General features: G+C 41.5%; 1 protein-coding gene across 1 annotated transcript; it reads left to right on the plus strand.

Moving 5' to 3' along the window:
• Positions 1–28,712: 28,712 nt before the first annotated feature.
• Positions 28,713–46,465, plus strand: LOC148031953 (uncharacterized). The gene is made up of 4 exons (XM_087682546.1): positions 28,713–32,633; positions 42,276–43,922; positions 44,082–44,337; positions 44,498–46,465. Exons 1-4 carry the CDS (start codon positions 29,181–29,183, stop codon positions 45,178–45,180), a joined length of 6,039 nt encoding a protein of 2,012 aa, XP_087538672.1. The 5' UTR covers positions 28,713–29,180; the 3' UTR covers positions 45,181–46,465.
• The last annotated feature ends 25,624 nt before the right edge of the window (positions 46,466–72,089 follow it).

Here is a 72,089-nt window from a genome sequence, read left to right on the forward strand (position 1 = left end):
ACTTTTATGAGGCCTTAAGGATATAGCACAAGTGAGAGCAATTACCACTTATGCTCATGGAAGGCTATGGATATAGCCTTATGATCTTGATCCTTTATGTAGATGACATGCTTATTGTTGGGAAGACACTCATGGAGGTGGATAGATTGGACAAAAGATTGCATGAAACCTTTGACATGAAAGACTTGGGGAATGCATGTCAATTTCTTGGCATGAAGATTATGAGGGAGAGAGATAAAAAGCTTCTCTATGTCTCAAAAAGAGCACATTGGATATGTATGTATATACATACATACATACATATATATATATATATAGAAAGGTGAGAAGGATTGAAGCTTGTGCGGGAGAGCTATGGCAGGAGAGCAAGAGCAAGAGAGAGAGAGAGGCTCACAATGTGGGAACTCCAATAGTCACAATGTGTGACTGGCCTTCCCTTTATTCATATGTCACTAAAAGAATAAAGAATAAAGTGACTGTGTGACGAGCATCCGCCGCCTGCAGTGTGCAGGCACGGATACAGACGTCATCTCATCCCACGCCCATCAATCTCCTGACAAAGGCAAAGCACTCCATAGAGAGGCTTTTGGTGAGCAGATCTCCAGGATTCTGGTTAGTCGAGATCTTGACAAGGTCTACAGATTTGTTCTCAAACAACCCCACATATGAAGTGATACCTCACCTCAATGCGTTTCGTCTTCACATGGAAGACCGGATTCTTGGCTAACTAAATAGCACTCATAGAATCCGAATGCAATGTAGGGATAGCATCAATACCAAGGTCATGAACCAAACGGCCTAACCATATGGCCTCCTTGCAAGCCTCAGTGGCTACAACATACTTAGCCTCAATGGTGGAAAGAGTCATACACTTCTACATCCTGGACATCCAAAAGACATCACCTCCAACATAGGTAAACACATAGCCAGAAGTGAACTTCCAACTATCTGCATGTCTTGCATAATCAAAGTCAGTGTACCACACATCTTGATTTTATACCTAAGGTATACCACACATCACATAATTGTTTACGCGGTATCAAAGCAATGTTATGGCTGCAAGGAATCAAAGGCTAAGGTGAAGGCAACAAAGTGCAAAAGCAAGCAAGAAATAGGTAAGAAGCTCTTTCATCTTGTTTGATTTGTCTTGGAACATAGTTGCAAGAGACACTTGAGGTTGGCAAGGCGGCAATCTCTGATTTAAACAAAACTTGGTAAGCACGAAGAGTAACATATATTGCAAATTTTCCCTTTGAGGCTTTTCCACAATTATTTTTTCTATTTGAGGTTGTTCTAGCCTCCATTTTAGCCTTGTAAGTTGGTCGAAAGCAATTTTTAAATATACTATAGTTTCACATGTATTTGCCATTTGCAGGTACAGAGGTGTTACAACTTTTGAACCTATAAGGTTTTAGTGTTTATTGGATTGAAAAATAGAGGGCATTTGCATACAAATTGCAAATTTTAGTTATTATTGTACAATCAATGAACAAGGTTGTGTGTTTTAGTTATAGTGCAATTGACATTAGCTTGGTTATTGTAGATTGCAGGTTTTGCAAGGTTGCTTATCTTGTCAGAATGTCTAAAAACTTTCAACTAGATTGTAAGTAAGAAGCTTGATAAGAATAATTATCATGCATGGAAGTTTAGGATGGCAATTTTATTTAAGGTCAAAGGCATTTGGAATTTCATAGAAGGAGACAATGTAGTGGCACCTGAAGTTCCTCCACAAAATGCTACAATAGAATAGATAAAGGCTTGTATAAGGATTTGGATTAGATAGAGTATTGTATTGGATGTCTATGTGTGTCACAAATAGTATGATGGACTATTTGCAAGAATCCAAAATACCCATTGTTATACATGAGTGTTTAGATGAAGTTGGAGATAAATACAAGAGGTCTAGATCTATGAATACTAGGGATAATATCCTTGACTTTCCATTTTTGAATTCTATACTAATACTTAAGGACAAGAATCTTAGCTTGGATTCCTCTTCTTTTCAAAATAATAACTTCTGAATAAGTGTGAAAATGATTAAATCTAAACCCATTTATTTTCTTACTTTGTGGTTGAATTTTTCTACCACCTTTCCTATCCTTAACCATCCTCAATGGCTTTTAGAGTGCTATCAGAGAATAAGAGCATTTGAGGGAAGCAAGATGGGATGGTGCTCACACTCAAGCTCACTCAATGAATCCTTGCCTGCAATACACACTCTTAAGCTCAAGATATGGCTATGGAAGTAGAATATACATAGACACATAGATATGTATGTGTGTGTCTATATAAATATAAATAAGTACACACACACATACACACATATACATAGACACACACATACAAAGAGCCAAAAGGTTTGCACACACAAGATTGATTTGACCTTTTATTACTCTTTTTGAACTTTATATACAAAGTGAGGTAGGGTTTTTGCCCTTTCACATAGTTTTTTGGCCATTCATGCTTATAGCAATGCATGATTCTTGGGCTTAGGCTTTTGTATTCAATGATTTGCACAAGAGAGCTTGGCTTTGTGATTTTACAAAACAAGATCTTCCACAATTTTGCAAAATTCAAAAATAGTTACCAAATTTTCTCTCTGTGTTGGCATTGCTTGCAACTATTTTCTAGCTCTCATTCTTTTATTTGATCTATTCATTTTCCTCATCTCCATCTCCTACTCAGCATTTTTCTTTTTTCAAAAGCTTTACTATTTTAATCATCCTTTTCCTCCTTTGTCATGTAGGATTGTAACAATGTTAGAAGAAAAAGATCCGCAAAAGGAGAACAAGAAGAAAAGTAGGTCAAAGCAAAAGAAATAAGAGTGAATGGAGGAAGAGAAAGAAGGAAAAAAAGGGTGCAACAAGTGGGAGAAGTGCAAAGAGGGATATGTCTATTTTTTTAAAAAATCAATGCTAAACATGAATTTGGTCCCTCTAACATCCACAACCTAACTACATTGAGTCCTACACCTAAAACTTTATAAATCACCATCACAACATATGCATGTAAATAACTATCATAGCCATGTTAGCTATTTTGGCTCTAAAATATGTATCAATGTGCTTTTGCTTAAATTGATACCAATGTATTTGTAGGATTCACACATGGAGATTATTCACCTATGAGATTGCAAACATTTCAAGTGCAATATATTTCCTATAGATGCGACTCATTTGTACTCCATTTGGCCACATTGTCCTAGTGGCTACCATTGCCCCCTATCATTTTTGCATGGCATAGAAAGGGATTTATAAAATAGTAATACATACATAAAACAATGAAGTTTTTTCTTTATATTAAACATGGTTTGTTAAAAAAACTAGAGTAGTTATGACACAAAACATATGAGTGGAAGATATACCTTTGAATAGGATCAATTAGCTAATATTAGAGTGTAGCTATGCAGTCACAATGCAAGTAATTGAGGCTAATCTGGATGAAAATTTGATAATAGTGGATGTGATGGAAAGCATCTCAATGTGTGAAGGAGGTGCATGTAATGATATTACAAACTTTGGTTGGAGATGTAAACCCATCAACTATAGGAGGAATTAGGAATCCAAGCTTAGTGGCTTTGAGTAGGACAAAAATGGAGGATGGTGGAGCTACATAAGCCAAGAACCATGGATGATAATGAGAGCAGTGGAGAGGAGTGTAGGGGAAGGAGGTGGCTGGTATGGAGGGAAGCATCAAGTAGAAGAAGATGAGTTATGATAGAAGTTATTGGGGGGGGGGGGGATGAGGCTAGTAGACTGTCAACTAAGAGGGAGGAAGAATAATTACTATCAAGGGCACACAATAAAGTGATTGTGTAGTAGGCATGTCATGGAAAGCAATGGAGTTTCAATTGGGTTTGAACATTTATGGAGAGAGTGAGTTTCAGTTATGGTTTTCAATTATAACTAGGAACCTACCTCCACAAGTACCAAGCATCAATTCAATGCATGTGAAAGGGAAGGAATCCAATGTAGAGCTAGTCATGAGATGAGAAAGAAGCTGGAAAAGAGTTGAAATAAGTATATGGCCTTTGAACCAAAGTAGAGACAATCCATATGATTATTTTTTTTTGGGGTTCTAAATAGATAAGGAGAAAATATACTATTAATAAATGGTTTACATTAAAAATGAAGGGGGAGAAAAATCAATTATAGACTTAAAGGATATATAGTACTTTTCGATACACTAGAAGAAAATGCCATTAGAGTGATATGAGAGTAAGTAAGGGAATCATAAGGTATTACTAGGGTAAGGAATATTAACACCCCAAAACCCAAACACACTTGTAGACATGTTGAGGGAACATAAGCACTTGTAGACATGTTGTTTCCCTTAACACTTGTTACCCCCAACATGAACATCAATATCCAAAACCCAACCATAGTAACTATGGATTAATGTTTTGTGAAGAGATGAACTCTCTAGATTCCATGAATGAATATGTACAAACCTTCTAATTAAATGCTTTGATGTGAGGATTGCTTTAATGTGAGATTTTGATTTACTTGTGTGTGTGTGTGTGTGTGTGTGTTTACAATGAAGCAAAAGAAAACAATCATTGATAAAACTTTGCAAGTTATGTGAAAAGAAAAATGGGTTTCATGTTCTTATTACTTTATCCCCAAAATTTGAGTATTGCAATGCTTTTAGAATCAAGATTAGGAATTAAGACTCGAATAATTGCAGAAAATGTTGAGTGAATACTGTACACATGAAGATACGAAGGGGTTATGCCTAGTACCTACTATAGATCGACCATGGAGATGAATTCGTAAGAACTAATGCAAACAATCTTGTGCTACATGTGTCATGGGCACAACCCAATTGTGATCTCTGTCACCGTATCTCACAATCTACCTTGTTCATGTTGCAAGGATCGTTTCTTTTTGTTGTTCCAACCATGGACCCTTATCATCAACATAAAGTTGATAGTCTTCTAGGTGTCCTCCTTGAGATGCTATATATTTGGAAAAAACTAGAGCTAAGTAGCCACAATGGGTATCTTTGGGGTATAATACAAGAAGTGGTGTGAGATTATGGCTTATATGTAAGAGAGAGCATGTTCATGATAGGAAAAGACATATGACAAGATGTCTTAGTCAAAGCATTTATTAGCCATTTGCAACCATGTATCAATAGTTCTAAAGCCTTTAGTGGCCATTTGCAAACATGTATCAATAGTTTCAAAAACAATGGGGCATGTCCTAGATGATACGTTTGTTCCGTGATTACAAGATGCCATGGTCAAAGTTATTATAATGCAATTTTGGCCTTATGCAACCATGTATTTGTAGTCCCAAAAACAATGATACTTACTCCATGAACCATCAATCTATTGAGGCCAAATTAGCTACTCAAATGTTAAAGGATCGAAGTGAAACCAATGGAGGTTCACAAGGATGCATCCAATAAGTGAAAGTGTTCCTTCTAATCACTAGCAAGATGATAAATGAGAGAACAAGAGAAAGGGGGAGGGGAGGATTACAAGCATTGCTTGCTATTGTGGTACCATATTCAGAAGAAATGGGAACTCCAACAGTCACAATGTGTGATCGGGCCTTCCTTTATTTACTAGTCACTAAAAAATGAATGTAAAGAATAAAGTGACGTGACGGGCGCCCGGATGAGAAGGATCGAAGCTTGCACATGAGCTATGGCGGGAGAGCAAGAGCAAGAAAGAGAGAGACAAGAAATGGGAACTCCAACAGTCACAATGTGTGACCAGGCCTTCCTTTATTTACTAGTCACTAAAAAATGAATGTAAAGAATAAAGTGACGTGACGGGCGCCCGCCACCTGCAGTGTGCAGTGGCAGGTACTGTCAGTGTAGTAATACACGGGGCAGCACGGCGGAGGCGCCTTTACCCCAACAACGCGCCTTTACCCCAACAACCTCCCACTTAAAGGCGAATCTGCCCCAGTGAGAGAGAAAGAAAAGAAAAAGACAGTACAACTGTACATAGGTACAAGGGATGAGGAAAGGCAACATCTCATCCAACGCCCATCAATCTCCTGAGGAAGGCAAAGCGCTCAGTAGTGAGGCTTTTCGTGAGCAGATCTGCAGGATTCTCGTCAGTGGAGATCTTGACAAGGTCAACTGACTTGTCCTCCACGACACCACGTATGAAGTGATACCTCACCTCAATGTGTTTTGTCTTCGCATGGAAGACCGAATTCTTAGCCAACTGAATGGCACTCATAGAATCCGAATGTAGTGTAGGTATAGCATTAATCCCAAGGTCAGCAACTAGACGGCCTAGCCATATGGCCTCCTTGCAAGCCTCAGTGGCTACAACATACTCGGCCTCAGTGGTAGACAAAGCTGTACACTTCTCAACCCGGACATCCAAGAGACAGCACCTCCAGCATAGGTGAATACATAGCCAGAAGTGGACTTCCTACTATCTGCATGTCCTGCGTAATCGGAGTCAGTGTACCCCACGACCCTTGTATCTTGGCTGCCATAGCAAATACACATATCTGTTGTGCCCTTCAGGTACCTCATGATACCCTTCATGGCATCCCAATGTTTCCTACTAGGTGTAGCCATATAGCGTGCCACAACACCAACTGCAAAGGCAATATCTGGACGAGTGGCTATCATGGCATACATCAAACTGCCCACGGCTGAAGCATAAGGGATCTGGGCCATCTCGGCCCTCTGCTCATCTATCTGTGGACAATTGGCCTATGATACCTTCACATAAGAAGGCAATGGACAGCCAATAGGCTTTACGTCTTGCATGCGGAAGCGCTCAAGGACTTTATAAATATACTCCCTCTATGACAAGTAGAGGAGTCCCTGATGCCTGTCGCGTCTAATGCGCATACCAAGTATGTGAGAGGCCTGTCCCAAATCCTTCATCTCAAAGCTCTTCTTCAGCTGAGATTTAAGAGCATCTAGCTCATCATGAGCTTTCCCTGCAATCAGCATATCATCCACATAGAGTACCAAAATAAGCAATGAACCATCACGGGCTTTCTTCGTGTAAAGACACGGATCCATAGCACTCCTACTGTAGCCCTGTGACTGCATAAAGGCATCAAACTTATGATACCATTCCCTAGGTGCCTGCTTCAAGCCATAAAGACTTTTCTTCAACTTGCACACTAGGTGCTCCCTGCTAGGTTCTACAAAGCCCTTAGGCTGCTCCATATAGATCTCATCATGCAAGTCTCCATGTAAGAAAGCCGTCTTGACATCCATCTGATATAGATCTAAGTCAAGCTGAGCAACCAAAGCCAAGACCAAGCGCAGGGTGGTCATCTTAACCACAGGAGAAAAGACCTCATCAAAGTCTACACCATGCTCTTGCTTAAAACCCTTTGCTACCGATCTAGCCTTGTATGCCAGCTTGGGGTGTCCAGGGGTACTTTTCAGCTTGTACACCCACTTGCATGGCAAAGCCTTCTTGCCCTTAGGCAAGGCAACCAAATCCCAAGTCTCATTCTTATGCAAGGAGTCGATCTCAGACTGCATAGCCCTCTCCCAGGAGTGACTGTCACCCCTGCACATAGCCTCATCATAAGTGAAAGGCTCTCCTGCATCTGTAACCAAAATATAATGCATAGAGGGCTGAAATCTATCAGGTGGACGTCTGTCTCTAGCAGACCGTCTCACTGCAGGCTCTGCTGCCTGCCCAGCTGCCTGTCCAACACCCTGACCATGAGCATCTGCTGCAGCTGTAGGCTGTCCAACTGGCTGTGCAGGAGCTCTAGGCTCCTCCTGAAAGATCACTCTGCGGATCTCAACCACTTTCTCAGGCTGCCTGTGCATCTTGTCTTCATGGAAGACTACCTCATGGCTGCGTACTATTTTCCGCGCCTGCGGATCCCATAGGCGATAGCCCATCTCTCCTGAATCACCATAACCAAGAAAGATGCATTTAATGCTCTTTGGATCCAAATTACTCCTCTTGTCCTTGGGCACATGGCAGAATGCCTCACATCCAAAGACATGGAGATGCGCATAAGAGGGTGGCTTACCAGCCCAAACTTCCTCTGCAACCTGGAAATCCAATCCACTAGAAGGCGATCGGTTTATGACATGCACTGCCGTACTAACTGCCTCAGCCCAAAAGCTCTGTGGTAGGCCTGCATGGCTAAGCATAGAGCGGACACGCTCCTGAATAGTCCTGTTCATGCGCTCAGCCAAACCATTCTGGGCGGGGGTGTAAGGGGCGGTCAACTGACGCTTAATACCCCTGTCATCACAAAACTGCTCAAAAGCACGTGAGACATATTCTCCCCCATTGTCAGTCCTAAGGCATTTCAGCCTATACCCAGTCTGGTTCTCAACAAGAGCAAGCCAACGTTGAATGTAAACGCCCCGAACAACGTAGTATGCTTAACAATTATGATATTCGCTTGTTTTCAAGATTTAATATAAAAGAGAATGAACACTTAAAGCTAAAAATGAAAATTACTCACAAAATTATAGCCATGAAAATGTAAAAGTAATGGAGACAAGATTGAGGGTTGAAGATGGGCAACCCCCCCCCGAAGGAATGTATTTCTGCTCAACCCAAGTCCTTAGGGAAGAGCTCAGTTACAATCAACCTGAGAGTGAGAAAAAGGTAATTCTCACTCTCACAAGATCATGCAAAGATGTACAAACACACATGCATTATCTATTATGCAATGATAAGAACTGATTTCTTTACAGTATGAGAGAAGAAAAAGGGAAAATCAGCCTTTCTCCATCGTTGATCAGCAGTACATGGATAGGGCTTGCTTCTTGTTGCTAAAATGGAAGAAAAAGCTCGAGAAGGAGGTGCTGTAATGAATTTACAAGCTTGCTGTCTTGTAAAACAGCAGTGATAGAAGAGGGAATATGGAGGAATTTGATAATGGAGAAGTGGGGGATGATGATGGGGATGGATGGGGCCAGTTTCTAGCTATCTGTGGGTGCTGTACATGAGTTTACAGCAAAGAAAAGTGATGTTGAATGAAGAAAAACGAGCTCTTATTTATAGGAGAGGGGAGAGCTAGTACAAAAGGGGAAAGTGGAGTAGCACAAGACAAGTGTCCAGCCACATGTCATGAGATGTGACAAGTGGTGGGACACTTGGAAACTTGTGTGACAAGTGTCTTGACACTTGTCTCTTCTCTATGGCCTTCCTTTTTGGGTTGAATACTGTCAAGAATAGAAACAACCAAATTTAGTAAGCACAGTCAGAGTACAGAACTTACTATTTTTAGAATGACATCCCTATTTTTTAGGACTAGCATTTTTAGGCTAATTCGAGGCTCCTAAATTTTAGAGACCTCCTAAAATTTAGGGATCTCCTAAAATTTAGGGACCCCCCCAATATGGGTGTCATATGAAAGCTTTTTCCGTGTACATCGCAAAAATGGTATTCGAATCTTCATGTGACTTTCCTATGCAAAGAGATGTGCATTTCAAGCTTTCAGCCCACACATGCACATTATACAAGCATTTCATGATCATGCCATCTTGTTGATTGTAACTGTTTGTTCTGGTGGATCTAGCCCACACTTCAAGGCATCAATCCTTTCTATGTGCGAGTCTAACCCTGATATGCGTGAGTTCTAGTCACAGGTGCCCAATCGGGTCATATAGGTGGAAGTGTGAACTATCTTTTCTCTAACCCACCGCGTGGGTCCACCATAACCTGTGACCACTCATCAGTGGCCAGCTCCAATGCACTTTTCTTTATATCTAATTAGTGCAAAGGAAATAAATTTAATAAATCATTATATAGACAAATTAATGAAAAAGGGTACAAATTCTGTTTCTATAGAGTTGTGACAGCCCTCTGGCTTTTATTCAGCTGTCCTCAGCTGAAAAGCTTGTTGATATTGCTGTAGAATATTTGGGTAATCCTTCATGAATCTTTCATCTACCCATTGTGCATCTGTTGTGGGTAGATTCTTGAATTTTAGTAAGAATTTTCGTGTCACAAGGCCACTTCTCGTGGTTCGATCCTTGAGAAACAAAATCTTTTCAGGTTCCAAGAGTTGCTCTGTTTCTTCAACTTCTGGGGGATCTTCAGTAATGGGTTCCTTTGGTTCTGGTCCTATGTAAGGTTTTAGCAAACTTACATGAAAAGCATTGTGTATTTTCCAATGAGCAGGAAGCTCAAGTCGATAAGAAACTTCATTTATTTTCTCAATCACTTTGAAGGGTCCAAAGTATCTACTGGAGAGCTTTGGAAAAGATGAATTTTGACCAGAACCTTGTTTGAGCCTGCTTTTATCAAACTTTAGCAAGACATATTGACCTTTTTCAAAAGCCAAAGGTCTTCTTCGTTTATCTGCTTGCTTCTTTTGTCGCTCTTGGGAAACTTTGATAGTGGCTCGAACTTGATCCATTGCGGTTTTTAAATCTGAAGCAAACTCATCAGCAGCAAAAATCTTATCTTTAGTGCGAATAATTGGAGGAGGAATCACTTTACCCTGTACTATTTCATTTGGAGCTTTCCTTGTGGATGAGTGCACTGTATTGTTGTAAGCAAACTCCAATAATGGAAGATATTTCTCCCATTGTGACTTATGTTCACTAACATAAGCTTTCAACATATCCAAAAGAGTGAGATTCATCACCTTTGTTTGGCTGTCAGTTTGAGGATGAAAAGCTGAGGAGAACTTTAAAGTGGTTCCCAAATTCTCAAATAAAGCACGCCAAAAGTTACTTGTGAATTTGGAGTCTCTATCTAAAATGATCTCAGAAGGCATACCATGTAATCTGAAGATATGTTGAATGAAAAGTCTTGCAGCTTGTGCGGATTTCAATGTTTTATGACATGAAATAAAATGTGATTGTTTGTTGAATCTATCAATTATGACCCAAATCATATCATGACCTTGAGGTGTTCTTGGAATACCTGAGATGAAATCCATTGTGATAGATTCCCATGGATCTTTGGGCACTGGAAGAGGTTGTAACAATCCTGGAATCTTCTGCCTATCATATTTGGATTTTTGGCATACCAGACAAGCCTCAATGAAGTTATGTGTATCTTTTCGTAATGTTGGCCAATAAAAGTAGCGCTCAATTGCACTTAGAGTGGCTGTCCTCCCTCTATGCCCTGCATAAGGGGGTTCATGACTTTCTTTAAGCACCTTTTGTCGAACAGGAAGAGTGACACAAAGGCGATTGTTCATGAGAAGGTAACCGTCCTTGATGGAATAATCTGGATGAGAATCTCCTTGCTGTAAATTTGACCAAATTGCTGCAAAATCAGTATCTTCATCATAAGTATTCTTCATCGTTTGAAAATCTTCATGATGAGCCACTGTAATAGTTGCAATGCGAGGCACTCTAGAAAGTGCATCAGCAACTACATTTTGTTTCCCTGGAGTGTACATAATTTGAAAATGAAACATAGACAAGAAATTTTCCCATCTTGCATGTTTCTCCTGCAAATGCTTTTGAGTCTTGAAATACTTCAAGCTTTGATGATCGGTTTTAATAAGGAATTCATTGCCTAAAAGATAATGTTTCCATATCTTTAAAGCATGAACCACTGCTAAGAGCTCATTTTCATAAATGTCATACCTTTTCTCCACATCATTTAGACGGCGGCTTTCAAAGGCTACGGCATGGCCTTCTTGATTTAGCACTGCACCAATACAATCACCGCAAGCATCTACTTCCACCACAAATGGTTTTACCAGATCTGGAATGATAAGAACAGGTCCAGAAGTAAGAGCTGTTTTCAGCCTTGTGAAGGCTGCCTTCTCTTTTTCCTTCCATTGGAAAGAGATCTTCTTCTTTGTAAGGTCATGAAGTGGAGAAGCCATATGTGCAAAATGCTTGATGAAGCGGCGGTAATAAGAACATAAGCCAAGAAACGATCGCACCTCATGTACATCACGAAGATGAGGCCATTCTTGGATTATCCTGATCTTTTCAGGATCCATCTGAATCCCTTCAGAAGAGATGACATGCCCAAGGTAATTTATTTTATGCATGAAAAATTCACTCTTTTTACCATTTACCAAGAGTTGATTTTGTTGTAGTAATTGTAGAACAATTTCCAAGTGTTGATGATGCTCCTCTTCATTCTTGCTAAAGAGAAGAATATCATCAAAGAAAGTACCGACATATTGTCGATGCTCTCTAAAGATGCGCTCCATCATTCGATTAAAGGTGGCTGGTGCATTGGTTAATCCGAAAGGAACCACCAAGAATTCATAAAGACCGTATGAAGTGCGGAAAGCAGTTTTGTGTACATCTTGTGGTATTACCCTAATTTGATGATAACCACTCTTTAGATCAATGCGGCTGAAAACCTTTGAGCCTTCTAGACGATCCAAAATGTCGTCAATTCTGGGAATAGGAAACCGATTCTTCACAGTGATTTTGTTGAGGGCTCGATAATCAATGCACATCCTAAATGTGCCATCTTTCTTTTGAACAAGAAGAACCGGTGAACAAAATGGTGAGCTACTTGGCCTAATTAGCCCACGGTTGAGTAGGTCTTCGACTTGCTTTCTGATTTCTTCTTGTTGAGGACGGCTCACATGGTATGGTGCTATATTAGGAGGAGAACTGCCCGGGATAATATCAATATGATGGTCTTCTGGCCTTTCTGGGGGAAGCTGATAAGGAAGATCTTCCGAAAACAATTTTTATACTTTTCCAAGAGCTGAAGTTGCTCTTGGTTTTCAGCATTCATATTATCTTTTACATTAGTGACATAAAGCAGACAACATTGAACACAATCCTTAATTGCTCTAGAGACTTGCATATGGCTTACCATAGGTATGGTGTCTCCAGAAACTCCAGCTTGGATCTCGTACTTCTTGCCTTTGTTGGTGAGTTCTACCTTCTTTTTCTGAGAGAAGATGGTTGAATCTACTCTATGATTCCAGGGCATGCCAAGAATCACATCGCAACCATAAAGGTCTCCGATACAGAAGGTATCTTCGTCACTGTAGCCTTGAATTTGAAACTTGAGCTTGCCAATGTAGGGTATCACAGTCTTCACTGTGTCACCTTCATCAACATTTAAAGCTTGGCGAACTTGTGCCGGAGTGTCCATCTCTTCATTCTTTAATCCAAGCTCTTTAGCTAATTGCAAGGAAATAATATTTTCATTCGCCCCAAGATCTATCAAGAATAGTGCTTGCTTACCTTGCAACTGTCCCCAAGCTTTTAATAATTTGCGCGTCTCTGGAGTGTGAGTTGTGTTTGCAACTACATCACTGATAGCATTGATTTTCACTGGCGACTTAGGATTGTTGTCAGAAACCTTACTTTGTCCCTTGTTTGGACATTGCTTCGCTATGTGGCCTGTTTGTCCACATTTAAAGCACTTCCCTTCTTTCATGAAGCGTTGCTTTTCTTCTTCGAAAAATTGCTTTGCTTGTGGGTATAGATTGGAGCGAAATTGAGGAGCATTAGGAGGTGCATAGGGCTTCATCTTCTTTTGATTTGATGGCTGCTTTTGCCACTGTTTTTGTCCTTCATTTGGGGCTGAATACTCCTCATCATCAGCTACTCTCTTCTTATCATTCTTTTGGAATGATTTGTTGCCATTATGCTCCATTTCCCATGTCTCAGCATGGTCAATGAGTTCCCTGAGACTAGAACAATGATAATGATTAAGAGCAGTACGAAGTTTAAAATGCAAACCTCCTTGAAACTTCCTAAGCTTTTCCGAACTGCTGATCTTCTTGAAATGTTGGACCTTCAAAAGTAGCTCCCAAAATCTCTTGGTATAGTCACCAAGTGACTCATTTTTCCTTTGCCAAAGCCGATCCCATTCCATTTTTACATCTCTTTTGAAATGAACAGGAAGAAGTTGGCTTTGTATCAAGCGAACAAAGGACCGCCATGATTTTGGGGCAGCATGATCATATTCCAACCCCGTCCACCAAGTATGGGCTAAGTCGGTTAAATGTAAAGCTGCAAACTTAATCTTTTCTTTTTCTTTATACTTGTCACGACCATACAAAATTTGAAATTGACGAATAAACTTCAGAAGAAGATCAGGATTTCGGGAACCATCATACATACTGAACTTGATCTTCTTTTCAAGTTGAGATAATGACTTAGTCTTCTTCTTCTTCTTATGCCTTCGTCCATGCTCGGATCTTGAGGTTGAAGATGATGAAGTGCTTGATGGGGATGAAGATGGAGACGAGGGTGAAGAATGTCGATGCCTTTGACGATGATGAGGTCTTCCACGAGAAGGGTGTGACTCTTCATTACTAGAAGAGGATCCATCAGAATAGGCACCAGATGACTTTGAAGAAGAGGATGAGCTTCGACGCGATCTCTTTCTTTGTCTTGAAGTAGAATGGGACTGCCTCTTAGAAGTAGTTGGACTTCTTGATCGGCTCCTTTCATTGGTATGGCTTTGTCTCCTTGAAGTAGATGGGCTTCTTTCCTTGAATTCTTTGGGATTCTCAACTTTTTCTAGTTTGAGAAGCTGCTCACGAATTTGCTGATTCTCCTCTCTAAGACTTTGAATGGCTTGAAGGATAGCACTCGATTGATCCATTGAGACTAAAGAAAAAAAATATGCTCAAGCACTCAATGCAAGGGCTGAAAACAAACAAACTTATAGTTGTATACACTACCAGTGTTGGGGGTGAGGACCGAGCCAAAGCTCTGATACCACTGTAAACGCCCCGAACAACGTAGTATGCTTAACAATTATGATATTCGCTTGTTTTCAAGATTTAATATAAAAGAGAATGAACACTTAAAGCTAAAAATGAAAATTACTCACAAAATTATAGCCATGAAAATGTAAAAGTAATGGAGACAAGATTGAGGGTTGAAGATGGGCAACCCCCCCCCCCCCCGGAAGGAATGTATTTCTACTCAACCCAAGTCCCTTAGGGAAGAGCTCAATTACAATCAACCTGAGAGTGAGAAAAAGGTAATTCTCACTCTCACAAGATCATGCAAAGATGTACAAACACACATGCATTATCTATTATGCAATGATAAGAACTGATTTCTTTACAGTATGAGAGAAGAAAAAGGGGAAATCAGCCTTTCTCCATCGTTGATCAGCAGTACATGGATAGGGCTTGCTTCTTGTTGCTAAAATGGAAGAAAAAGCTCGAGAAGGAGGTGCTGTAATGAATTTACAAGCTTGCTGTCTTGTAAAACAGCAGTGATAGAAGAGGGAATATGGAGGAATTTGATAATGGAGAAGTGGGGGATAATGATGGGGATGGATGGGGCGAGTTTCTAGCTATCTGTGGGTACTGTACATGAGTTTACAGCAAAGAAAAATGATGTTGAATGAAGAAAAACGAGCTCTTATTTATAGGAGAGGGGAGAGCTAGTACAAAAGGGAAAAGTGGAGTAGCACAAGACAAGTGTCCAGCCACATGTCATGAGATGTGACAAGTGGTGGGACACTTGGAAACTTGTGTGACAAGTGTCTTGACACTTGTCTCTTCTCTATGGCCTTCCTTTTTGGGTTGAATACTGTCAAGAATAGAAACAACCAAATTTAGTAAGCACAGTCAGAGTACAGAACTTACTATTTTTAGAATGACATCCCTATTTTTTAGGACTAGCATTTTTAGGCTAATTCGAGGCTCCTAAATTTTAGGGACCTCCTAAAATTTAGGGATCTCCTAAAATTTAGGGACCCCCGCAATATGGGTGTCATATGAAAGCTTTTTCCGTGTACATCGCAAAAATGGTATTCGAATCTTCATGTGACTTTCCTATGCAAAGAGATGTGCATTTCAAGCTTTCAGCCCACACATGCACATTATACAAGCATTTCATGATCATGCCATCTTGTTGATTGTAACTGTTTGTTCTGGTGGATCTAGCCCACACTTCAAGGCATCAATCCTTTCTGTGTGCGAGTCTAACCCTGATATGCGTGAGTTCTAGTCACAGGTGCCCAATCGGGTCATATATGTGGAAGTGTGAACTATCTTTTCTCTAACCCACCGCGTGGGTCCACCATAACCTGTGACCACTCATCAGTGGCCAGCTCCAATGCACTTTTCTTTATATCTAATTAGTGCAAAGGAAATAATTTTAATAAATCATTATATAGACAAATTAATGAAAAAAGGATACAAATTCTGTTTCTATAGAGTTGTGACACTGAAAGACTGCCAAGACATCGGACTTTTGCTTTATGGGATAAGCCCACACTTTCCTAGAAAAATCATCAATGAAGGTAACAAAGTACTTCGCGCCACCCATAGACATACACGGCATGGGCCCACAAACATCTAAATGCACCAAAGCCAAGGGCTCACTCATGCATGGCCTACCCGATTTCTTATGCGTAGACCTATTCTGCTTACCATAAAGACAATGATCACACGAGTCAAAACGTGCATAGTCCAAAGGCGGAAGATACTACAAACCAGATAACATTTTCATTCCCTTCAAAGACATATGCCCCAAATGGGCATGCCAAAGTGATACATGTGGGATAGAGCCCACTGCCAAAACATGGTCTATAGAAGACCCAGATACAACAAGAGGATAGAGCCTGCCAGCCTTGGCGCCTCTAGCAAGCACAAGTCTGCCTTTGGTAATCTTCTAGGCAGAATCCCCAAAACAGATATGAAACCCTGCATCATCCAACTATCCTGCAGACATAAGACTGCGCGTAAGCGCAGGTACATGACGTACATCCCTGAGCAAAAAGAAACTGCCAATGGAAAACTGCAATTGAATATCTCCACAGCCCACAATATCAAGAGACCTGTCATCTCCAAGTCTGACTAATCCAGATACAGTACGGTAAGAGTGAAACCACTCACGGTAAGGCGCCACATGGAAGGACGCACCTAAATCCAATAACCAGCACTGTGCATACATACTAGGTGTCTCAGTCAAGTGTGAAGCATCAGAAGAACTAGCTGCAAGTATGAACTCATCACTACCATCGGAATCCTCGGTCTGCATGACATTAATTTCTTCAATCTTGACGCTAGACTTCGCAGGTACTATGCTGCGATCAGAGGACTTCTCCTGCACTTTCTCTTTGCCCTTATCCTTGCGCTTCTCATTGTGCAACTCATGACACTGTGGTCTGATATGGCCCTTTTTCCCACAATGATGACAAGTGACATTAGCGTTGCACCCACGCGACTTACTACGCGACTTTCCACGAGATTTAGACCGACCCTTCTGTGAGTCACGGCCACGGTTATTACCACGATCATTCCTGTCATTCCTGCCTCTAACTGTCAAAGCATGTGAAACACGAGAGGCATCCAAGTTTTTGCGATTAACCTCTTCCTGCAAAAGAGCAGTCTCAATATCATTCAGTTTCAGAGTAGCACTAGAGGCACATAGGGCAGTGCGGAATACATCCCATGACTCATTCAGAGTCCCAAGCAAGAAAAGAGGAGTTACTTCCTCTCCAAAGGTGATATCCTGCGAAGTCAGGTTCTTCAATATAGCATGGAACTGGCTCAAGTGAGCAGACATAGTCGCATTATCCTTCATGCGCAAATCCATAAGCTGCTTCAACCAGTACATCTGACTCGTTGGACTTTTCTTATCATAAAGATTCTTGATCTTATTCCATAGATCCCATGCACTCTGTGCTTCCTCAAATACATTATAATGTACCTGTTCAGTGAGAGACAATACAATCGTGGACTTGCATAGCTCATCAAGTTCAAGCCAGTCGTCATTGTCCATAGTTTCAGGCTGCTCTCCACTCAACCGAAGTGGCTTAATTTGAGATTTCTGCACCAAGACCTGCCAAATTTGACTCTTCCAATAAGAGTAGTTGGTACCATCCAACTTTGTGATGTTAAATATGGCATTATCAGTCGAAGAGGACGCCATAATGCAGGCTGGAAATGCACAGACAATGTAAAACTGCTGGCTGTTTTACTGTAGAAAATGCCCAAAATCCACTGAAATGAGCTCCAAATGGCGAGAAAAGTGTGCCAAAAGATGCTGCCCACTTAGTACTAGGTGTGATACACCAAATCAGGATATTTCAGCATAAAAAATACTGCTCAGTCCACCAATAAATGCTTGCTGTAATAAATTTCAGAATTGCAATAATGAGAGCAAACTGTTCCAAAACTGGATCTAATGTCAACTAAACAATGCTACGTCCAAAGCTGGCATAAAGAGGACAAAGCAAAGCCAAATGACAGTGAAAATACATGAGCATAACACCGAGAGATGTCAAATAGCATCTGCCAGTAAGAGGCACACCCCAGACAATCTAGGCAAAATATAGAACCAACTGCCAAAACCTGACACAAATAGGTGTCTGCTCAAAAGAAAGCGGATCCAAAATTGAGACTCAGCTCATAAGCATCCTGTGAACCAAGACATATACTCAATGCAACATCCAATTGTCGGAGTATAATCCCAAAGTCTCAATACATCCATAACTGCTCAATGACATAGACTGCTCCAATAGCATGTAATCCCTGCTCAAGGTCAAGTAAGCATGCAAGATGCTCCCATTGGCACAAAAGGCGTACAATCGAGTTAAGGGCTCAAGCAACCCAAGACAAAGTACCAGTGACAAGTGACCAAGTCAATGCGTCATACGCTTCCCAAGAGCATGACATACATGAAGCAACTGATGTAGCAACCACTAAGTAAGACATAATCCCAATGGCAAGATCTCTGTCAAGTCAATACATCCAGTAGCAAGCCAAAGTCAATATCCCTGTGAGTCGAAAGTGCTCAAAACATCCAAATCGGAGCTCCAAAATATCTGTCAAGCATGGACGAACTAAGAGGCATCAACCACGGATCAAAGCATGTAATGCATAGAGCTTATCCGTCAAGTACAAACAATAGGCATAAGCGGCCCAAATGCCAGTCAAGTCGACCAAACTGCCAATGACAAACCAATAACAACGGAGCAAATGCGATGCTCAAAAGCATTCCGGAATCACGATCATGAGTTCGAAGTCGATCCCCAAAGTGTAATACATCATGACATAACCCATAGCATATCAATAGAGAAGCAATACATGTGACAAATGAGCTTCAGCCCGCTCATGTACAGCAGCTCTAAACAGTCCAAAACTATCAATTTCCAGCCCAAAAACAATGCCAAATCATGGGCAAATCGAATGCATACATTCCCAAGACATTAGGCATCATGTACCGCATATGGGCATCAAACAAGGTAACCGGAGTAGAGTATAAGCATCAAATGCCAATGCCAAGTGTGGCTGCCCTGTTTCCAGCACTGTATAACAGTAAATAACAGTCCCAAATCAGCCAATATTTTAGGCCAAAATCATGGCATAATCATGTGCATACATTCCCAAGGCACTAGGCATCATGTAGACCGCATACGGGCATCAAATAGCACAACCGGAAAGGAGTATAAGCAACAAATGCTAATGCCAATGGTGCTGCCCTGTTTTCAACCTGTTATGACAGTTTATGACAGTCCCAAATCTGAAGAAATCAGCCCCGAATGATCAAGACCAATGCCCAAAGCTTGAATGACATCAAACATGAAGTCTATAGCCCTCTTGATCAAGGTAGAGAGCAAGAAGCAATGGCCAAGTGTGGAGCTGAAGTAGATGAGTGCTAACAGCCTAGAAAAAAATGGTGCAATCTGCCCTGTTGGTGCTGAACTTTCTGCTGCTCCACATGGGCTGAAAAGGGGGTAATGGGGGGCTCAAGAAGGGCCTATCAAAGGCCTATGACAAGCCTCTTTGAGCCTTGATAGGTGTAAGGCACAATATGAGGAGAATAAGCTTCAAGGGTTTGAAGCCATGGCTGCCCTTGTTGTTTGCAACCTGTAGACTCAAATAAAACCCTGAAAGAGTGATCAAATACCTCAGTATCAATGCCTTGAAGGTGCCTCAATAGGCCGGGAAGGTGCTCGGGAAGCCAGGGAGTGACGGGAGCTTGGGGAGATCGGATATGGCTGTCGGGATGGAGATCCAATGCGTGAAGGGAGTCGATGTGAAGGTAGAGAAGCATCGAGTCGAGCTCGAGCAAGAGGAAGCCAAGCTCTGATACCAGTTGAAAGGTGAGAAGGATCAAAGCTTGCACACGAGCTATGGCGGGAGAGCAAGAGCAAGAAAGAGAGAGACAAGAAATGGGAACTCCAACAGTCACAATGTGTGACCGGGCCTTCCTTTATTTACTAGTCACTAAAAAATGAATGTAAAGAATAAAGTGACGTGACGGGCGCCCGCCACTTGCAGTGTGCAGTGGCGGGTACTGTCAGTGTAGTAATACACAGGGCGGCACGGCGGAGGCGCCTTTACCCCAACAACGCGCCTTTACCCCAGCAGTTGTTGACAATTGGACATGCCTAAGTAGGATTCGAGATGGTTTAGGCGGGGGATGTTTTTTCAAAACAATACAAAATTATTATTAGTATGATAGGGAGGCAATAATTACCTATGATCATGCTAGACAAAGCAAGCCTATATCATGAATAAATAAGTAGCTAGCTCACATTGGCTATTCAAGATAGTTCGATGGTTGCTTATATTCAATGGCCTAACTAGTTTGTTTAGAGAACCCCTCTATCCATCTTGATAACACAACTAGCTTAATTCTTGTCCATATAGAATGACGTGTAAGGAGAATAGCAAGCCGCATGGGTGGACTATGCCATCAATATCATCAATCCTATAAATTCATTAAAAATATATCTATCAATAGATGCAAATTGAAGCACTATTTGCATATAGGGTACAAGCAAATAAATCTTTGGGCTAAGGTTGCAATGATACTAATTGTCACATTTATTGGAGTGACATGTAAGGGAAGTCTAGTGGATTAGCAACTTTGTAGCTAGTGAAGAATAACCTCAAATTGGTGGCAAGAGTAGATAGGAAGTGCACTTTGATGAGTGTATAAGAGTATTACATTGTCTCTTGTGTTGCCATGGGTAGGAGGGTCTCTGTTCCCAAGGAACCACAGCATGACATTGAGGTTGGAATATCAAAGACTTTGAGCTTCTCAATGCCCCACATTCGGAACCAAATAATGGATCTTTGATGCATGAGGCATGAAAACGTTCACATCCAGATAAAAAGAGAACAATATTCACAAAGCAAGAAACATCTTTTGTATCCAAGACTATCATAGTATGGGCTCTAACATCCATCATATATTATGAAAGGGCCCAACTTTTTGGACTACGAACCAATGATGCTTTGAGATTCAACATTCCAATAATAACAAGCTTAGCACAATACAATGGCTCTCTTTGGAGAGTATCCATGTCCCTAGTCATGCAAAGTTGGCAATAGTACAAAGACTAGTAACCCTTTAATTTAGTTTGAGGAAGAAAAACAACAAAGTAGGCTTTAGTCCTTGTTGAAGCATAGTGGCATGCTGATTAAAGGACTCAATTAGTGAGCCTTGGTTCTGTCAGTTTGTAATGATATCTTTATTCATCAAAACAAATTTTTTTTACTATTTTTTATATTTAGCAAGAAGAGGACAAGAGAATTGAGTCTAAATGCTCATAGTTGCCTATCACATAAACCCCTTGCATAGACATCCAAATCCCATCATTTGAACCCTGAACTTGAGGACGAGTTGCAATTATATGAGAATCGAGACCCCAAAGGCATATACTCCAAAATTGTGGCCTTCTTAAAGCTTGTGCTAAGCTAAAAGATTTAAAATAGGCTACAATATGCATGCTTTTGTTGAAAGAAAAGGACTCCTTAAAAAGAATATTTTCATCAACAACAATGACTTGGTCCATATGTATTGCAATGCAACTCGCTACCAAGTGCACAAGTTTTTAATGAACTTCAAGCTTAGGATGTAATTTCATGGACAACATTGATCTCTGGATGTGCCCAATATGGGCATGGTATGGAAGCTTTGAGCCATTTTGAACTAATGAAACTTGATTATATCAATCCAAATGCAGTCACATATGCCTGCGCTAGTGTAGGGGCTATTGCTAAGCTAAAATTGCCACAAAAAGCTAATTGAAATGACATTTTTGTTATTGCAACATTGGTGGATATGTGTTTAAAATGTGGCATGATTGTACAATCACAATAAATGTTTAACAATCTTCATATTCATGGCATACTCTCATGGAACACACAATTTTTAGTGCATGCACAACCTGAATAGGGCAAGAAGCACTTAGGTGTTCGAAACAGATGCAAATGGAAGGCATATCTCCAAATGCAACTACTTTCACTTGCAGTTCGACAACTTGTGGTAGTGTAGGGGGGACATAGACAAAGGCTAGGAAATACATGATCAATTTGCCAAAAAGGCTCATTTGTAGAGCACAATAAGTGTTTGATAAGCTTCCCATTTGAGATATATTCTTGTGGACTACATTGGTTACAAGTTTTGTCCAACATGGGTAGAATGAGAAAGTGTTGTATTGTTTTAAAGGATGAAAATTGAAGGCATTTGTCCAAATGCTGCTATCGCTATTCGCAACTCCAAACCAATGATGCTTTGAGATCCAACATTCCAATAATAACAAACAACTTTTGCTTACTACAGTATACTAGGTCTCTATGCAAAGTATCCATGTTCCCAATTGTGCAAAGCTGGCGATAACACAAATACTAGTGACACTTTATATCGACTTGAGGATGAAAGACACTGAAACATTGTGGTATGCTGAACAAAGGAAAATATGTTGATAACTTTCATAGTTTCCACATGAGTGAGCCTTGGTTCTAATGGCTTGCAAAGAGATGTCCAAATGGTAAGATGGAATAAAAATCACCATTTCACAATAGGAGAAAAGAGACTACAATCATATTATGACACATGATCACTTTATTTTAAAGCCTGTTTTCCCAAAGGGCGGTGGTTGTAATAAGATGGAGTTGACTTGGAGCTTATCCATAAGCTAAAGCCAGGCTAAAAATGCATACATGATTATACCAAAGTAGAAGTATAAGTACAATAATAAGTACGAGTATGCCTATGGGGCATGGCTACATTTCACACCATTCCCATGGGTATGTGTTACAATGAAGCAAAAGAAAACAATCTTCAACAAAAACTCTACGTGTGTGTGTGTGTTCAAGGTCAAGATGGCAGCGGGTGTCTCACATCTTACTAGAGTGCCTGAGATTTCTTAACTTGCTTAAAAACAAAAAAAAGGCAACTATATCAAAGTAAATATGTATTAGTATCGTGATAAGTTCAATTGATGGATTTAGAGAGATTTTTTTTAAATTTTAAAAGAACAAAGATTGCTATGACCGATATCTATTTGGATTGGCCAAAAGAATAACTTATTATTAATTGCAAGCATCCCAATTATTGTTAGTATACAATAATTCTTGTATTATTCATGTAGATCACAAAGCCATTAGGTTTATCGCATTGCTTTAGTCTCGATCTATGCCAAAATATCTATGTATTTGCTTATTTTAAGGCATTATTATGCCAGCACATCTAATTCTAGAAAAATGATTAAAAAGCTACAACAAGATCGTGCAAAAAATAGAAAAGATATCGCAATTTACTTACATTTGAGAATGCTATTTTGATTGCAACCCATTTTCTTTCTTTTTTCCCTACACAACAAAGACAAAACGCCACTTAACTGAAGGGAAGAGGGCCTTTGATGACTCAATTGAAGGGAGAGGAGGGGCAACTTTTGCCCCTAAAGTTTAGTTCAATCTATTTTTTAGCATTGAATTCAACCTCTTTATCTTGAGTCACTAATCCTTGTTAGGGTTTAGAACGCACATTGTTTCTATTATAATGCACATTGTTTTTCCTCTAGTGTGCCATTTTAAGGCATTATAGTTGTCCGATATGGTAAATCGATCTGGTTTTTTTCAAGCGATCAATCCTTATAATCTAGATATTTTCACTACAATACAAGATTGTCATAACCACTTTATGTACATATGCACATATATACATATATGGTTCTATTTATGATATTGTTGTGTACCTTGTAAGACCATTGATCTTGGAGAATGTGCTTGCATGCTTGGCCTCCATTCCAAGTTAGCACAAATAATATCAAATTAGAATTATGTTTAAGTAGCTCAAATTTTGATTTATGCTCACAATCTCTCTGCATAGCCCAGTCACACCCTGTGTCATAGACGGGACAAGTGTGGTTGAAAAACATCCTCCTATGTCTACCATGAGAGAGAGTATACAATAGAGTAGTTTATTATCATCCACGGAAGGCCAAATTATGACCCATGGAACCTTTCTAGATATACAATGATTATCCTCCCCCATGGTAGAAAAGGGTAGCTACGATGAAAGAACAATCTATGTAGCGTGGCTCTCTTGAAAGCATAACATGCGGGTGATGAGAGCCCCTAACTTCGATATAGGAGTAGTGGTCAAAAATTGGTGAAGTGGCCGCTATAAAGGGATATCAAAGTCAGTCTTGTATGTATGCATATGTTGGGCATGTCATAATCATGTGCTCCTCTGATTCTACACTCTATAGTCCACACAGCTTGCATAACCTCGTCTCTCTTGCATGTCCACTCCATGCACCTGTCTCGATCAATAAAGTGTGTGATCGAGTTCAAAGTCGTGCAATACTCTATCTAAATACCACAGAGAGCGAGTTGGCTATGTATGGATGCGTGTGTGCCTCTGCTTGCATGTAGGATTCCCAACATGAATGATAGATATGCATAATGTAATAAGCAAGTTTGTCATTTGCTCCCTTGCTTTGATGTTTTGCTTGATACACTCATAAGAGGTCTAATTGAAATGTGTCCATGCATATATCTTCTGATACCATATCTAGATATCTATCCACTCCTCACCCTTTAAACCATTTTCCCATATCCAACACCCATCTTGTTGAAAGCACTTTACTTTTCCATTCTGTAAGCGTGTGCTAGCATCCCATGCCGTTTGGGGAGCCTATTGTCATCCATTTGATGTACTTAGGTGGCATATCTCAGTACTCAGATCATAGCATGTACCTCAATTGACTGATGGCTAGTTTCCAAAATATAAGTACATATGATGTGGTGCTTTTGATGCCCAAATGTCTACGAATAAAAGCTTTTTGCAGCTTCTCAATGTTGTTCATGCAGATGAGAATATGCTCCCCCCAAACACCCCCCCCCCCCCCCCCCCCCCCCCCCGAACTTCCACTCCATATAATATTGTATGTAGAATGTATGCATTAAAAATCATACAACATATTTTCCAACATTTAGTATCTATATGACTGCAACCGTTTTCAAAGTGATAATACTTGCTTTTCCATGTCGCTAATTTCCCCTCCACACATGTATGCCATCTGTGGTTTGCAGGTATCTCAATCCCCAAGTATTTGATAGTAGAGAGAGAGAGAGAGAGAGAGAGAGAGAGAGAGAGAGAGAGAGAGAGAGAGAGAGAGAGAGAGAGAGAGAGAGAGAGAGAGAGAGAGAGAGAGAGAGAGAGAGAGAGAGAGAGAGAGAGAGAGAGAGAGAGAGAGAGAGAGAGAGAGAGAGAGAGAGAGAGAGAAGGAGAAGAAGAAGAAGAAGAAGAAAAAGGATGCCAATCCAAACCTCTTCTATCACATAACCCTATTTACCATCCACTATATTTCTCTTGATACTATCCATCAATTCCAACCAAGGGTACCGCCCCCCGACATTATTTGCACTTCATTGTGGTATTTAAAGGAAGGGAGATGCACAATGCATGGGTGAGAAAGATATTGTTCAAATGTTGGAGTTTACTAGGGGGAACTATTAGGAGTAATTCACATTTGATTGTTAAGTCAACAACTCCAAAATTTTCGTAGCGTGGATATGCAATTTAAATCAATTTATTCATTAGATCTTATTGGAAAGGATTGCATTCATTGTTTTCCATGATTGCTTTACAATTGTGCTTGTGACAATAATAAGAAGATTCGAGTGGTCATATGGCAATTTGATTAGTGTGACCAATGGTGTGTGTTTGACATTTGGACTAGCCTCAAGGTCCTTCAACCATGCCATCGATTAAGGTAAGGATAGATCTTCAGAGGGCATTGGTTGGTATCTAGGCTCAAGAGTCAAGTGGTGAAAAAGGTCAAGTATATTGTTACTTCATCATCTGAGGCTCAAGAGCTTAGAGGGGATTTGAGCAAGCAAATCATTTGGCAACTTATGATAGGGATGGCGAACATTGTGATCCACATACCCAAATTTGGGATGAAAGACCTCAAATTCTAGACAAGAGGTGGAGCAACTTTGTGGAAGTCGGGAACTTGCGAGGATCCTAATATAGGAATCAAATCACTAAATGCTTTTGAAGGATTGATTGTTGATATGTTGTGGCTTAAGGAACATGCAATGAACCTTGTGCAATGAGCTAATTGAGCAAGGTGATTATACATCCTCATAGTATGGTAGCATTAATTGCTTAGATAACTAATGTGTGTTGGATGCATGGTATCGAAAGTGAGTGGATGGAGGTCACACAATGATCCTATCCTAAGGATGGGTGGATCTCATTGCTCAAATGGCTTTCTTTATTTTTAGAATTAGAGACAAGCTACTATGACTGTTTGAATGTGTAAAGTACTAAAACCATCCAAATGGCTTTTGCTGTTTTTAGGATTATAGACAAGCTATTATGATCGTTTAAATGTGTGAAGCTTAAATCCGTGCTCTATTTTAGGGGAATGGCATGGTAGAGTAGTGGTGCTTGAGGTTGTGGAAGCAATTACTAGTCTATGAACAAAATGCATTGTTAACTACTCTCATCTCTCATTGGTTGCAAAGTGATAATCATAATTGAGTGTTAGATTGCTATTTTTAGGTGTTGCCTCCTCTATCTTGGTTAGGGGTGGTACGTGACATGCGTGTTTATATGAACCCTCCTATGCACCTTGATTTATCATTTTCTATACATGCATGTACTATGTCTTGGTGGATTGAGCTTGCATGTCTTAGATCACATCACCTATGTTTAACATCATTCAAACACTTCCATGCATACATTCACATGTATCATAAGGTTATTCTTGCACTTTGATTATTTGTGCATCATATCTCCAACCATCTAATTTTCGTTTTCATTCAATGCTTCTATCAATTTTTGTATTACCACAATCTTGCTTCTTCCTTTTGATTTTGAAAGGGTCACAAGTCTTGTTCACATGACACTCTATCATTGCACTTCTCTTTGTATGTATGTGGCATTACCATAGCCAATTACTGGCTCTCATTTATTCAATCCTTATTGTTGAGATATTTTTTTGTACTTAAGAATGTTAGCTCTTTTTAGCATGATAACCATACATTTTTCTACTCTTCGATAATCTTGTTCACTTCCATTTTCACTCGACGTTTCTCAATAATTTCTCGATGCTCATAATGCTACTTATTTCTTCCATAGCTTAGAAGGACCATAACTCTTGTTCACATTACATTTTATTATTGTGTTTCTCTTTGTATTTATGTGGTATTACCATACCTGATCATTGGCTCTTGTTCATTTAATATTTATTGTTGAGTTTTTTCTTGTACTCAAGGATGAAAACTCTTGTTCGCATAATAAGCTTATGCTTTTGATTTCCCTCTCTCTATTTATGAAAGGACTACATCCAAAATTTGACCTCGGTTCCTCGGTTCACTTAATGCTTCTCATGTCTTTTAATTATGTAAATTTTGGCGTTGCACCTATCCATGTCCATGGAACTCATTGTTGTTGTGTTAACATACACAAACAAATAACACATCTCCGATTATACACATCGATTATAATGATTATTTCAAACATTTGGTAGAGGTGTAGGCAAAAATGTTCACTAGAGCACTAGCCAATTTTTGGCTTTTTTATCTTTAGGCAGATTGAAATTCTTCATGTGGTCTTTCTATGTGTCCTTTCTTAACCATGAAATGAGAAGAGAATAAAAGAAATTTGTGTAGTTTTTGCCTCTTTACTGGTACATGTGAAGTTAAGGATACTGCAATTATCCACACTTTTGATCTTAGCTTGTACACACTCTTATAGCACTCCACACCATTTGTTCAACAATTTATCCCACTCTTAAAGGGGATAGAAGCCCATGGCATGTAAGCAAAGGACCCCATATGTTTATACTCAAAAAGTTCTCAAGATATTGTTGCTTAAGCACATGTAGAAGTGCATGTTCCCTTGCTCCCTTTTAAAGAAAGTGGAGAAAGTGCAACTACTTCCTCCACATTGTTGAGACATGAAGTTACAAGAATAGTAAATCCTCATGATCTTGAGGTATGATCATTTGCAACTAATTTGATTTTCACTATTGCTGATTAACTGGACAAGTTATCAAGTGCTAAACGTTAGTGAGCACAAGACCACTAAGACCCTTCCAAGCCATTGAGAAGAAGCCGTGCTTACGAGATTCACAAGAAAGGTAGAAAAGTAGCTAGGTTCACACAATGTGTACAAACATTGCAATAATAGCTAAGTTTCTCAAAATTGACAAAGGTTGATGCCAACTAAACAAATCAAGCGTTTTTTGAGCTGGTGTCTCGATTGTAAGAATAGGCCAATCATCGAACTCCACCATGGGCATGACCTTAGGGCTGGTGCCATGCAACACCGAATCCGCCACTAAGCGTTTCAATTATGCACACGTGTGAACGCAAGGTTAGAGAAAATTAGGGTTGAGCCACGAAAAGCAAAAGAGGGACTGGTCTCTGATCGAGGGATCTGGCGAGATCGGACGGCCGAGGCCAGGCGGCGCATTACCATTACCCTCTCTGTCTTGTGCGAGTGCAAGCTCAACCTTCTCTCTCATCTCTCTCGTCGAAAAATTTTCTCTCTCTTCGGGGGAAGCATTTTTCTGTGCGTGCCCTTTTCAAGATCACATTCGCTCTCCTTCCCTCACTACTTCTCTCTATAACTCTCTCTCTCTCTCTCTGCTTTCCTTCCTTTTGTGTTTAGAGGTGTTTGTGACGGAAGCAGCAGCAGGAGCAGCAGCTGGAGCCCTCCTTCTCTCCGTCGCTCCTCATGCCCCTCCTTATTCTTTCTTTCTTTCTTCTTTTCTTCCTCCTCCTCCTCCTCTTCCTGCTCCCCCTCCCCCTCCCTCTCTTCTGTGTCTCTGTTCTAGTGTCGCAGCGTCTTCCGCGTAGCTTTTCCATCCGATTTGCCACTTTGGCATCTTTGCTCAAATTAGACATTTGTTCCCACCCACCTTCGATTTGGCCCCTTTTTTTGCCTCCTCTGCATGCCTTCCCCTGTTTTCCCCCCTCTCTCCTGCCGCCCCCTTTCTTTCATCCCAATCGATGAATCTTAGCACGGCTTGAAAGCATGGACCTGCTTTATCTTCTTATTTGTCGTTTTGCTTGTGAACAGCCATGGACGGAGGAGACCCAGCTCCCTTGACTCCGATGTCAAGCTCGTCAGACCGGCCACAGCTAAACGTACCTCTTCTGGACTCCAGCAACCTCAAAGAAGCAGTAAAAGGCCGTATCAGGAGGAAATCGCAGAAAAGAAGGACCCTTTCCAGTCGCTACAGGCTCGGAGCATCTAAACGCAGGAGGTTGGGTATTACCAACAGCTCCAAATCGAGGTGGAAGGACGGCTTGTCTGATTACAAGGATTCTTTGAATAAACCTCCTGCTGCCTCTATCGATGCCAACCACACGGCTTTGTGCCCAAACGCAGATGACATTAGCACTGGATCTTGCAGAGAAGTCAGCCCCAGAAAGGTTAACGGCACAGATTCAGGGACCGTGGCAGATGGATGGGTTATGGTGGATGTTGAGATCAGAACCTCTATTGAGCACGGAGCAACCCAGCAAAGCAATGCAGAAATATCGGAAAGCCCTTCCTCACTACATGCTGTGAGGGACTTGAAGTCAGGGCAGCAATCAGCCACTTGTAGCAAGCAAAGTACTGCCACCGAAGGCCGGGTGCTTAGGCCACGGCGGCCTTCAAGTAGGGAAGCTAAACAACACATAGTTTCTCCAAAAGACTCAGCCCAAATTGTTGGGCAAAGAATCACGGTCTATTGGCCCCTTGATTCTGCCTGGTATTCAGGCTTCATCCAAGCGTACGATCCATTGAATAAGCAGCATCAAGTCATCTATGATGATGGTGATGTGGAGTGGTTATTGCTTTCTAAAGAGAGGTTTAGACTGGGGGCTTCTTATCTGCCAGGATCGGCCAGGGAGCCTTCAATGATGGCTCAATGTGCAGCATTGGGAAGTGCCACTGAACAAAGTCAAGAGGTCAGTGCACGGCAATCTGCTGAATCAGCTGAACTGAGAGGTAAGGTGGAGGATGGTAGCAACATTGGGGATGATGTGCTTCTGTCGGCTGTTCTTCCCAGGCATCGTCTTGAAGGAGTTTTACGGAAAGGATCAGGCAATGGGTCTGCCAAATCTGGTAACGTAGGCCACCAGATTGATGTGGCCGAGTGTGTAAAAGAGCTTGATTCCCCTAATGAAAAGAGACGAGTGCCAAGAAGAATTGCCAAGGCAACTGCCCTAGAAAGTACCGGGGAACAGGCAGTATGTAATGTAGAAGACACAGGACAGAAACATCAGGAGAGGGAACCAGTCCCTGCAGAAAGGGTGCAAGAATCTCGTGTATATGTAAGAAGACAAAAATACACAGCTAAGGAAACCAGTGCTGTGGCTAGTGAAAATCTTACAACACTTTCAAAACTTGCTAAAGCTTCTTTTGCCTCAGTTCCAATGCCCAATCAAACTTCAAGTGTAAAGGAGCAGGAACAGGTGCGAAGGAGGAGAAAAGGCAGCAGGCCAATTGTTTTAGAAGAAGCTCAGCCAAGTTTGCCAGGTCCTGGGGCGAGTGGCCATGGGGATGAACTAGTTTCTAAATCTGAATCTTGTGACAAGGGCTCTGAGGCCCATTTACAGAGAAGATTGCCTCGTAAGAGGAACAGACAGTCACTGAAGAGAGTTGTGAGGCGGTCTCTAGGAACGAGGGAAGGGCATGCCTTGCGCTCAGATTCACGGACTGCTGCAGACACCGGGAGTGTGGAGGCTTTAGGTGAAAGGAGGAGAGGAAGAAAGCGTTTATCGGCAGATTCTTTCAGAAGAAATAGTGCAACAGACACAGCAGGTGAAAATGCCACTGCAGATGAAAGGCACCAAGAATCTTGTCACTCAGTCCTAGAGGGGCATCAGTCTCATCCAGATTCTTGTATTGCTCAGACCATGGTAAGTGCAGATGCATTCACTCCACATGTATCCAAATCAGCCAATTTAACAGAAAGGAAGAACAGCTTGGGTAGTTCTGAGGTAGCTGCAAGTCACAAAGTATGTGATAAGGTACATGATCAAACTGAAAGGAGATACATTACAGTGACTTCAGAGAGCAACATTGACACAGCAAATGGAGTGCATGAGAAATATCATCGTCTGTCTACTCCAATAAGTGGAAGCCTGGACAGCCACATATCATCTGAGGTTTTAACAATCTCTATGGCAGTACCTATGGCTCAAGGTGATGTTGAAATCAATGCGAATGGCTTGGATGCCCAGGGACAGGGTTCAGTCACCCAAACCCAAGTGACTGACTCAATTACTGATTTTTCCCCGTCTGACAAAAAAGTGGATGCTGTAGATGCGAGGACTGATGATAGCCTAGTCATGATTAGTGTAGGACAGCTTCATCAACACCAACTGGCAACGGTTAGTAGTGCCATGGCAGGTCAACATCTGATAAACAGGGGGTCTCTTGGAACAGTCAATCCTTCCCTGTCAGCATTTAAAGAAGCAGGAGAACAAACAATGGGCCCTTACTGCAAAGTGGTCAAGGACTGCCATTTCTTGAATGGAACCTGCAAACACACTTGTCCGGCCCTTGATATGGCAGATCCACTGGATGAGGAGAGAGTGGATGACAAAACTGATGGTCAGACTTTACCTGATATGAAGTTACTGAATTCCCCATCCTCTGTCATATCCATACCTGTTTTATCAATGACGGGTGATAACTCAATTACTGATCAGAGAGAGAACGGTGGAACTTTGTGCAATTCTGCACCTAAATGCTACCTCAATTCACACACAGCAGTTGCAGCTTTTCACGGCTCTATCTATCTTGTGTGCCTCTGCAATCCTGTGGATCAGTTTGCCCAGCAGTTGGCCAACATTCTAGAAGTTGTACGGTTTTATGACAGTGATTGTTCTGGAAAGCGTTTTCACCTGAACGCGTCACTTGGAGATTTGGTAGGTTTACTGCAGCTGCTGTTCTCAATAATCAAGGCATTACCTCTCAGTGTATGGACTCATCAAAGATTTTCTCGGCATTGGCAAGGCAGGATTTTGTACAGTCTTTGGGCTATTGTTTCAGGAACTCAGCAGTGGTCTGCAGATGTACCTAGCATCCTCTCTGCTAAGACTAAAAGTTTACTTATGCAGCATTTGAAGACTCTAGCCAGAAAGGGCAACAGTGTAAGACAATTGACATTCAGACAGTTCTTTAACATACTAGTCTGTTATTTTATCAAACCCTACATTGTTGCCACTATCTGTGAAAGGGGTGCTTTACTCACTGTTATTATTCAGCATTTTCTATTGCCAGAGATGGGCAACTGCCATTGGAAGAAGGGCATCCCATGTGTAAGACAGGGAATGATGTCAGTTACATTGAGGTCGAATGCTGGTGCAGAGCCTGCTTTCTTTGCCTACCTCTGTCAGCTCCCTGTGTGTGGGGATTGCTGCTCAGAGGATGGCTTATTTGAGAAGCAAATGGACAAGTGGACTGCTTCTGCTGCAGCATTGGGCTACACAGACCATCCCATGCCAGTTCCTTCTGTAAAGATTTGGAATAATAAGGTAATTTTGGTTGCACTTCAGCAGTGTATTGTTTGGCTTGTTGCTTTTTGTCTACTTACAGCATTTACCTGGTTATGCATTACTCAACTCTTGCATGCAAGTGCCTATTCCCTCATTTGATTTTAGAAGCACAAGAACCGATTTTATTCAGTGTAATGAATGTATAACTTCTATGAAGTTAATCCATGAACGTGTTGTGAACACCATTAATTAAGTACCTTGCTTATGAAGAGTGCAGACCTTACTTTTTAAGGAGGCATTTGTAGTAGAGGCCATGATGAATTGCAGTGCATGCAGGGTGTGTGTACCTATTGGGAACAACTTTGAGCATGCCTTCACAAGTTGTAAGCAGTCTAGTAACCAGCATATATACCAAATGAAATGATAATGCTTTGGTGATCCAAACAGGAATATCAGCTTTTGGAAGATGAGAAGTGAGGCAGATATTTTTTGTTGGCCAGGTCAGAACCAACCAGTTTACGGCTGATTTCACAACCAGATGACGTCTACTGACATCTTATTTGTGATAATTAGGCCGAAAGTTCAGTCCACGATTGGAAAACAGCTCTGTTTTTTCTCCTAGTTTTTCGTTCAGACAAGGGTTACTCATCATTCTGCAGTCTATTCAGCCATTAGCTCACTTTTTAGGCAAGGATTGCCTCTGGTATCAAAGCTGTGCTTTGTGCAGCTAATCTGAACAGCTTGGCTGTATATATGTCAGTACTGGGCTTCTGACATGGTTTCTCTATTCTTATTGTTATTCAGTCTTCTTGGTAATGTACTTGTTTGACCCTTTGCTTTCTACAACCACCATCACCACCACCACCTTTCTGGAAGAACTTACTTCTGTAGATCAACTAAAGATTTCTAGGCTACTCAAAGAAGTGTTGTTTGACTGATGAGATGAGATAGATTAGTTGGTCATATTCTTGGGATTGATTGGTGAGTTAAGAGTGGGCAGCTTCCTGGTTCCATGTGGCAGATGTGTGGGTAGTGGAAAACTGGTTGTTGGTTGGACCAAACTTGTGTGGGCCTGGGCACAAGGTGTTTCAACTTAGTTTCAGGATGGGCTGGCCTAGCCTATGAAAGCACTGTTTTACTCTTTCAGTTATACTTATGAATGCTGTCACTGCCTGCTCTTGCTTAGCATTATTATTGGTATTGTTTTGCTCAGTCTACCCTAAATCATTGATGCTAAACCTGCTATTTTCTGATTTTCATCTTGCCATCAAGCTGGTGTTAGGATTGCTGAAGACCTATGCCATACTTTCAGCACACAGTTCCTTTCTGCAAATTCTTAAGTTGTTAGAATGGTGAATTGTGCAAATTGGTATCAGACTTTTGATTGAGAAAAGGGAAGGGGGTTGGGTGTTCTAGTAGTTTGGATTAGAGACTATGCTTGTGCCTGCTGTAGAACTTGCTGTATCTGAGTCCATTGTGGATTGTTGAGGCTATTGTCAGCCTTGTTTTTCTTAACAGCTGTTACACATGCTAGTAGAAGCTGCAATTTGCTAAGTGCTTCTTTTGTTGTGTTTTTGAGCTGGTTGGAGAAATTTAGGGTTGATATACTGGCTTCAGTCTGTTATAGTGATATCTGTAGATTGTTTGAGGCCAACTTTTGTTTGTACTGATTTTGGGTTAGGCCAAGCTGATTGCTTCTTGGTGTCTTGAACTTTCTAAGGTTGTGGGTAAGATGAGATCATTATGAGGGAAGATCGATCTTGTGGCAACCAAGTCTTGTCCATGGTATTTGATCATAGGGCAACCTGCTTTTCTTGTTGCCAGCTCATGGCTTTGGTTGAGGATCTTTGTGAAGGGAATTTTGAGTGACACATTCTTCCTTCCATGTTTCTTTATGGGATTACTGGAATCTGGATTACTGCACCAATTGTTGGACTGAATTGTTGAGAAACCCTCAAAGCGTCTTGTATTTGCTATTGGAAATTTTTGTCTGTAGAGCTAGCTCACAACTGGGGATGGCCCTGTCACACTCTTATGATAATGAGCTATGAAGTTGGAAACCAATCTATATGTGCGTCTCTATAGAACATGTCGCAAAGGGAAATAACTTCTCTGGCCAACAATCGAGGTTGAGAGAAGAATACTGAGAGTGGGTAGGCCAGCCGATCGTGCAATTGTAGGCAATTGCTATCATGATTCATATCTAGAACACAAAACCATAAAGCTATGTGTTGGTTTTGGATTTGGTTTATAGAATTTGATATGGTAATGCTATTAGTCGAGACTTGTTTGGACATAGATCATTGGATGGGCTGTGTGGAATGCTCACATTCTTGAGTTGATGTGATTGTGACATGTTTTTGAGTGGAGTTGATGGTTTCCATATATTGGATGGATATAGATCAATCCTTAAGGGCATCGACATATGCTTTATTCTAAAGGGTACAGAATCTATAAGTATTTTGCATTAAGTGTATTGAACCTTGGTGTGTTGATAGGATGCGAGTTGAAAAAACAATCAAGATTATCAAGGGGATATCCTCAATTGCTTGTGCCATCATTTTGTAAATTTGCGTAGAATCATTGACCCATTTGAGATTGACAGTGCTCAAACATTTCTTGGTTACGAAAGATAAAGAATTTTGTCTAAGTCTAAACAAAGAGCCTAATCATGGATGATGCATACAAGAGGATTCATTTCCTAGTCGATTTAAGTGGTATTATAGTTGTGTAGTATTCATTCAAGCCTTTAAATTTTTTGACCCTAGCTTTGTTGGAACATGGATGTGTGAGTAAGTCCATAGAATGCATTTTCCAATATCTTGAAATTTTGAAGGTTGTGGACTAGATAGAAGTGGCTTCATTCTATGATCTTGTAAGTACAATTAGTCTCTAAGTTTAACATCATTAGTTTGATTTAAGCTGAAATTCTTTTAGAAGCTGAAAGTTTAAGAGAGAGAGAGAGAGAGAGAGAGCTGAAAAAAGCTGGCAAGTATGAACCAAAAGTGGCTAAATGTAGGGAAGTAAGTTATTATTTAATGACATGAGCTCATGGGCAACAAGACGATTGTCCTTTTTACTAAGTAAGGTGTTTGGCTTCATGGAAACAATACAAGGCAAGATGTTCCATGCTTGTCAGTTCCAAGTGATTTCTTGTGGCATGAGGCATCTGTTCACCTAATTTACTTTAGGTGAAAGGTCTTGGCTTGATTTCCATTGCATTTTGATCCGCAATGGCCTTGTGTTTTTGTGGTATAGCATTGGTTCAACCAATTAGGGTTAGTTAAAAAAATTGAAGATTGTAGACATGATAAAATTACATTAGTCATGTGTTCTTGTATGTGCAGTTGGTTTCTTAATTTTATATTGTGGCTGAATTTTCAGCCAAAGTTGTTGTTTACAAAAGTTTAATTTAAGCTAAAGTTATTTCAAAAGCTAAAAACTCAAAAGAAAGTTGGAAAATGATGGAAAGCTATGAATTGAAAAGCATTAAACATAGGGTTGTAGATCACAATTTTAATGAGATTACTTGATGGGTAGTAAGACAATCGTCGCTTCTACCAAGCAAGGTGCCAGGCTTCATGAAACTAAGAGAAAGTGAGGTGTTTGCTACCTTCGTTATACTTTCAAGCGATTAGTTGCTATATTGCTTTGATCATGCAAGGCACGTGCTAACCTTAGGTGGAAGATGTTAGAAGTGGAGGCAACAATGGAAGCATAAACAAGTGCTAAAATAAACTGTCGAACACAAGACAAAATAAAGAGATAACATTGCAAAGAAGAGAACTTAGAAGGATGCTTGGGAAATAGAATTATATACCAAACATGAGATAGCTGCATAGAAGAGTGAGTCATTGGTTGTGTGGGCACTAGCACCGTCTCCTCTCTCCAATAGGAAGTCCACTTGGTGAATGATGATGATAATTGAGGAGGAGGAGCCCCACTATATGTAGGCATAAAATAGGCCTCAAATACATGTTGGTTGGTCAACATTAATGATGATGTTAACTGAGGAGGAGGAGGAGGAGTTTCACTATATATAAGCATAAAATACGCCTCGGCCCTCAAGTAAATGATAATTGAGGAGGAGGAGCCCCACTATATATAGACATAAAATAGGCCTCCAAATGTTGGTCGGCCAGCATTAATGATGATGATAACTAAGGAGGAGGAGGAGCCCCTCTATATATAGGCATAAAATAGGCCCCAAATAAATGTTGGTCGGCCAACATTTATTGTGGGGCTGATTGGCATCGTAAATGCCAAATTGACATGAAATGACCACAACCAAAATGCCTAAAATAACTACAATGTGTCCAGTGTGCTAAATGGCATGCATAAACTCTCACATTAGTTGACAATCTTGCTAGCACCCTTTCTTGGATCATGGGTGATACGATACAATGAGACAAGAAGAATGACTCATCATAGTCCATACAATATAGAATCACCAGAGTAGAAGCATGGATATCCGAGCAATGGGTGATTAAGTCACCACGAAGGTGCCTTGGAGAGAACCAGATGTCGATGCTGATCATACCAGCCCATGAAAATAGAGAAGAACTATAGCATATTGTTGTGTGCATCATCAATGTCTCGTAGTAGTATACAAGACCATCTTGTCAAAAATGCCTTTGAATATATATGACCATGGATTCCTTGCCTTTGGTCAGATTGCCAAAAGTGTCCCCTCATGTGAGCATAAGATTAGGACTCAAGCTTGCTCTCTATCAAAGAACTAGCTAATCATGAACTTGGATGTCAATCCCACCTCTAGGGTTTAAACTTGCAAAACTTTGGTTGATGCATTAGGGATATCCCGCTTTGAAACCTATGCACATGTATACTTGTATAAATGAGGTTCATTGATCCCATCTTACCACCCTCTCACACTCCCTCTCTAGCACCGAAGAGTCGTGAGAGATGACCGCATCACTTGTATTAGGAAGCACAGGAATATCCGCCAAGCCCTTTCCTTGATTTAAAGAAGCGGATCCCTTTTATGCCTTGGACTTCTCCAAGGTTGGAGGATCAGAGTCGAGGTCTGAGGAAGAGGACTTGTTGGAGTTCACATCCCACTTCTCCTCCTCCTTTCTTGAGGCTACTAACTCCTTGCAGTCCTTTTGCAAGTGTCTTTTCTTACCACAGTGGTAGCACTAGGCCTTCGACTTCTTCTTCTTGTCGCCCCTCTTTGAGGTGGTAAAGGTCTCATTGGAACCTTCATAATGAGATCAAAGCCTCCCTTGTAAACACAAAGATGCCTCATGCTCAAGCAACATTGAGGACATATGAGCAAAGCTCACAAATGTAGAGGATGTTTGTGCTCTCAAAGCATTCACCATTCCATCAAACTTTCGGGGGAGCTTGTAGAGTACTGTTCCCGTGAGATGTGCCTCTATAAGGGCGGATTATGTGTTGAAGCTGGTCTGGTCCTGTACATGTGTAACATGGAGCAAAAATGACTAAATAGTGTCTTTAGGCTCAAACTTCATTTGTTGAAGCTGGTCATGAAGGATCACTGGATGCATAGTGGAAGGTGCTTGGCTCAAGATCTAAAGCTTCGACCATGCTTCGGGAGGTGTCTTGCAAAAGGTAACCGTTTGTAGAACTTCTTTAAAAATACATGGAAGAAGACATAATAGGCACACACATCATTCATATCTCATGTAAGCACAACTTTCCCATGGTTGTCCTCATCAAAATCTCTAAGAAGTGGAAAGGACATAGAGGACGGAGAATAGCTCCACAAATGATGTACCATAATCGCTTGTGCACAAACCAGGCTTTCATGACAGCACTCTAGGTTAGATAGTCAAGTCTATGTAACTTATCATCTGTAGAAGTGCACCAAGGAGCCATATAGAGAGGATAAGGAGAGAAGATAGAAGAGTGAAGGTATGGAGAGAGAGAGAGTACAACCAACCAAATAGCAAAGACTGCACAAGCATAAGAGTTCATGTGCAGTGATAGCCAAAATTGGATTAGAAAAGAAAAATGATTGTTGTAGGAAGTGGAAAACATAGCAAAAAAATGCTAGAAATAGCAAAGATAACCGGGACAGATAATTGCCCAGCCACTAGTCAGGCTGAATGGAGAATTAAATGCTGCAAATTGACGTGGACCGGTGAAACAATTGTCGTAGGTTGAAAACATAGGTTGTAGAGAACCACAGATAGGCTGAAAAGTGCCCAGTAGCAGGTCAAACTGATCAGGAGGAGTAAAAGGGACTTGAAATCAGCAAAAAAACACATCAGTAGGAGCACAGATCTTGAGCTTTGATACCATGTCAGAAGTGGATGCAGCAATGGAAGCATAAACAAGTGCCGAAATAAATTGTTTAACACAAGACAAACACAAGACAATTGTGTATAACAATGAGTCACTGGTTGTGTGGGCACTAGCATCGCCTCCTCTCCAACAAGGAGTCCACTTGGTGAATGTTGATGATAATTGAGGAGGAGCCCCACTATATGTAGGTATAAAATAGGCCCCAAATAAATGTTGGTTGATTGGCATCTTAAATGCCAAACTGACATGAAATGACCGCAACAAAAATGCCTAAAATAGCTACAATGTGCCCAGCCCTAAATGGCATGCACACTCTCACATGAGCTAACAATCCTGCTAAGAGAAGGTTCCAGCTTCAGTTTCATTAGATGTGATCTGCAAGAGCTTTGTTTTTACTTGGCAAAGCAAGTTTAAGCTATGTGGGGTTAGTTCTTGCTGGTAATTTTCTCCAGTTTGTGCTGAAAACTAGTTATGTATGTTTTAAATCATCTTGGATTGGTCTTTGGCATATTTTGCTTCTGGGAAATGGTGCTTTACGTGGATGACTTTGGCTTGTTTGAGGTTGATTATCTTATCTTTTGTGCTTTGGGTTGTTGAAAGATTGGAGAGAGTTAGTTCCTACTAGGGGGTGGGCATTTCCACAATTTTGAACAGCCCTTATGTATTGTGGAAGCTACCCATGATTGATAGTGCACCAAGAGAGGTGGCTGATTTGTAATTGATATTTTAGGGATTGATTAGCAATATTGAGCCAAAATATAGTCTTAGCCTTAGTTGAGCTATAACCAAATGGAAATATAAAATGGATCAAGGTGAACATGTAATTCCTAGTGTTTGTATGGACTTCTTGAATCTTAGGCACAAGGCTAATTGAGCTAGATCCAGTTTGTTTAATAGATTGTGTTTGGGCTAAGGTTTAGGGTTGTCCGGGGCCCATCTGCAAGTAGATAGTTTAGAGTATTTATTGATACAAGCCATTGAAAGAGTGGATTACTCACACCACATGCATTCAGAAAGTGCTTTTTGCAGTATTTCCTTTGTGTGCTATCTTATCAGATTACACATGGCTTGAATTGTGATAATTAGGATTATGTGAACCAAGCTATGCTCAAATATTTAGGACATGTTTGGGTCCTGCAGATATTTCACATTTTAATCATGGTCATTTTATGTTTTGCAAGGTCAGTTTTTGAGGCCAAAAGTAGTTTTAGTAGAATTAGGGTTTTGGTGCATGTCTCTTAAAAGTGCAAACTGATGTTATCGATGGAAGCACCACAGAAATACTTTTAAGTAGAACCAGTGTGTGGTGCTCTCTTCGGAATGCGATCTGATGTTATAGATGGAAGCATCTCTGTTGTTGGTTAACAGCCATGTGCTTGTTTGTTACAGCACTGCAGAAATTTTCAGCTTTCATTGCAAAGTTGAAAGATGAAAAACATATTTTTATTTTGTATGACGTCACTTCTCAGGCCAAAAATACTTAGAGCGATCTCTCACCATCAACTATCTCAGTTCGACAACAGAATTTTTCACCGACTGCTTTCCTCTTGCATGTTTCAGAATAGTAGAGCATCTAATACATGTGAGGATTGATTCGAGAGCTAGTAGGGTCAGGTGATTTTGGCATAGAAAGGTCAAATTGGCTTCTCAAAATCTGTAGTCTTTTTCCAGAAAAGAACCAGAAAATGGTTTTATACCTCTTTCTGTGAGACTTCAGGCCTGGAACTTCCAGTAATCAACTAAAATCTTGTAGAAAAACTTTGTTGGGACATCACTCGTTACCAAATGATGAATCTCTGAGTATTGCCTGACTAGCTTAATGTGTCTATGCTTAATACCATACCTCTATGAAATACAAAATGTTGAACCCTATATCTCTTGTTCAATACCATATTTACCCGCTAAAAGAAAGACCTGTGTTAGCAGATTATTCGGCTTATGACTGTTTGGGTGTGTATTTGGCTGTGCATTTCTTTTTGTGTATTGGTCAGAGGGTGCTGGTTTATAGGTCCCTGATTTTGGCTGCCTGGCATTATTTAGCTGGCTGATTACTATTTTTGGCCATTTTGATGCTGGTTGACCTGATCCAGTCTCAGGCATGTGTTTTGCCTATTTATTCTGGGGCTTCCTCCTCCATCATTCATTCACTTGCAGTCTTCCAGAGTAGGTTCTGGTGGAGAGGGAGTGGTGCCAGTGCCCACACAATTGGTGGCTGACTGTTGTACACAAATGTCTCATGTTTGGTACATGGATTCCATTTCTTATGTTTGGTATATGGATTCCATTTCTTGAGCATATCTTTGGGTTCTCTCTTTGCATTGTTCTTGTGTTCTCTCTTTTCTCGCAGTCTCTATTTCTTCTCTCTTGTGGTATGCTGTCTCTCTATAGCAGTCTTATATGCTTCCATCGCTGCACCCACTTCTGACAAGCTGCTGGTCAATATGAAAGAAATGTTGTGGACCTTGTTTACTCTCTTTTATCTTCAAGAAAAAGTTGCCTTGAAATTCTTGGTGGTTATTTCTGCTTGCACTATTGGTATTTTTGTTGTTTTGGATCTGGGGATGTGCAAGGCATGTAAATCTCTTATCTTTTTGTAAATCTCTGTAGGGCTAATCAATCTTTTACTTCCAAGTTTTCTAGGAAGAGGTCAGTCTGCCATGCTAGACATATTGATAAACTTTATGGACCTTAGAATTGCCTTCATGCATTTAGGTCTTGTTAACTCTGCTTGACTTCAAAATAAATAACAGAAAACACTAGAAAAGAGGATTGACCAATCGATAAAATAATAACCTGCAAAGGAACACCCCAAAATGGGAGAGTAGACATGGGGAGCATCAGAGTGTCCTGTGGCTTTGTAACGGAACCCACCAAGAGCATTTCTATTGGAAGAGAGTTCTTGCAAATCATGATTATTTTGGCAGCCAAGTTTTAAAGCAGTTGACATTTTTGGGAAATAGAGCAAAATCAGATTCTGATAATCCATTTAGTACCCTGTAGCACTAAAGAGAGCAGAGGTGCAACCACTTTGATAGGGCTTGATACTTGTGTGGTTGCTTTTAGAGGCTTCCTCTTTCTCTCCAATAGCCATGAAACCTAGAATTTGCTCTCTCCACCTGATGTGCTGTATTGTGGCTGTCGGGACCAGGCAAAGGTTGCAAATTTCGATATTGGAAGGATGTGACTTTATCTACTGAGCTAATCTCAAACAATACTCATCAGTTTTGTGTAATGTGGGAGGCGAGTGTACTTATCATTCTTTAGCCAATTATAACAATGTGCATAGTTTATCCCCCTTTTTTTGAGGAGTTGGCTTTTCAGAATAATTTTGCTATGAAAATTCTATTGTAACAATCATGTTATAACACTATCACTAAGTTTCATGTCAAACAGGCTTTACAGGTTACCACTGCTCACATTGACACAGCGAAAACTGCTCCTCTTGGCTCAAATGAGATCTTCTATTTGCATTCACCCTGTAATGCCTATACTTGTTTGAGAGGTTCTTTTCTGGGTTGTTACACAGGAGAGCCTACAGTCAGAAGTTTAGATGATAGAGCTGACTCACACAGATGCTTTTATAAGATATCTGATGTGATTTCTGCTCTTATTTTAACTTCCTTGCTTCAAAAAAGGCTTCTATCAGGATCTAGTAGCATAAGTTCAGCTTTTGGTGAAGAAGGCTGGCGGCATAAAGAGATCACTTCACGTTTGTTGGGATCTGACAGGGGTCTTGAGTCTCATAAGGAAGTTGGGCAGCAGCTGAGCACTATTGTAGAGGAACATGCAGATGGTAAAGAAGCTGGGACAGAGTCCGAAGGTTGGGCTCCTATGAAAAGGGCCAAATTAGAGGCTGATTTGTTTGTGCCTCATGAGATATCTGGTACTCCTTATAATGCTGCTGTGAAGCATGAAGGCCTTGGTGAGAGTTTTGATTGGTTGATGACGAAAGGCAGTGTTGATTCCATGAAAGATGCTCATCTATCACCCTTTTGTAATGAGATGTACCCGGCAGTTGGGTCACCCAGTACTTCAAGCTTTGAATCAAACATACGATGGGTTAATACTGGACATTTTACACTCGGATATAGTCAAGACTTAATTGGTAGTTCTTTGGTGTGTGAAAATGGTAAAGAGGCTTGGATAGACTCCAAAATGTCATCTTACTACAGTGGTCCTCTGGTTGGTAAGAAGCGCAAGCGGAAAACCACCAGATCAGATTCACGTTCTTGGCAGGATCCAAAAAAGGGTAGTAAGCGGGGCAGGCCACGACACAGTGACCAAGAAAAGGCTGATGAAGGAGCACCTTCTCACTGTTTTGCTAACCTTTTAATCATCAAAGGCGATAGGGGTTGGAGAGAGTTTGGTGCGAGGGTTGAGCTTCAGTCTGATGGAAGTGCTTGCTTAATTACTGTAAAAAGTGCTGATGGTAAACTTTACAAGCAGAAAGTGCAGGAGAGCATTCTTACCAGCAAAACAAATCGTCATACTCATGCAGTAATGTGGAAAGGTGGGGGAGCTTGGTCTTTGGAGTTTTGTGACAGAAGCCAGTGGAATATTTTCAAGCGTTTATATGAGGAGTGTGGCCATCGGAATGCACGAGCAGCTTCTGTCAAACAAATTCCCATTCCAGGAGTAAGGCTAATTGATGATTTTGATGCTGGAAATTTGGAGTCAGCTACTTTGTCCTTGCCTTGCTTGGTTCGACAGGCTGAAGGAGAGGTTGAAGCTGCTCTTAAGAATAATCGCATACTGTACGACATGGAAAGTGAAGATGAAGCTTGGTTGACCAATTTAAATATGGGATGCCTAAGCTCTCAGTCTACAAGTCCAAAATTGCCAGTGACTGATGAGGTATTTGAGAGAATAATGGACAAGCTTGAAAAAGTAGCTTATATGAGGGATGGGAAAATGGTAAACATGGATGAAGCTGTTGAACTCTGTCAGGACTTGGAATCTGCGGATGTAGTGCAAAATGTACATGAGTATTGGTCTAAGAAGCGGCTGATTAAAGGAACAGCCTTGATTCGACATTTTCAGGTTTTGGCTTTATCTGTTCAATATTGATTGGATTTTGTAAACTCAGTGCTGATCTATGTTGTGGAGTTTGTTAATTGAAACATCTCAATTATGAGTCTGGCTTGTGAAATGTGGAGTTTGAAAAACGAGACATCTAATTATGAGCCTCTCCAATTTCAGCCACCCTTATGGGAGCAATACCAAAAGCAGATCCAGGACTGGCAATTGAAGTTAAATGAACTCCAGCTGAGTCAATCAAATTCTACTAAGGAGCAGCTACTTGAGCAATGTCCCCGACCACCTATGTTTGCATTTTGCTTACCATCCCGGGGCCTAGATACAAATAATGTAAGTAAGAAGATGCAGAAACAGCGCCCCCAAAAGAAGCTTACTTCTGTTTTCAGGTCTTCCAAGGCTTCCTCGCTTGAGACATCTGGTAAGCACCTCTTGCTTACAAGTTTGCGTTGTGAATAACACCCAAAGAAAGGGAAGAAGATAAATGCCAATGACTTTTGTTTGAATCTTTAATCGAAACATTGCATCGCAAGAAGTGTATTTATGCATTACATTGAATAACTGTATTTCGGATTTTGCAGAAGAGTCTCATAGAGCCTCTGTATCAAGGTCTCAGCGCACGCATGGTCATCATCAGTTAGCCAGCTCATCTGTTGACCCAGATTGGCAACCTTCTCCTAGACCAAGACAGACTGTATCATCAAAATATAAACATGTTTTGAGGGATAGGAACCATGAACAGGTACCCTCAGACTTTGTGCATGGAAGTACTGGTTTGGACTCTCATTCCAAAGCCGAAGAGGCACAGGTCAAAGCTGCAGCAGCCAGACGTGTGGCAGCCATGAAAGCAACTAAATCACACATACAGTTTCTGAAGTTTGATTCTGCATACCATAGAGCTGTTGCAGCACTTATTGAGTTTGAAGCTATCCAATCCACAGAGCTGATGTTGACAGATCAGGACGGCGAGGCCTGCTCATCATCAGCACCAATGGAGCAGCTGTCAAGTTTGAAAGACAAGGTCGAAGTCCTTTCTGGTCAGTTTTCAAGTCTCTTGGATAGACGTCATGACACAAGCAGGGACTCTAGTGGGCCATCCTACAGTGTTGGTGGAGATTTAATATGGGATGTTAGTAAGCAAGAGTTTCAAGAATCTTGTGCTAAACAGGGCTTGATTGGGGAAGCGGATGCCCTTTTGCCAACATCTGCAAGGGGTCATTCAGATTCATGGATGGGGACCACTCTTCTACAGAGAGCTGAGTAGGAAGAATTCACAAAGATGTCAATTTCTTGGTGAGTGTCATAAAAATACAGGCTGGAAGGAAGCCATTCCTTCTATCAGGTCACAAAAGAAAGACCCGTGTTAAGGAAGCTGCAGCTATTGGTTTTTTCAGTTCTCTAATGTATTGCTGGGATCTATTCTGCAGCACAGCATCATATCATCCATCAGATATGCGACTTTTGTACAGGTGGTCACTCGATTTTACCTGTCTTTCTTTGGAGATATCCAGGCATCTGTTCTGGTTATGTGTCTGCAGATTCATGCAATATATCTTCAGGCCTTGTCCATTCTTTGGAACATCTGTTCTGCGTTTTGATGAGTAATGCATCTGCAGATTCATGCAATGTATCTTCAGGCCTGTCATAACAGGCTCAAGGACTTAAATGAAGCAAGAGATGTCCATGGGAAAATATCCATGTAACCCAAGATACTCCCTAGTTGTGTAGCTACAAAGGTTGTACTATATGCAAACTCCAGTTGGAGTCTTTTCTTAACATGTCGATTGGCACGGTCAAGCAGAAAGATCCTTAAGTTCATCTATATATTTATGTGCGGGCCAGTTAGACCTGCAGTTTTGGAACATTGTTGGGGCTGGGCAGACCCAGACCATCTCCCTCTTGTTTGTTCGATTGGGCAGTGGGCATTAGGCTGCTTCTTTTTGGGTCAAATTCTCATGCACTAAGCTGGCATGCCTTGCTAGAAGGGTTTGCTCCGTTTCCCACACTTGTATAGCCATGAAAGTTAAAACTATGACAGAGCAGATGTGTACTTTTTTATATACACATCAGCAGCCCAATAATTTGCGCCCTGGTGTTAATGGTTTCAGCCTTTAGCATCTGATCGACATTAGCAGCCTGTTCTCTTTTGTATGGTTGGCCCAGAGCACTTCTGAATACCCCCTTTGATTCTCTCATTGGAAAAGGAAATATTGATCCAAGCTTCAAACTTTTTATAAGCTTGTAGGGCATACTTATGCAGTTGTTGCTTTGCTTCCTCAAGAGTCTTAGGTTGGTTACACACTGAATGGCAAACGCCACACCCACTTTGTAAGTGTAAACCAATCAAAGTACTTTTTCAGGGGTTGGGTGTTGGCAATTCTTTACATGGATATGACCTATTTACTTGTTAAACAGGTGAACTCCAGTGCTCTTTTGAATGGGGAGTCCTCCTCGTCCAGTTTGTAAAGTGATGAACAAGGATGTTGTAAATGCCATGCAAATCAATAAGATTTAGTATATAGCACCACACATCTTCACATAGAATTGTGCAACGTATCAAACGTTTTAGGACCCCAAAAGAGTTTTAGGGCTCTACAATGTGGCAAAGATCACATAAATGTGATGTGAATGGAAATATACATATATCTATTTCCTAATTTATTTTGAAGGAGGTAAGAGAAATGATGGTCTAGAAGTGTACTAGGAATTTGTAACTTAAAATAGGACTATAATATTTGTCATTGCATGCAATCCATTTAAATAAGATATAGATGGTAAAGGCAAAATTAAGTTGGTAAAGAAGGAAAAAATGTGATCAAAAGAAAAAAAGTTCCTTATGAAAATATTAGGGCCAATTTTGAGGTTGAATGGGTTGTTTGATTAGGCACATAGGACAATGCTATGTGCGATAAATTTAGACATTTGACTCTACTAATTCAATCAACGTTTATCTACTTCTAGCAAGTAAAAAGGGGCTTTAAAGCTCATCTTTGAGGCATTTCCAGCCAAAAGGTTAGTACTTGGTATGACATCTAGCTCCTCTTTTTCTTTTTGGGCGTGTCTTCAACACTTTTGAAAAATGGGACTCGTTTTAGTTGCCTTCAAAATTGAAAACTAGAATACTTTGCCTCAATTTGAGGGCTATTTCGATGTTTTGTTGTTTCACATCCTTTTTGTGTGCATTCATCAACTATTAAACATATGTATTCTATAAAGGATTGTCACTTGGTGACTTCTATGTAGAAGCATTTTTGACCTTTGTAAGATGGTGAAATTTTCTTTTTAATTAAGTTTAATTATGTCTTTTATTTATAGTTTAGTGTTTTAGTGAGTTACATGCATGTGAAAAGTTTAGAGAGTTTGCACATGCTAATGGTGGTAAAAATAGCTTAGATTTATAGTGTCTAATGACTAGTTTATAAATTTGAATCCACATAGAAAGTACTTAAGGCTCAAAATTTAATGAAATTGATCTTGAAATTGAGCTCATAAGGCCCAAAAACTTTAACAAATATTTGTAAATATGACATATTTGAGCTCTATATAAAGTTTCAATGATGCACTCATGTAGTGTGCCTTATGAAAAGTGGGCCATAAGGTAAAGTAGTATAGGCCATCATATTTATGTTTCATAAGACAATGGTGAAGAAAACAAAATTAGATGCTCTTAGCCCTTGCCTTTAGAAGTGTGTTTTTTTTAGTTTGATAGTATACATAAATCCCCAACCATCATGTTTCTTAAGACAACTAGATGATTGACTATCAATCTCACAAATCTATAAAACTCTGACCATCAAACTTACCAAACTCACAAAACTTCTATAGAATTATTCCACCATCAAAGTTAGCAATAGCTTATTTTTTGTAATTCAAAGCTAAATACCATTTTTTGAAGAAAGCAAGGTTTGTAAGGATTGAAAGCCTAAGTAACAAATTATTTAGCAATATTCAATACAAAGAGGTGGAGATTAGATCCAAATATTTTTGCCCGTCCTAATGGTTGATATATTCCAACATGTATATAGTTGTTACCAAAACTAGACTTGTCCTTGTGAAAATTAGGTTTGAAATGCAATGAACTAAGTTCTTATAAAAGCCTTGTTTGAAATAGAGAGAGATTTTATGTAGGACTTCTAAAAAGATGGTCAATAGCCCTATATAAAAAGATGATTGGAAAGCTCTTTAAACAAGGAATCTTGATATGTAATTTCTAACAAGCTATGATTTGATTGGTAAAAGTTGTATTGTATATCTATATTTTAATGATCAATTTATACTCTGATTTTAGCTCAATACAAACATGATAGAGAGCTTTTTAACCAACAATGTAAAGACAATTAGATGATTGATCTATAGCGAAGGATGAGATTTGAAGATCAACATAAAAAAACCATGTGACTTGGGCTCTTTTATCCAAAGAGAGAATTATCATCACAGATGTACATACTTTCTTGGATTTAGACTGGGCTATTTGTTATGACACTTATATATCCACAAGTGGTTTTTTCTTCATGCATATAGTGCTTAAGCAAGAAGAAGCCCATTGTCGCCACTTTTAGTTGTGAAGCTAATTATAGGTCAACTTTTACAACTACGGTTGAGTATGTTTGGCTCAAATGTCTTTTGGTTGATTTGGGTGTTGAATAGTCATTTGCCATGACCATCTTCATTGATAGTCAAAGTGCATTAGTAGTTGCACAAAATCTAGTATTCGATGCATGTATTAAGCACACTAAGGTACACTAACATAATATCATGGAGAGTCTCTCTACAATGAGAGATCAACCTGACCTATGTGCCAATATAGAATAACCTTGTAGATATTTTCAGAAAGGCATTGCCTCTTGAGAGTTTGAAGCTTTTTGCAAAGCTTTAGGCTTAGTCCACCTTGTGGATGACAATTCTCTATACATGAATGTTAACTCTTGTTCATTGCATCACTTCCAAGATGTTAAGGATTCTTGCATTGTTGCCAAATGGTCGAACAACACACTTTGAGGTATCTAACAAATTTTTGAACTAATATGCAAAAAAATTTGAAAAATTTTGATTATGCACATTAGTTGAAAAAATTAATTAAAAAAATCTCACAAGAACCTAAAAGCTCCATTAAAAATGCATAAAAATAGCAAAAAGTACTTAAAAATGTGAAAAAATCCAGTAAATTCTCATGTTTAATTTTCCACCTCTGTCTTGTTGATTGAATGTATGTGCGTGTGTGTGTGTGTGTGTGTGTGTGTGTGTGTGTGTGTGTGTGTGTGTAAATCAAACAAGATACACATGGTGTTTTGGTATTTTCACTTATGTCAAAATTTTTTTAGCTAGCTGAAGTGTATTTTGGATTATCGTGGTCGTGAGCCTTTCTCATCCCATCGGTTGATTTGTGTGTGCATTCAGATACACTTAAATTCACCTCCCCTCCAAGTACCTCATTCATTTTGTTATTTTGTTTTTGGCACTAAATCTCACAACTAATTGTTAAAAAGAACTAGTTGATCACATTTTTTTCTGCGCATCCGCGCTATATTTACACATAATTTAATAAAATGAACTAATCATTCACATAGCACACTTCGTGTGCTAAATACACATCTTTAATTTGTACTAAAATGAACTTGTTAAAAAAAAAGCTCTACACACAAAGGCACGTCTTAAAAAGAAAGCTCTACACACATTAATTTTTAAAAAATGAATATGCATTTAGAGACCTTGAGTTAAGAATGATGTCTCGAAAATACTAAAGTATCATGAAACTTAATCATTTTAAAATAATAGATAAAATGAACCACCATTTTTTGCTAAGGTTTATCACTTAATAAAACTTACCAATTGTTAATTAATTATTAAATTTTACACTCAATTAAAATTTCCCTTTTCCTCACATTGTACAAATTTCCTTCTAAATGAAGTGCTACATTGGGTGGGTGATGTGATTGTCAGTCTCAATCTCCTTGTTGACTGTCTTAGTCAGGTATGGTCTAGTTATCAATGTGTTGTAGTTTGGTTTAGTCCAGTTTTCTTTGGTCATTTGATTTGAGTCAGGATACAGTGTGTATTATTATTATTTTTGTATGATTACAAGGATATTAGGTGCCTATATATTTGCATAACATGAAGGTTTAAGTTGCATAAGTGGAGAGGTCATGTCGAATTTGTGTCTGGTGTATGTGATCCATTTGAACGGAACCTTGTACTCCTCCCACCCCGATCTAGTATGTTTCATTGGTTTCTCATGATTATTTGTAATTACTAGAATCAGACCTTATTTCTAAGACCGGGTTATCCAAATTTATGGCTCTTACACTACCACTTGTCCTTTTGCTGATCTTGACATATGTGATTAGTTCTTAACTTCTTACAATAAGAGGTCTAGCTTTGTTCATGCCACAGTTATCCTCATGACACCTAAGGGCCTAGGCAAAGCTATTTCTTTACTCTACTACTATGGAGAATCTTTTCCTACTGCCTATCAACTTTTCTCAAATGAGGACATTTTGAAGCTTTTACAAAAGTAGATCACGGATGTCTTGGATCCTAAGCAGGTCATTACTACATCGAATGTTAGTCTATCCAAGATTTCTAACCCTTTCTAGAAACAGTTGTGCCAATTCCTTTAGGATAGGTTCATGATTGCCAAAACTCCTTCTAATTATCTTTCAAAAGAATTATATATAGCTTCCCACATGGTGCTGAAGGGTATTACTATTGATTGGAGTTCGTATCTCCTTGCTAAACTGGATCAACATTTTATTCGAGTCATGAGGGGTAATATGACTAATGTCACATTTGGTTCCTATCTTTATGTTTTCTTGACATATGCTACCCTTGCGAAGGAAATTCCCTTACTACTTGTTGATCCTCGAGTGGTCCCTCCTCCTCATGCTGAAGCTTTTGATGTCATTATTGCGGATACTTATCCTTCTCCTTTGGTCATTCTTAAGAGGAAACATCTTAAGCGAGTGATAGAATCAATACCCATTTTCACTCCTTCAGCTTCAATTCATGTCCAATCTTGTAGTAAAGCTACTTGGTTTCCTTATAACACCCAATATTTTCAAAGCACATAGAGATGCTACTCTAGATATTTCCGTTCCTTCTGTACAACATGTGGTGATAGGAGATGTAATTCCATTTCTATGCAAAGACATTCAAAGCTCTATTAAACTCTCAGTTACTACTTGTATTCAACAACTCTATTCTTCTTTTTATGAGGAGGCACAATAGTCCAAGGAGGAGTTGAACAAGGCTAATACTGAGCTAGCCTTTGCCACGAATATTTTTCTAACCTCTGTATATAGAAGGAGCAGCATACTAAGGTCATTGATGTCCAAAAAGTAGAGATATCTACTTTCCAAGCTCAATTGGTAGATATCAAATCTAAAGTAGTTACTATGACTGAGGAAAGGGATAAGTTGTTGAAGGAAGCCCGAGAGTTGAAAGCTTTGATAGCTGTCCAAACGGAAGAACTCAAATAAGCCAATACTATCATAGATTAGAATAATACTCAAATTCAACAGCTTAGGGAATAATTGGCTCAGTCCCGTTCTACTTCATAAAGTCCTTTTTATGTAGCTAGTTCCTTCCTTATTCCCTGCAGATTTAGCTGTTCTTCAAAGAAATACAACATTATGTTCTTTATTCCAAGCCAAGGTGAAAAGGCTTCAGTCAACAACAGATTTGTTATGGGCTTGTTTTGAGTAGTTCCAAGAATTGATTCTTCCATATCACTCCTTCTTTATGCATTATCAACAACATAAGTTTGCATTTTATATTAAGCTTTCCACGATGGATTTATCTCCACCAGAGGATAGCTAGAGTGGAGCTTGGTCTTTTGATTCATTGATTGAGATGGTTAGAATGGTTTTTGAAGATTTAGTGACTCTAGATACCATGCTTATGTCATACGTGTACTTGCAAGGTGATTTGTTGATCCTAGATGATGAAGATTTGTCTTGGTATGTTGGAGATATGGTATTGCAAAAGCTGTTTTATATGTTAGACATTTGGAGTTGTAGATAGATCAGATGTTCTAGACATATTCCTCCAAAGTGGCTGATTGCCATGAAACTTCTTGGCATACAATAATTGATTCTATGATTTTGAATCAACTTCAAAATAAAGCCTCCGCTTATGTGAAAAAGACTAACCAATTGAGGGTGAATCTCTTAGTCCACCTTTCCAAACAACCTCTATTCAGTTTATATTTCTTTGATGCCTATAATCGCAGATCTATAATCACACCATCATTGCCTTGTTTATTTTATTATCAATAGATAGCCCATAGATATGAAGCCTAACTTTCTATGTATCAATCTACTCCACATATTATTCTATCCCTTCTCTTTCAACCCCAAGATGCCCTTTAGATCCCTATTTTCACTCATTGTTCTTTTATTGGGGATTGTGTTTTTTCCCCTCGTTTTTCTCCATCCACATCAGTTCTTTCTACTTTTCCAGCATACTTGTCAACAACCTTTTTAGCTAAATTTCTCAAATTAATAGACTATGCTTCTTTAACCCAATCCTCATTTTATGATTTTTCTTATTTATATCTTCACCCTCTCTTGCTTGTTCCTCTTTCATCTCCTACCACTTTTATTCCTCAATCCCCTTAGTTGGTTAGTGGTTACACAAGCTATGATATCAAGATCCTTAGATGTCGAGGAGGGAGTTCAATAGATTCTTTAATAGGACCTTAAATAAATTGGTCGTTGATTCCAGGGGATTGGGTAACTACCAGCCAAGCGTTTTAGAATTATATGCACTTTGCTCAAAAGCATTCTCAGTTTAGATCCTTTAGTGAGATTGACTGCTCACTTTGCTTGGTATCTTGCCTACATGCACTGACATTTGTATAATGATCAGAAGTCAATCTCAAAGTTGTGTATGAATATGAATGTGGATATTGATCCCCCAAAATTAGATATTTTGTACTTTCATGCCCTTTGTTTACCTAGCTGGTATCTTGTATTGGTGGAGAGGATCTGTTGCTTGCAAATTTTTCAAAATATTCCCAAGACTTTTGTAGATGAATCTCTATCCATGGATTTTTTCCAAAGCCACCAAGCTTTAAGAGGAATCACCTTCATTGATATCCTTGGATGTATTTTGATGGTTTATAATGTTATATCTCTCTTTTGGAGTTGCTATTCAAATGATTGTTTTGTATTTACTGTTTGTATTGTGTGTATTATTTGTATGATGGAGTCGTGATTGGATATTCAAACTGTTTGAGAATATGCATTTTTGAAGATTTGTGGTGATGATAGAAGAATGGAAACAGATGAATAAACTCTCATTTGTTTAAATTTGGTTAGTTTGATTAAATATTGTTCATAATCTCTTGTTTTTGGATTTTTCTTTGAATAATGGATTAGATACACATTTTTTTTTGGAGATGAAGCTAGAGCCCTTCTTGGTTGCTGCTTAGATATTTGAAGATAAAGTGATGAGCTATTATTTTGAACTTTTATTCTCTTTTTCTAAGGTTGTGAGGACGCTCTCTAATTAAGTGTGGGAATATGTTGAGGGTTGATATGATCGTGTTTTTGGCTTTTTTTGTTGGATTTTTGGGTGGATTTTGTATGATTTGAACGATGATTGATTGGTTTGGAAGTATTTGAGAGAGTTTTAGGTAAGTTTGAATAGGTTTGAGAAACTCATGATGTTTTTTAGTGGAGATATGATGTGCTGAAATGTTATGTTGAGTGCTTGATAGGTTTTAATTAGTTTTGTTTAGCTTCTAGTTTGTTCTGTTTTTTTTCTAAATGAGGTTGGAATGATGATTGATGGAGTTTAAGAGTGTTTAGAAGCTTATTGAATGATTCTTGATGGTTTTGAATGGTTTTAATTGAGTTAAATGCTTTTTGATGATATTCTATATGGTACTATAGACCCTCTATTGAGCTTCTATAGAGCCTTTGTCTTTGTTCCATTTTTGTTTTGTATATCTATGCAAGTGTTTTGTGGAATGAATGTATAGCATGGGAAAGTTTTCTAATCTTTGGAAGAGATGAATACAAGTTCAAAATAGCTCAAAGAAGCAGAAAAAATAGATGCTGAGACTCAAGTGAAGATTGAAGTGATAGTCACACTATTGAGCTACGAAAGGGCACTATAGTGGCTCTAATGATCCTTTTCATATCAGACATACCTCTTGGGAGAGGTATCCATGTCTAAAGAGGGATTATGGATGATTATTCTTTATTATTCCAATGTATTATTGAGAGACAGCATATGTGAGAGAGATAGAGAGTGTAATTTAAAGTTGATCTCTCCTTTGTGTTCTCTTGTTCTTTTGTGGATAATGTGAAGAATATGTTGAAGATTTGTTATGATAAATCCATGGGAAAATTGTTATATGATGTTGCATGAATATCTGAGAAGATTGGTGTTGTTTTTCTTCTTGTGGTTGATTAAAATATGAAGAACATGCTTATTGATGATACAAGAAAGATTTTCTTACAGTAGATTCTCTGTTTTCCTTGTGGTACCTCTTCGGGCTCCAATGTGTTTTCTTGTGTTAATTCTAGGCTTTTATGAGTTACAAATTAATTCTTAATTAAAAGAAGTTAAAAGTGAAAGCTATCACATCTTATATTTTCACTAAGTAACTTTAAAAAAAAATTATGTTATGCAAGACACTCTTTGTCAAACACAATATCTTAGGCTATATGATAAATTTTTGGCCAAATCTAATTATCTTTAAAAACATGTGAGTAATTAAACTCAATCAAAATATTCTAAAAAATCACATAATTTTTTCACACAGATAATTTGAAAACCACTACCTAAACCTAGTTGCATGTACCAACCTAGTTGATGACCTCGGTGACAACTTAAGACCCCCACAACTGTGCAACATGAATTTCAAACTCTTCGGGCATGAAGCTATTTACTACAAAGACCCTAGGGACCTCTGTTACCTAAGTAGTATGTAACAAATACTATAAATAATCAAATACTAGTATGTAATAAATACCGAGAAACAACCAAATAGGGTGTTGTACTATCTAAGGCCCCCATAGTTGGCTTTGTCAGCTCCCAGTAAGAAAAAGCTAACCACAAAAAAATTCTTAAATTAATCCTTTGAGCATTTCATAACCGCCCTCTCTCATCTTCACTCATCCTCCAAGTGATGTATCAATCAACTATGTGGATGAACCAATGTAAGAGAAGTACATAAGCCCTTATATCACATTTGAAAAGGAAGGTAATGTGGTCGTCATGGACTATGACCCATGGTAATCATGATGCTAGGGTAGGGTAGGGAGAGACTTCTAATAAAATCCAAATTAGCATCTTTTAGCCTTTCATAGACAATGGATCTGTTATAGAAGAATGATATGAAGAAGAGGAGGAAGAGACCCATGGACGAGGTAATATTGCAACACAAAAGGCTCGTTGATTCTCTCTAACAATGTTGTAGCTAGCATAGAGAATGCTACTATCGCTCCACTAACACATAAAGTTGCAACCTCGAAAGAGAGTATATCCTAACACAAAATGCCAACTATAAATCACAAGGTCAAGAAGCATGAGGCTCAACTAGCTAGCTAAGGATTTGAAGCTTCCCACAACATGAGCTCCATAGAGTTATGTAGAAATCCGCCACTATCACAATCGAGACACGAGCACAACACCCAAGGAGTGGCTTCAAGCTCAATGGAGCTACAGATTCCAATGAAAGCAGGGCTAGAACTTAGTTTAGAGTCTAACCTATTTCATTCCATCAAGCTAGAGCCAAGCCTCACTACCGCACTAGCATCTACAAGTGTGCTTATATTACTTGGGATGCTGCTATAAAAAAATCCCAACCTCTGCTGGAAGGTATTCAATGTAATGACCCAATTAATGTCAATAAATTTTCGACACAAATTTTCCCTGTATACTCATGTAGTTCCTTCTTCATGGTGCACGGAACATCCCTCCAAATCCCCACATGGGAACTGCCCCACACTCCCCCTAGGCGGCCCCTGAAGAAATTCGATAGAAATGGCGACTCTGCACTTACCGAGAGGTGCGTATGAGTGGGCCCCATATGGGTTTAATTTAGCATTCGTGGGCTGAAGTGGTGGGCTGCCAAGTTTGGTCCAATGATCGTGAGTTAGGACATTGCAATCTGCTCCCTCATCGATCAGAGCGTTGAAAGCGCAGGTTTGTTTTGCAGTGACCGTTATATGGAGGTATGCGGGCTCTACGGCTTCCTCATCCTCATCATCAATCTCCATGATTGTGGCCACTCGTACTTTGACCGGCGGTTCTAACAATGGTGGCTCATGCAAAGGATGCATGGGAGGGTAGTACTTCTTGACATGACTGCCATTGAAGAAGCCTATTCCCTCACTGTCTAGTGTCTCAAGCTCGACATTGCCAATTCGGCTGATTGCACGAACTTTGAAGGGTCCGAGACCTCTGAATTTCATTTTTTGCTTATGCCCCTTAACTGAGTAAAGGAGCACAAAGTCACCCTGTTCGAACTCGCGCTGCTTGACATGCTTGTCAAACCAACTCTTACGTCGCACTTTCTCACAGATAAGCGCGTGGGTGGCTAGAAGACGAGTCTCTAATAGGCGTTCAAGCTCGACCAGGCGTTGCGTCCATGCCTCCTTCCCTTCCCATCGTTCTTGAAGTGCTATTCTCAGGCTAGGAACGAAGAATTCTAATGGTAGAATTGCCTCAGTTCCATAGGTCAGCCTAAAGGGGGTTTGTCCGACAGTCGATTTATAAGCTGTGTGGTAGGCCCACAAAGCTGCCATCAGCTTGTTGTCTGAGTCGCTGCGTGAGGCTGAGACTACTTTAGTCAGGACATTGACAAGAATCTTATTAGTTGATTATGCCTGGCCATTCGCTTGAGGGTAGTATGGTGAGGATTTGCGATGGATAATGAGAAAGGTGGACAGGAGGTGCGCTATCACTTCATTGATGAAGTGCGTGCCTTGGTCACTTACCAGTTCTATGGGGCAGCCGAATCGCGAGATCACTTGCTCACATAAGAACTTGATAGTTGTCCTAGCGTCGTTCTTACGTGTCGCTCTTGCCTCTACCCATTTTGTGAGATAATCCGTGGCCACAATGATATATTTGGCTTGTGAATATTGTGCCGCAGGACTGATGGGTCCTACGAAGTCAATGCCCCATTTTTCAAATGGTTGTCGAGCAATAACTGGGGTCAACTCCATCTGATCCTTGCGAATCGGGACTTTTTTCCGTTTGGCACTCATCACGATGCTTGATGAATCGTGCTGCGTCGTGAAAAAGCATGGGCCACCACAGTTGAGACTGCAGCACCTTTCGTGCTGTCGTGTCCCCGCTAAAGTGTCCTCCCGCAATGCCATTGTGTGCCTCTGAGAGCACATCATGCATCTCGTGCTCGCATACGCATCTACGCAACAATCCATCTTGCCCTAGCCTATAGAGTTGGCCTACAATCAGCTGATAGGGCTGGATCTTAAGGATTAATCGCCTAAGTTGGGCTTTTTCCTATTGGTCGCTCAGGCAGTCCGTGCTCAAGCACTTGGACTATGTCATCCACCCCATCCCTGGGTTGCTTTGCCTTTTCCTGCCTTAACCGTCTGTGCCTCAGGTGGACGGGTAGGTCCCCCTTGGTACGTCTGGTCATGGGCGGCCTAGGGATCTCTGGATCACTATCCGAACTAACTTCCGATTCAGAGTCAAACCCTCCGTCTTTACTAGAAGAGGTGGTCTCCCCTGGTGGCCGCAGTTCAGATGGCGATTCAGTCCTAAGTATTGATGTCGTTCCTGGCTGGGCTAGGCCTGCTTGCTCAAGGTCTATGGCTCCTACGTGTTCCAACCAAGCGCGATCACATTCCATGCACATGACTCCTTGCTCTACCCTAAAGGTCTGTCTTTTCTGCGGCTTAGAGTCTGCTCGTATCTGCTCAATTTCTTGTCCTTCAGTGTCATATTCTACAGTATCTACTTCACCCTCACTCTCATCACTGAAGGATTGGCAATCTTTGTATTCGTCGCTAGAATCTTTGTCATCCGACTGCTCGTCGTCTCCTAGGGTTTGGTATGTCTCGTGTTGTTGGTCAGGAACTAGGGCTCAGTTATACATGAGGTTTAAATCATGCACCCTGGTCCATTGCCACTTGGATTCCTCTAAGAGATCCTGGAGTGGTTTGAAGTTTTCAATTGGATTGCCAGCTAGCTTATCCATTAGGTATTCCAGTATCCCCTGGAGTTCCCTTTTGTTGGATGATACTTGGAAGGTGACAGGCTTAGGCTGTCCACGAAGGCTTCCTGCCATCATGCAGATTGGTATAGAGAGTGCTTCGTTAGACTTGCCGATCGTTTTGATGGCTTGTTCATACGCCTCATGATCTGAGAATGGCAGGTCGATTGTAGCGAGAACGTGCATCCAATCCCGCTCATCCTCTAAGCATGGGATATACTTGGTTAAGGGCCCATAAGACTTTTTGACCTGAGTGTTACCCTTGAGCATAGCAGAGATGGCGTCTAGGTCGACTGGTGAGGTCTTCCAAGTGTCCATCTCTATCCTTATGGCATCCGTTCTATTTCCAAGGAAGATCAAGCCGTTACCCCAATCTTCGATGACTCTAGCGTTGCGCATCCAGGGTCGATCTAATAGGATATCGTAGTCTACTCCCTTCATGACTATAAAGTCAATAGAGAACTGGACACCTGCGATCTTCACTGGCCAATTCTTAAGTACCCCGAATGGCTTCACTCTCATACCGTTTGCTAACGTGACATTAAACCTAGCAGTTTCGACAGGCGGATTTTCCCAAGTTTGAAGTACTGCATGGCTAAGCACACTAACCCCAGCTCCCGTATCTACAATTCCCTTTCTTGTTGTGTCACCTAGGGCTAAAACCGGCAAGACCGCATGCATCTCGAAACCTTTCCAGAAGGCATTGACGTACAAGGATTTAGGCATAGAGTGCAGCGTCAAGCTCGATATTTGTGTTTTTGCGTCATTGTCTTGAGGGTCTGCCGTGACCTGCTCTCGTGACCCTTCAACCCACTGCTTAAGATCTTGCCATAAGTTAGGATGCTGCCTAAGCAAATCTCCTAGGCAAAGTGTTACAAGGGTGGTCACTAGCGTGGTCAGGAGATCGTTGAATACTCGTCTTTCCCCTAACCTAGATTGTCTTGGCCAATGGCCGCGGCACTGCTTGTGGCACGGTTGCTTCTACCGACTTAGGTTGGGGTGGTGCTATTGGCGTGCTTACGCTGGAGAGATCATCGATCTCGTCCTCTATGATGGGCTCAGCGTCCTTGAGATGCTCTTGAGTCTCCTTCACCCATTCCTTCACCTTTTCTATGGCCTCTAACTGCCGCTTCGGATGCGGGTATTCCCCTACCTTAGCGCTTCCCTTTTCGACCGTCTTAAGGGCTGAAGTCTTTGCCTTTGCATCTGAAACCTTCTTTCCAGCATGCAGAGTCATAGCACTCTCAGTTTTTAGTGCGACATTAGCTTCTGATCTCTTCTTCTTCCGTCTGCGACTTTTCTTCCCTATCAAGGCTACGTCAAGGTTGCTAGGTCCTAGCAGAGAGATGCCGGCCTGCTTTGTTTGGGCTCGGGTCATGACCCGCAATGGGATAGGTGTGGCCTTCCCATCGAGGTTTTCGACACCAAACATCCCCAATGGGACAGATGGTACGTTGGCTGAGCTAGAAGATGGCTTTCGCTTTGGGAAATCTACGAAGAGATGGGTGATTCCGCACTCTGCGCACCTTTGGTCAGCCTTGTCTCTGTTTTGCTGCTCTCTTTCAGGGCAGCGTGATGAAACATGACCTGGGTGACCACAAGTCCAACAGATAATTGGATCCTGTGTCTACCCCCCTAGGCGTCTACCTCGTCCCCTTCCTAACGCCATCACCGGCACGGGTTGATAATCCATGAGGACCATGTTTCCCTCGTCGTCGTGCGAGACGTAAGGGTATATGTAGGTCTCTTCCTCATTCAGCTCCTCCACGTAGTGAACTGGAGCGTCGCTCAGTGGATGGGTCACGTAAGGACCAGGCGGTCTAGGAATACCTGTAGGGTTTATGTCCATTCTAGGGACGGCTGGTTTCATATCGTTAGACGTGGGAAGAGGCAATGGGGCTCCCCTTCCGAAGAATAGTTGCGGCCTGTTTGCTAGGTAAGGCTGGCCGTAGGGTTGCGAGTACGGAAGTCTTCTTGGTAATCTACAATGCGCGACATCATGGCCAAACCTACCGCAGTTAGCACAAGGTCTTGACCTAGGGTCTTGACACTCAGCCGGCAAGTGGTTTCCGCCACAGTACACGCATTGGACGTGAGGGCACGTTGGTTGTCTCAACATGTCTTGCAACTTGGCTAGTTCCATCTTGACATCAGCCAAGCCTTGGTCTATCTCAATGGCTTTCCCCTTATCTTGGGATGATGGGATTGATCGCTCACTAGAGGCTGACGCTCTCTCTGATCTTCGCAAGTTGGTCTCCTCTAGATTCGAGCTCTTGGAGTTCCGCTCCTTCAACTGATCACCATCGACTCTAATGGCTTCCTCAAACACTCTAGCTATCTCATCTCGCTGCAAGCTCGAATTGCCTACCAAAGCCTTATATAACTCCTCGTCCCGAATGCCGCTGATGAACACAGTCGAAACTGCTCTTTCAGTCGATCGCTCGCCCATAGGGATTCTCTTTAAGAGGCTCCTCACATGGGTTACATAGTCGCGGATGTCCTCCTTCACTTTCTGCTTGACATTCATCAAGCGTACTAGTAGATTATCGGAGTATCTAGGCTCGGAAAATCTCTTAATGAAGAGATCCTTGAGGCTATTGAAATTGGCACGCTCTGCAGCATCTAAGCTCGTATACCACATCCTACCCTTGTCGCCTAGGCAAAGCCCAAACTCTTGCAAGCATTGAGTTTGGTCGTTGAGGCCGTTGGCTTCGCAGACTTGCTCAAACTGCTCAACAAAGCTGTATGGGTCGTCATGAGATTGGTACTTATCGAGTTGCTTTGCAACAATCGGTATTTTGGCCTGGCTCTTTGATCCTTGGCTTGCCCTTAATCCTGCGAGCAGCGACGTCACTAGTGCGGTGGCACTCTGCTCTGCTGCTGTATTATCGAGCAACCGCTTCATGAGAAGCTCGCTCAACGTCAAGTCTCCCTCTAGTGCTCTCTCATGGTCGGTTTCGGCCATCTAAGTTCAGCACTCGCTACACCTCATGCAGCTCCATGCTTTGCCTTTGGCTCCTAGCCTGTTGATCCCTATTGTACTCGGCTATGCTTTGCGGGCTAGCCTTCTCTCCTCTTCTAGATCTGCGATGATTGCGTCTGATGTCCTGCCGCAGTGCTCGTACTGAGCGTGCGCGTCGTAACTGCTCACCAGCTCTGCTGAATAGCATCTAGGAATACGTTCAAATCGAGCTCCTCATTAGACCGATGGTCTGAGCTCTCTTCCGCCATAGTCGAGTTCTCGCACTCCACTAAGCTGTCGATCAAGTTGAATAGACTTGACAGATCCACGTCCTTGGCGCTCCTTGCTTGGTCCTACTCTGCGCTTTGATGGTTTGTCTATGTCTTGGTTCTCTCCTACTGGTGGGTTCCTTGAGTGGTTTTATCTTAGTGAGTTCCTTGACTTATTGAATACAATCCTCAATTTATGATCACTCGGTGTGTGTCGTTTCTCGTGCACTTGTGGTCATTCATGCTTTCAACTTTTTATGTGTACTTCAAGTGCGGAATTCAATGTGAGTGTGGCAAACAATCTCTATATGCCTTACGCCCTCTTGTCTCGTCTCGGGCCTGATAAGCTTCGTCGCTCAAGTCCTGGCCGTTCTAGCGGATTCTAGGGTTTGCACTGCTTCTTGCTGTTCACTCGGGGGTCGATCACAGGTCCTACGATTGGATTTCCGTTCTCAACACGTCAGGTCACTGGGGAGTGCTCCAGCACTGTCCCCCTATCCCTTGGTCGTGACTCCTACATCGGGAACTGCCTACAAGGCGTTCGCTATGTTGTCCTGGAGCAGGTTGCGCTTCCAGTCGGCCGCGAGAGTCAATTTTTCATGTTTTCTTTTTCTGCCTAAGGGTGTGTCCAATTCTGAGAATCGAATGTCCGATTTACTAGTGGTCCGATTCTGAGAATCGAACCAGGTGGGTCCGATTTTGAGCTATCCGATTCTCAGACTCGGACAGGGATCAAGTGTCCGATTTTCGAAAATCGGACAAGTGGTCCGATCGGACCAGGTGGGTGGTCCGATTGCTAACGTGTCCTAATCCGTGGATCCGATTCTACGAATTGGACAAGGGTGGGTCCGATTTCCTATGGTCCGATTTCCAAAATCGGACGGGTTGGTCCGAGTGGTCCGATTGGACAGGATGGTCCGATCGGGACGGTTGTCCGAGCGTCCGATTCTCAGAATCGAACACTGGATCGGATGTCCGATCCCGTCGACCCGAACGCACTTTCGAGCATGAAATCGTCAAAAATCTTAAGGTATTGATTATTACAAGCTACAAGATTCAACAGGAATGATGCTGGAGTGATGGGAAAGAGATCTATATACCTGGGGATCGCCAATAGCAACGTAACTCCTCGCACTGATCGATCAAAATGGGTCACCCAAGCTCTCTCTCTCTCTCTCTCTCTCTCTCTCTCTCTCTCTCTCTCTCTCTCAACTAGTTGCAAATGAGGATTTCCTTGCCCTCCAAGAACTTATACCCCTGCTGGACATTACTCGGATGTTACCGATCACTCTCCTTGTGATTCCTACACATTCAAATGAGCATTTCCTCCATTTTCCACTTGTTTTCTCAGATTTTCTCCCTGTTTTACAGCAACAAACCCTATGCCTCTCGGGTGCGATTTCCTAATGTTAGCCTACTCTAAACGCAACAAGAATCGAAAGCAAAAAACTGAAATAATTTCTCCATGTTTTCCAATCATCAAACAACCAAAATATCCCAAAATACTTACTTGTTTTGAAGATCAAAAACACCCAAACTTCCTACCTATCTCAAGCTCCGTTTCGGGGATGAATCCCCTACTTCGATGCTCGATATGAGGCGTGCAAGTGCTCAAGCTTGAATCCGTTGGTCCCGGCAATAGAACTAAAATGTAGAGGGAGCTCACACTCAACCGCTTATTGTTTCAAGCCTTTCAAGCGAGCTCTAATGGCTATCTCTCACCTAGCCGATGCGTCGTCGATCCTACGAGTGTAGTGAGCTTACCTTGATGTCGATGTGAGTAGCATCCTCCCTCACACACCTCGGTAGCTCCACGATTCTTGATGCAAGCTCAAGCATCCTCAAGCCTCCTCCATCGCCAAGCTCCATCCTCCATAGCCGCGCGTGCAAGAAAAGAGAAGAGAAGAGAAGAGAAGAAGAGAAGAGGAGATGGTGAAGAGCTTCACCCTCTTGATCCCTCACTCCCACACACTCACTCCCTCACACTCTCACACTCCCTCTCTCAAGAGCACACACAAGCAAGAAGGAAGAGAAGAAGAGAAGAATATAAGAGCTCTTGTTAGCCACACACCAAAGAATGAGCTTCCATTCATTTTTTTGAACTTTATATACAAGCCCTAAAATCCCATGGGCACCCATCCCCTTTTTTACATGACCGGCCATTGTGGCAATGTCCTTTTTCCATTTTACTCTTCTAGCATTATGCATTTAGCCTACACCCGTCTAATATTTTACAATTGGCACAGGAGGGAGCCTAGCGCTCTTTTCCAAGTTTTTGAGGCGCCCTTCATTTAAAATTGCGCTTTTTGTCTCGGCTTAGCTTTAGCGGTCGCCTGCGTGTCTTTGCTCTTTTTTCGTGCTTTTTCTGCTTTTTCCTTCATTTTTCGCCATCTTGACTTGGGGTTAACATAGGGCATGATAGATGGAGAAAAAGGAAGCTATTAGGAAGAGATAAAGGATGATGGATGAGGAGAAAAAGGTGGATAGAAATTATGATTTAGAAAAATACACTTCAAGAATTTCAGACTTCACCTTGTTACTCTCTCTCAAATGTGCCCGTCCTTTATTGCTCCTCTCTTCCTAGCGCCTTTTTACTCTCACCTATCTCACACTTGCCAATAATCTTCATCATTCTTCGTTTTATAGGTGGGGGGAGGTGGGATTTTATTGACATCATGTGATCTTGATGTGTAAGCATGTGGCATAGGGAGAGTAAAATATCTCATTGCCTTTAATTCAAAAACCACATGATTAAGAGGGGGATAGTAAGAAATATCTTCATCAATGAGGGAGAGTATAGTCGTTAATCCCCAAATTAATCGAAGGGGAAAGATACATTATCATAAATGACAATTTATTGGCAGGGTCAAGAGTCTCTCTCTCTCTCTCTCTCTCTCTCTCTCTCTCTCTCTCTCTCTCTCTCTCTCTCTCTCTCTCTCTCTCTCTCTCTCTCTCTCTCTCTCATGGCGGTGGTGGTGGTGGCAATGGGGAGGATGAGGCGGCATGGGGAGGTGGTGATGAGGATGAATGGGAGGGAGGTTGCAGCTAGTCGACAGCCAGAATAGGTTGCCCCCTTCTTATCTTCCTTTTATTCTCTTATTATAACCTTTATAAGTTTATAATTCACAAAGTTGACACAGGCACGGAGTCACTGCTGGGGCGAACCTTCAAAAAGCAGACTCATTGTAATGTTGATTATGAGTCGTAGTGCATCCACCTAGCAATAGGCAACGTGCACATTGTCATAGCTTTCAGCAAGGGCTGCGCGACACCATCACCGTCTGCAAAGCCACCAGTAGAAACATCCGTAGGCAAGACTAAGGAGGGGGGTAGTGCGCAACCGCCACTCCCCAACTTCCATAAACTACAACCCACAGTAGCCAAAGCTAAGGCCCAATAGCCTCGCCTTCAATGGGTGCCTAAACAGCCGCAACAACCGCCTAGGAGTCGATGCTCCTATCCTCATAAGACCAAGAAATCTAAACCTAGGAGGCTAAGACGCAATCACAGGAAGCGCCGCGTGATTAAGCAAAGATGGGTCCCTAAAGCCCTCTTGCATGCGCAAGGCTCCTATGAGGGAAATACCTGGCTGTGGATCCTTAAGGCCCCCACGGCCAGAGGCACTATTCATACGCCACCCTCAAGCTTGATCAGCTCACGTCCCACAACACCTCAAAACCATAAGCCGCAGTGCTCTCCAGAGCCCTAGCCATCCGACTTATCTATGCTTTGGCCCAAGAGAGTCGCACAGGCCTATCGGCCCAAACACCAGCCACCCTCACAGGAGGCATCATCCAACCAAGTCAATCCGACTCCCCAAAGCAAACCTAAATGCAGCAGTCCATCTATTGTGGCTGACCCTAATCCACCCATATTCCAAACAGCCCAACTGCAGGCTTAAGGAAACTCCCAACTGCAACTCTATATTGTCAAGGCCTCTAGTTCTAGCAAACCTCGACCACCAGTCGGCCTTACGCCCTCATATGAATGCAAGTCCTTTTTAGCACTGGCCGCCGATCTCGCTGAGGACACTGGGGATGACGTGGTGGAATGCATTAAACGACTCGATGCCACCTTCGTGTCGATAGCTCTCAGCTATGACCGCTTGGACTTAGGTCTATTAGAAGAACCCTTTGCAACGAAAGTGCGGAATATGCCTTGCTCTTGGAAGACCTTTGAATTCGCATTTGCAAAAGCTTCTTGCTTTGCTACTGAGTTGCTCAACAGCGAGATCTCCAAAGAGCAAGCCATTAAACAACGTCTCATCACATCCTACGATCAGCGAACCACTTCTGCTATCACTGATCAGGAAATCACAGAGTTATCCAAGCTCGCTGATACTGACTCCACGTTTTTGAAGCATTGGTACACTCTTAGGCTACAATGGGAAGTTGAGGGGTGGCGCAGAATGACCAATGCTGAGCAGCACCGCGCAATCAAAATAGCAGAGTACGATCCCATTTACGTCGTGCCAACCTCGTATCAACTATTAACCACTCTTCGTGGCCGACCCATGGAAGAGCACATCAAGGGGCATCTCTACCTTGACCGCCTCTTAACAAAGGAAGAACTCCACATTGCTAGTCGCGTCGATTCTGGCGATCTCCTAACCGATGTTCTAACATACATCATGTACGTGGGTATCCGTCCATTCGAATTAGACCGTGAAGCTCAGCTAGAGTACAACCCCAACTTCTATGCTTGGCTCCTGTGCAAATAGACCGACGCTCTGTATGCTGAATGCCCTTGTCCTCTCAACCTCCAATCTTGGGACGGATTCTTCTCGTTCCAAAGGGGGAGGGGGTAAGGTGGAATTTAAAAAGTGAACCAAGTATGAAATGTCAATAAAGTTTGAAATGCAATGGTAAAATGTAATGGTAAAAGTCTGAAAAGAAAAGTTAAGGCTATACCCAAAATATTTCAGATCAATAAAATCTGCTACGCTTTTCTTCTTTCAGCAAGTTACTTGTCAAAAAGCACTAATAGTGGAAATGGCTGAACTTGTAGGCATCTATCATGGCAAGCCAGGACAAGGCTGGCAAGCTCCCCTTCTCGAAGGAGGAGCAAGCGAAGTACGGGCTCACGGTGGAGACTAGAGCCTTTAGCCAGTTGAAGTTTCGTCACATCTTCAACCTTGAAGATGTAGCCATCGAAGAGCCGGCAGTGCGCCAAATTATAGACCAATGCCATCTGCAGAAATACCTAGAAGCAGCGGGCCAAAGGGTGGACTACACCCAGTGCGCCGACTTTTTGCGCACCTTTAACAGAAACAGAGGCACCATCACGGTGTGTGAGAATGAAGCCACCCGGCAAGTACAGATTGAGCTGACCCCGAAATTGGTAGAGAGGGCACTGGGGCTACCAGCTAAAGTGGGAAGAAAGCCGAAGAGGGACGTCTATGCCATGTTGGGAATGGACAAGGTGAAGGTCCATACCAACGATGGGATTAGCTTGGCAGACATCCCAAACCCAGATATCCAGCTGCAAGAAAAAATGGTGCACACTTTGTTCTCGAGCAAGAGATACAACACCATAATGAGCCAGATCAACGTGCCTCTACTCGATAGCATTGCAGCACAATCACTGGACGAGGTAAACCTGAACGGGTTTGTGAGGAGAACCATAGAGTCTTCAGCTAAGGCTCTAGCAACGGGAGGAAGAGACGTTGGAGGAGAATCCCCATCATCCAGATCAAAACGCAAGGCATCGTCCTCCAAGGCCTCAACCATAGGGATTTGAGGCGTCCTTACTGCCATATTCCGAGAAGCACTAGGGCAAGGACGGGAAGAAGAAGATAAGAAGGGAGACGAAGAAGGAAGTGACGAGTCACCGTCACAACCCCCACCTCACATAGAAGAATAGCACAGGTCTTCAGATGAAACAGAGATTGACAAAGACGAAGAGGGAGAGTCCCAAGGCAGTCCACAGAGGCACACAGAACAAAGAATGAAAGCCCTGCATGGAAAGAGGGAAGAAGAGTGCAAGAAAAAAGAAAAAGATATGGAGAGGGCTCGGAGGGAGTCGCTCAGGGATGAGGAGGAGAGAAAAAAGGAGCAAGAGGAGGCAAGATTAGCTGAGATGGAATCAAAGAAGGCAGAGGAGGAGAGGAAGAAGACTGAAGAGGAGTTGAGAAGAAATAGCGCTGGCCACCCGTCGCTCCATTGAGGAGCAGCACAAAAGAGATGAGGAGGGCGCAAAGAGCCCACGCAGAACAGAAGCACCTGGTTCCAGTACTCGTGTGCCGAAAATCACACCCCCACCCCCAGCAGAAGGAAAAGGCAAAGAACCAATGGCGCCAATTCCCCCTCTCTTTGTACCTACCAGACTAGCTACTCTCATCATGACAACGCCCACTACCACCGCCACCCAAGGCTCCACTCCCAAGGTTGATCTCAGCAATGTCTTGGAGTGGGTGCAATTTTTGGCTGACAAGCAGATGGGTCAAGGAGGAGGAGAGGTCACACCCTCTGCACCCGGAACTAAGAGACCTATAGCTACTGATGCAGACTCGCAGAGGGACCCGAAGAGACAAAAAACAGAAACTTCCACCACCTTTGTTCCCACAACAGGCATGCCAGTACAAGAATATGATGAATACGTGAAGCAGCTGCTAGCTCAGCTGGAAAAGGTGAAGGAAGAGAAGAAAGCAGTGGCTGTTGAGCTGGAAGCTGAGAAAGAGGCTAGAGCTGCCTTCCAGTTGGAAACAACGAGGCAGCTAGCCGCAACTCAGAGAGAACTACATGAGTTGAAAGGGCAGCTCTAGGAAAAGGAGGATGCGGAAGCCGAGTATGATACCAAGGCCAGTGAAGATGCCGAGGTCATGTCATCTTTAAGACAACGAAATGATGAACTTATAGGATTTTGCGAGGATCTACAGGCCCAGGGGGAGAAGATTCAGAAGGCTGCAAATGACCTGGAAGTGGTATGAGAAGAGAGAGCTCGTAGGTATGAGCAAGAGATAGAAAAGTTAAAACAGGAGTTGAGTGCGGAGCAAGAGAAACATGTATAGCTGAAGGACATGCAAGACCAAGAGCAGCAGGCGAGAGTCTGGAGAATATGAGAAAGAGGGCCGAGGAGTGGGCCACTCACAATGAAAGGCGGGTGAAGACTCTCGCCCAACGCCTAGGACAGCTGGAGAAGGATAAACTGATGGTAGAAAACAGGGTAGGTGCCGTCTTCGTGAGCTTCAATGCTCAACAACATGCTTTCATGACCACCCTGCTAGACCTAACACTGCCAAAAGACAATGAGACCGTGGAAATAGCCTGCAATAAACTAGGCATGGCACGCAGATCACTAAAAGCAGGACTATTGCTGCCAGCTCGAATGACAAGAGCTAGTCCAAGCCTTGAAGAACAACGTAATTCACTACTAGAGGCAGGGCTATCTCCCCAGGAGATAGACTCATTGGGCTTCACAGCAGAGGCAGTGCAGCAAGAGCAATGGCAAGAGGGGGATGAGATCGACTTCAATTTCGAAATGGGGCCTCAAGAGGAGGAGTTGGTCCATCCACCCCCTTCGCCACCACCAGAAGACCAGCCGCCCACTGACCCATCCGCAGAGAGAGTAGCCGCTCAAGAAGAAAGATAGAGGAAGCTTATTGAAGAGGTCAGGGCTAGACAGAGGGCTCAGCCAGTGATAACAGCCGCAGTGCCAATTTCGCCCATCCTAGAAGAGCACCTTGTGCACTTCCAAGCAGACATCACCGCCTGGGAGCAGCAGGAGCTAAATAGACAACCCTATGACTTCGCTTTCAGCTTCCCCACTAACTTAAGAAGAGTTTTACCCATTAAAGTGGTGGAAGAAGTCATAGGTATCGCTAGAAGGTTAAGAGAAAGGTGTTTGCTGGAAAGAGAGAATCCGACTGCATGGAGCAATGTAGACAGCGAATACTGGCAGAACAAGGTATTCAAACCGCCAAGATCTGTGCCAGGATTCGAAAGCCAGCCTCTGTGGAGGAGAAGGCTATGTTTGATGAATATGGACACTTGGATGACCTTTTGCAACGCACTCCCCTCCGAGCGTAATGATCCCACTCACATGCCGTACCCTCAGAGGATTGGAGTTGATTTTGACCCAAGTGCCCATGGAAGGTATGATTTCCCAATCATCTACAACCCTAATTGTACAAATTATGAGGATGCTCTTACCTTCACCCCTAGCGATCTATGTAATGCCATTGTACACTTCCTAGACACATTCTCCTCTTGCCCTGACCCAGCATTTATCACCACTTGTAATTACTTTCGCCTACTTAGAATTCTCCTTAGGATAGATCCCACTCCGCAAGAGCACAACTTACCCCCTCTCTTCTTCGATCCTAACATGATTGATAGTTGTGCCATGGCCCGTCTCATGATGCGAGCCATGCTCCTACCCTCGTTTTGCCTAGCCCTTTTAGAGGATATGAGTGACAGTCGATTTTCAACTCATAATCATCCCTTCCTCTCCACCACCACACTCAAAACCCGCCTCGATCTACGTAGGTATCTGCAAAGCTGACCCTTCCTTAATAGATCCCGCAAACCCCAACCTCCTTCCCAACATGATCAGAGTGAGCAACAGTAGCCATATCCTCCTCTGTAACTTCTTCCCTTATTAACAACTTTAAAAAAAAAAGAGAAGAAAAGAAAAGAAAAGCAAAGAATATACAAAAATAGAAAAGCTAAGAAAGAAAGGCAAAGCAAAAAGCATGACAACACAAGCACTCACTTGTAGAAGCACTCAATCACCACATAAGCACTATCACTGCACCTAGGGGTTCTCAAGTTAGGCGTGCCCGGTGGATTCGGTCGGCCGGCTCCGCTCCTAACCCCCTAGCCCTTTTGCTCCCCCACTTCACCCTTAGGGCACATCAAGGGCAGGACATACCTAGGGAGGTAAAACTTGCCTATGGTTAGACTTGTCGCCCTAAGCCACTTGCACCGCACCTCCCTTGGCACAAATGGGGTCCTCAAGTGTGGGACATCACCCAAGCTTGCCTGCGGTTAGACCCACCTTCCCATTCTACTAGCACGAGCATAGTACACTAACACGGTACGGTAGACACTCCCCTTAGGAAGAGCACATCACCTTCTCCTGTCAGGCATCACAGAAAGCAATAAACCACCAACTTCGGAGGCCTCGTCAACCACTCGCTATCCATTTAATTTCTCCGACAACCATTCTTCCTTAGCGTCCATGAGCACCTGAATCTCCAGGTGGCCCTCCCCTTTACATCATCATTTGTCCAACTGCCTATCACTCTGCAACAACACAGAAGTGCCATGGGACTGGCACCCGTCTAGGAGGGGGGTAATGTTAACCCCGAGTCAAGATGGCGGAAAATGAAAGAAAGAGCAGAAAAAGCACGGAAAAAGAGCAAAGACACGCAGGCGACCGCTAAAGCTAAGCCGGGACAAAAATCACAATTTTAAATGAAAGGCGCCTCAAAAACTTGGAAAACTCTTGTAAAAGAGCGCTAGGCTCCCTCCTGTGCCAATTGTAAAATATTAGATGGGTGTAGGCTAAAGGCATAATGCTAGAAGAGTAAAATGGAAAAAGGACCTTGCCACAATGGCCGGTCATGTAAAAAAGGGGATGGGTGCCCATGGGATTTTAGGGCTTGTATATAAAGTTCAAAAAAATGAATGGAAGCTCATTCTTTGGTGTGTGGCTAACAAGAGCTCTTATCTTCTTCTTTTCTTCTCTTCCTTCTTGCTTGTGTGTGCTCTTGAGAGAGGGAGTGTGAGAGTATGAGGGAGTGAGTGTGTGGGAGTGAGGGATCAAGAGGGTGAAGCTCTTCACCATCTCCTCTTCTCTTCTTCTCTTCTCTTCTCTTCTCTTTTCTCGTGCGTGCAGCTATGGAGGATGGAGCTTGGCGATGGAGGATGCTTAAGCTTGCATCAAGAATCGTGGAGCTACCAAGGTGTGTGAGAGAGGAGGCTACTCCCATAGACATCAAGGTAAGCTCATTACACTCGTAGGATTGACGGCGCGTCGGCTAGGTGAGAGATAGCCATTAGAGCTCGCTTGAAACGCTTGAAACAATAAGCGGTCCATGGGTCTTGGCGGTTGAGCATGAGCTCCCTCTACACCCTATGAAAGAAAGTCAATGTATCTAACGATGTAGGGCCCTCCAACATGGTGGGTCCATCTTCAGTGATAGCACATGGGAAATGATGACCAACGATGCTATCCATTCTAATATCCAAAATCATATATTCTTTCACATAAGTATTTGTAATTAATTATTGAAATAAGCTTTGCTAACCCTAGGAAACAATGATATAATAATAAACATTTACCTATTTAATAATAAGCATTGTTATCCCTAGAAAATAATTATAGAATAATAAATTATTTACCTATTTAATAGATAAGTTTTCAACTTTCTAAATAAACTAATAATTATATGCCTAAGCTGACTTATGATAAATAAATTAATATATATTTTATTTGGTGTCACTTATAGATATGTTGTCTAGTGTTTATTTAAAGAACCATACGATTTACCCAAAAATAGGGTGCATCTTTTATCACACTTTTTATGATTCAAATATCACAATGACATTCATGCATAGACATCAATAATTTAGGAAAAATTAGGATGTTAATAATCTTGCATGAAGCACGAGCTTGGAATTAAAAATAATACTTAAATATTTTTTTAATTTTTTAACACATATCTTAAATTATTATCATTTGTTAAAATCTTGTTTAATACCTAATTTAACCATAAAAAGTTATAGATTATTTCTCTTGTA

Source organism: Lygodium microphyllum, chromosome 8 (assembly GCF_053477565.2).
Source record: "Lygodium microphyllum isolate KBCC chromosome 8, Lygodium_microphyllum_v1.1.10, whole genome shotgun sequence".
Classification (NCBI taxonomy): Eukaryota; Viridiplantae; Streptophyta; class Polypodiopsida; order Schizaeales; family Lygodiaceae; genus Lygodium; species Lygodium microphyllum.

Bases quoted from the DNA above. Each gene is read 5' to 3' on its own strand.
- LOC148031953 (XM_087682546.1), top strand. From the start codon at position 29,181: ATGGACGGAGGAGACCCAGCTCCCTTGACTCCGATGTCAAGCTCGTCA. The intron at 32,634-42,275 runs GTAATTTTGGTT...CATGTCAAACAG, and splicing joins TAAAGATTTGGAATAATAAG to GCTTTACAGGTTACCACTGC. The intron at 43,923-44,081 runs GTTTTGGCTTTA...CTCCAATTTCAG, and splicing joins CCTTGATTCGACATTTTCAG to CCACCCTTATGGGAGCAATA.